The sequence below is a fragment of the Leiobunum rupestre genome, chromosome 10, assembly GCF_980474605.1.
Source record: "Leiobunum rupestre chromosome 10, qqLeiRupe1.1.hap1, whole genome shotgun sequence".
Classification (NCBI taxonomy): Eukaryota; Metazoa; Arthropoda; class Arachnida; order Opiliones; family Sclerosomatidae; genus Leiobunum; species Leiobunum rupestre.
The window spans coordinates 36,274,074-36,346,162 of NC_143393.1; the positions used below are offsets into that span (position 1 = coordinate 36,274,074).

Below are 72,089 nucleotides of genomic sequence, written 5' to 3' on the forward strand. Positions count from 1 at the left end.
CTACTACTCGTTGCAAAACTGTTTGCCAATCGTCAACTCCATACCTTTTCGCCTAGTTACATAAGTTAACATCGAATTTCTATGATTCGTACTATTCTCATGGAGATCTATAGCCTTAAAATTTTTCCAATCGTTAAATCCACTAGAAGCAATTTGGATTGCTGAAGGTGATTTATCACTAAAGATTTTACAGACGAAACAGTATACGGATCCTGTAGTTTTCGAATATAGAAGCCAGTCTCGAATGTATTTTTCACCATTTGCTTTTGTACCAATGAAATAACTTCCTTTACAATACCTAGGTTTACTACCAGATGTGTATTCGTTACTTGGGTATAATCGAAGTGAAGCGTCAAGACTCGAAGATGTACTTGCGCGTACTTATCCGAACCACGTCGTCAACTTCGAACGCGTACGAGTCTGGTGCGCGCGAAATCCACGTCGCCGTTCAGGTTTTCCCAAACACGTTTCGAAGTTGATGGCGTGACTTCTACGGGTTTTCACTTGATCGATCGGTGATCACTATTATTATACGCCTCGACCATTTCTTTTAAAACATCGATATAATTGAATGTAAGCATTGTCGCGCCTTTCTTGTCTTTAGTAGCGACCACGAACGCGTACTTGCTAAAAACGTCAATGCAACATAGCAAGTAACGAAACCCTTTATTATAATCAGCTAGGATAATACCCAAGGCACCACCTTAGGCCTAAGTCATCAAGTGACTTTTGAAGCCATTAATTCAGGTGACCGGGTTACAATGCGTAGGAGGGTGGTGACAAGCCCTGCATGACACGCGATCGAGCCAACAGCTCCCTACACTTACTATTACCGTTATGATGAGTAAGACTTTTGAAATCGGCCAAGTCTATGTCTTATTTCTTTTAAAGCACTTCCGAGCTTTCTCGCGAAGAGTATACGTATCTTCAGATTGTAAGAAATCCCTTATCTCTTTCAGGGTGACCGTTCGATATAACCCGTCAACGCTACCGTACGAGCCCGGGTCCGGCACTTTATTATATATTTCTTTCAGTTTATCCATTTTACGAACATTTTATCGAACTTTGGTAATAGTAATACCAAAAAACGAAATCACTGACTTCTATAAGAATAATTATGAACGCGATTAAAACTGTGGTTAAGATCTTTGGAGATTTTAAGAATGACACAAATAATACCGCTAAGAGTCCCGTAGAGGCAACTTCCACGTCTTAAAGAACTATTAATAAATGATACGAAAGTAAGATTGTTTTTCTTAATAAAAATACAAAATTGTTACACAAAAACCGCGAGCGCTCATTGTCGCTGGAACTAGACTCGTCTTCCTCCTCCTTCGCTTTTTTCGGGCGGGATAATATCGCGTTTACGAATTTTAATTAGTGTGCTGGGTACATTAGCGTTGTACTAAATTTCATCAAATTGCTTTCCACCAGTAAGGGAAGTTTTTTATTTAGTCTTTGACACCGTATATGATAAAAGATCACAATATTCGAATCGTCCACTTAAATTTCCCGGAAAGTTCCATCCATTTGTACAAGTTCAAAAACTCATTTGCCATAGAGGTAATTGGTACGGCAGAGGCAATTTTGGCGCTCCAGTTACGTGGATTAGCCGGCTTATCCACCTTTTTCTTGGCTTTTTATAAATTGCTCTCGAAAGCACGTTATTATACATTATAGATAAATTTTTTCGGTATTATTCAAATTGGGATCTTCGAGTATGCTTTTATGTTTATCCTCTTTATCCAATTCTAGGCTAGTGTCCACTATTTGAATTTAGTCTTTTGTACGTATCCTCGGAAACTAATAACATTTTTTTAGCAAAATATTTGTAAAACACTCAACCAACGCCTTTATCACGTCCTTGTTCGCGAATTTAATGGTAGCATTCCGTTGGCAACCGTTACAAGATCTCAAATATTTAAAAAAGTCTAAGTGCTCGTGCACTCTCTTCGGCGGAGCCATGTAGCTAACCGGAAAGCTTTCACTAGGGTACAGTTATTCTTGTCTCGATGAGAAATACAACCTCTTGGGGTTTCGCACGCGATAGTTACTAGTCGGGGACAGCCCGAGTCTTCGGCGTTAACAACCTCGGTTTCCAAAAACTTTAATAAAATTATAGATTTTTCCAAAACTTTGATGGTCACAAAATTGCTAGCTGTTTGTTTAATGGCGAAATCAACTTCCCGCGCCAATTCAAATTCGTCCCTGCGAAAGTCACAACTGTTCCTCGTTAACCATCGACACTGCCTTTTATCCTCGTACGTTAAGTCCGAGGATGAGCACGGCGCTTTCAAGATCCAGACATTATAGTCACCAGTCTCCTCCACGAGAAAACAATTTCCTTTAAAATCCATTCCCCTCGAACTCTGAAGAAATTTGCTTCGACAATCGCTGTCGTTTTGGAATAAACACGGCGTAGTCTTCTATCTTCCGGGATGGAGGTCTTGAGATCCACGAATAAGTTTCCGAAACTGGTAGCTGTAGCCTGTAGCTTGCCTGAAAGCGTCTACAACATATTTGCTGTTGACTGATGATATCTGTTTCGCCAAATGAAGAATCGCGGACTGGTCTCTCGACGTTTTAAAGATTACCAGATAGTGAGCGTTGAAGTTCAAGGTTCAAATTTCGTTTCCTGGGTAATAGAGGTTTTGCATTAAAATCAACACCGATGTATTTCTGTGGTGAGATCCTCTAATAAACAGGTTCGTAACGTCCTTATTATTGGCGATTTCGCGCAACAAATCATCTAATATTATAAAGTTTATAGTATTGACATTTAAATTGCCGACTTCCAATAATCCCTCGTGAAGTACAAAACATGTGGTGTATGACTCAATATGGACTTAAATAGTTTATCATGGTATTCCATTTAACACCAAATTATACGCTCGGGAGGGGGATTAACACATATTTTCTTTGTGTTCAATTAATTGGCCACAAAAACGCTTTTGCCACATCCTGCTACTCCCGCCACTAAATCAATAAAAGGGTGTTGTAAACTGAAATCCATATTGAGAAATGAGACAAGTGAAAAACCACCACAGTATTTTATAAGAATAAAGAAAATATACTTATCTGAGATTCCTTGGCTTTTATACCATGGATATATCGACCTTTGATACTTTCAGATGCATTTTGAACTTATGACGTATTAGATTTTCCCCCACTAAAGGCTGGTTTCCACTAGAGAAAAAACGCCACAACGTTGGGAGTCGACGCAAAAATATTGCATTAGGCCTAACGGGAATATTTCGCGTCGACGTTCACCGTTTTGGCACTAATGAAAACCAGCCTTTAACGCGAACGTTTCACAATGTTTACTTGGAAATATCAGTCACGCGCGCAGAAATGGTTTACAAACTCTGGTTTTCCCCAATTCTTTCCAGTGTTAGTTTCAGTATTGGTTTCAGTATGAGTTCCTACACGCATTTTATTCGCAGTGTAAACAAACAAGACTGACGATATGTATAATTTACTCTATCCTTAAATGGGATGATGTAAACTGTCGATCTACCAAACCGCACTTGTTTACTTTTAGTTTCAGTATCCGCCATTGCTTAAGTTCTCTCCTCCGCGTACCGATACACCTATTATTATATCAACCACGTCTTCTTAACTCTCTTAAGTTCAATTCTCTGTCATCTACATGTAAGTACCGATAAGCCTTATCTTATATCAGCTTCCCTTAAGTCAGCTAGAAAAATATTCGGCACCACACGGCACCACTTTTGGTAGAAATGGTAAAATCTATCTACTGGTAGGGCCCCCCATATCTGTCGCTCCTTCACAATTGTTAAAGTAATCAGTAAACGTAACACTTAACATAGCCGATCGAATGAAAGATTTTCGTGCAAACGCGATCTTTCAACATCTATAACCCTTTCACGCGGTATTAAAAAAAATGTAATATCATTTCAATTTATATTACTTCGCAAGTTGTGGATGGCTTTGGCAATAGTAAAGAAAAAATGGGCAGCCTCGGACTCATTCTGGATATACATAAAATTATTTCCAGTTACTTACGTTTTTTCTGCGCGTGTTGTGGTTGATGGTGAATAACTATAGTAATTTTCCAACGGTATTTCCTAGGGAAAAAATCTAAATAATATCGTAAAACCTCTGGATCATACCTAGTGTTTTCCCTGATTAACCCATAATTTTCTACAGCAATGTTAGCTGGCTCTGTGGTAGGCGTAGTCATCCCGGTGGTAGACATACCGGTGGCAGGAGTAGTCATGTCTATTTCAATTACATAATCCCTGTCCCTTATGCTAGGTAACGAATCTTCATCTAAAATTTTGAATTATACATTTGAAATAGTTCCAATATTTTAATTAATTACCATTTGGATAACTGTAGCCGGTATTTCTTCATCAGAAAAACAGAATGCATAAAAATATTATACAGATTTGCTTACTCTCGAGGGCCAGGTAGTTTATCTCGGAACAGTTTAGCTATTTCATTTCTAACAACCTCCTCCGGCCATTCCTTTCGAAAGGTTCCTGACGAAACGATAAATCCATTCTCAGCCAAATTTTTAGTTTCTTTACTTCTGGGAGCCTTTTTAGCCTCTTCCTCTAGTATAGAGGAAAGAGGCTGTTATTTTCGCTCCTGAGGTATGCGGTGGCGGTGGCGGCGGCGGTGGTAGTGATGATGGTGATGGTAATGTCAAGAGTCAGCCTCGAGAGCCCTCTCAGGCTAGCTTCTACCATAGGTTTTCTGAAAACTCTTACCCCTATACCAGCGAGCCAATCATAATGTTCAAATTCAAATCGGTTTTTTTTAATAGTACCCGCTACACTAGCGACTCTAGTAGAAATTCGGGCGAACTCACGAATAACGGTTAGATATAAATTAAAATAAACAGTCGTCACATTTGCCCAAAATTACTATTTTAAAACAAAATAGAACCATTAAGTGATAGAAAGTTAACTTAAATTGAGGTCAAACCATAATAAATAATTTTATTAGGTATCGGAATCTTAAGCAGTCACACCCTAACCATTGTCCATTGCCCATATGTATAAGATTTGTAGCCCGGTGTAACGCAAACAGAGTGCACACCACCGAAGGTCCTCATCATAATGCCCTACAGCCCGGACAGGTGACAGAACAGCCAAGGCAGCGCTGACGGTCGTACCTTCGACGCAAGCCGCTCAACCTAGCAGAAGGTGCAAAAAAGGGACGACCAACCCCTCACTTCGCACACAGCCGTGGGAATATGAACGGATGCTCTGGCAACGCCAGCCGACACCATACCTACGTACGTAAGGAGCCAAAGCCCGTTAGAAATGGCGCCTAAAGAGGAACGACGGGCACATTACGGCCAAGCGTAACCCGGCACAGGTGGCACCGGAGATCCCACAAGGCCGGGAAACAGGGCCACAGCGCCTCGTACGGAGACCCGCCGCCCCACAGCAGGCAACCAAATCCTCCGAGGCGACAGGATGCCGGGCCCCTCTCCGTTAGCCTGAGCCGACACCCAGTTTCCAGCCCCTACCTGACCGAAGTCGGAGGTGGAGATAGGACTATTTGATCACAGCTAACATCCCCCAGTGCGCCACCACCCTTATATGGGTTACAAGAGCCGGAACCCGACTCCCCGGTAAAGTCACCAGTTATTGCACACTGCGACCCTTGAAGAGCCACTACCCATTTCCCACTGCCCACTTCCAATTGCCGAGACCCGTTTCCCGCGACCCATTGTTGTATCATTAATATTATCATTTTGTCGATTTTAGTGTAATATTGTATTATATTATCTTACTTTCTAAAGCACCGGTAGAGTCCTTACGACTCCTCCCTGGTAAAAAAAGGTCCATTATAATTATGAACGGTAATAAAGTATGGTATGGGAATTATTATTTTCTGGTGGTTATTAATAATATTCAACCCAATAACTAACATGATTTCTCACATATAGATGGAATCGGAAACTTATGATAAGTTGTAGCCGAAGTTCTTGAATTGTAAAACATCAAAAGCTAGTTAAAAACTTAAAACGAAGCTAGACAACAACCTTGGTTAGAAGTGTCTATTTCTATTAGAAATTTAACTAGGTTATTGCGAGTACTGTAATTGAGTTTTGATAAAATGAATTCGGGTCAAAGTTTTTCAGACATAAAATATGATGAGGAACAACGTTCTAATTGGAACGAAGTTTCTAAATCTAACGATTCTCGAGATGATTTTTCAATGACCTTGAAGAAAAGGTTCAAGGTCATCGATATTATCATTTTTAATTGTTCCCCAACACGTGTTAAGTGCCACAAAAATTTGAAATTAGTACATGAAACGGTTTTGATGTTATCGCCATAGATCGTTTTTATATTAAATAGGACACCCTTTTTAATTTCATATATCTATTGAAAATCTGTACAAAAGATAGAAAATAGGCAAATATCTGCAAAATTTTTAATCGATATTGTGATAAACAATGAACATTCATGAACTTAAATAATTTTTTTAATTTAATATACCTAAATTCATAACTAAAAGTCAAATTAATTCTAAAAGGAATATATTAGTTAAAGACCTTTAACGTCGTTTTCCAGAATTCACATATTTGAACTATGTGGCTTTGTATTATAGTTTCATAACTCTAAAATATCGATATCTACTTGGTATTGATATTTCCAAGACTAAAGACTGCAAAAAAATATCTATACCTTTTAAATCAAGCCTGAATGTATACCAAAAACTATGAAAAAACCCCCACTTAAAATTTCAAAAAAAAATCTACTACTTCTAAGGAGCCTGGTCGAGAAAAAAATTTGCAGTCAAAAATAGAACACTGGTAAATTGCGCGATTATTTTTTTGACTTTTGGCCAGTTTTGGGCACAGTTTTCCCCACTGTGCGCCGGTCATTCTTTTAGACTTTGAAAACAGAATGGTTGATTTTCAATTTCAAGTATAAAATAACGTGCTGCTTCGAAATACCATTACTTTGCGTCAAAATGATACCAGCTATGACGAATTTCACCAACTCTGAGTATGGGGATATGCATTTGATGTACGGACGGGCCCATGGTAATACTTTAGAAGTGATTCGGTTATACTAGAAGCAATTCACCGATAGTCGATTACAAGATAGACGTTTACCAGAGCAAGTAATAGTGAAAGGACGAAAGATGTTCCAGGAGACGTCGAAGAACAAATAATTACACCGAGTCTTTCAAACTAGCATTTTTCTTATAATCATTTCTTCGTCGCTATTAATCTACCGATAATAGTATTTACTTCCATTTATTGATAAATAAATAAAAAGTCAATAATTAAAAATACGAATATTTAGGTGCTGACCGTTTTGGACAATGATCCCGAAAGAAGTCCTCGGCAAGTCGGAAGGCAATTGGGGGTGAATCACGTCATAGTGTGGTGAATACTTCATGGTCACCAGTACCACCTTTACCATCTGCAAAAGGTACAGTCTCTGAACGAAGCAGACTATCCTAGGCGAGATGAGTTTTGCCAGTGGTTTGTGGACAGAGTCGCTGAAGATCCACAGTTTCCGGCTATAATCCTAACGGCTGATGAAGCCAATTTTTTTCGTGACGGCATTATTAATCTGCACAATAACCATCAGTAGAGTCAAAGAAACCCTCACGCGACAACTGTTAGATCACACCAACAGCAATTTAGCCAATGTCTGGTGTGGCATTGTTGGTAACACTTTGTGTTATCACGCTAGTGATAAGTACTAAAAAACATACTAATCTATTGTTGAACTTAATTGTTATTATTATTGAGCGAAGCTCTCACTGCAGCGACTTCAATGGAAAGGATGCCTGTCTGTCTGTCCGTCGTATCGCTGTAGAGTTTTAGGGGGTGAGTAAATGGAGTGGAGCTACAGCGACTTCAATGGAAAAGATGCTGTCGTGCTGTTGCTCGGCTGTTCATCGCGCCTCGTTAGGGGAGCGCGTAAATGGAGGGGAGCTACAGCGACTTCAATGGAAAAGATGCTGTCGTGCTGTCGTTCGGCTGCTCATCGCGCAGCGTTCGGGGAGCGCGTAAATGGAGGGGAGCTACAGCGACTTCAATGGATATTAATTAAACTTTCGCTTGCGATAATTTGATAATTTATTTTCCAAAATAAAGTTTATAATACGACATTTTAAAAACAATAATACGACTTTTTAAAATAGATACACATGTAACTTAAATCAGTGCATTTAGTGATATCGCGCTAGCCAAGAATTTATGTCATGTGGACAGTGGCGTCGCTAGGCTGTTTTAGGTAGCGCTTGAGCCACCTGAAAAGTTTCTGAAGCGCCTCCTAAAATTCCCGAACTTGATTTCATTGTTTTAATGAAACTCATAAAAGGGTTTCTATTACAATTTTGGAAATAAAAGGGTTTCTATTACAATTTCGGAAATAAAATGGTTTATTTTCTTAAAACGTTTCGTTATATACCTTTAATTTAGGTGGTTGGTTTCGGGAGAGTGAAGGGAGAAGAGGACAGAGAAGCTTCAACTTTTCCAACGTTATCTGAATTTGACCGAAGTTTTCTTGATAAAAATTATTTTTAAAAAAGTCATCGGTTTTCTGAGCCCTTGAGCAGGCGCTTAAGCACCCCCAAAACGGAAATTCTGGTGACGCCACTGCATGTGGAGTATATTACAAGAAAACAAATATTTAAACGGATTTAAAACTTAAAAAGGTAAGAATTTTAAATGACATAAAAATTAGACTTTTTCGTGGTTTTTAATTAGTTGACATTTAATTCTATAGCGAGAAATGGAACATATTAATTGGTTTCATAAAAAATGTCTAGCCAAGGGTTAAGTATTGAAGCATTGTGGAAGAATTATGAAGATAATTTTTTCGAACTGGATGTAACCTATAAAGCTATTTGCGAGTCGTTGTTGATGGATGGAAGTCTTTAGCAAATACTAGATAAACTATGCTTAAAATACAACAGAGGATGGAAACATAACACCTAAAATTTCGGTTTGGGTTTGTTTACTGACTGAAGCCTTTGCTCTCATTTCAAATTCATCCCTCAAATAAAAATTACACTGTGTAGATAGAAGTTTCGGGGCGATTAAAACTGCAATCGGCGGCAAAGTTTGCTTACGTGGCATTTTTATTAACTGTATTAAACTAATCACTTAATTAAAATCTTTAAACGAGGTCCAAACAAAACCGAGCGGAAAGTAAAATAGTAGGCTAGCGTTTCTCTAACAGAAGCGGACGATTCGAGACGTCGAAAGCGAGGACCACAATGTATCCCAAAATTCCCCGGAATGTACTCCTTTTCCAGTTTCGTGGGAAAATATGTCGAATAAAGTGCTTTTCTATAGAGTGCTAGCAGTTGATGCGTTTTTAAAATTTAGTGACGTCACAGCCGTAGTTTCCGTTAATTGGTTCCATGGTGGTTGTCATGAAAACTCGCGTTTTTTCTCAATAGACGTTTAACATTGGTGACGTTGCAGGGTTTCAAGCTGCTGGCACTCTATTGGTGAAAAAAAAACACGTGATCGATAGCTCTTTAAAAAGGATGTCAAGCATGGTGGAAGGTAAAATCTGAAGGCACTATTAGACTTTATCTCAATATTTACTTTTGATAATACTGAATATCGTAACCTCGTAGCGAAGGTAGGACACGTTTCGTCAGTTGTGACTAGTGCTCTTGACTTGGCCCTTACTACATGTAAAAATTAAAAATTTGTAAATAAAAACAATTTGAATTTGAATTTGAATGTAAAATATGTACTGAAGTTATTAAGATATGACTCTAAAGCTAAGGCGGTCGTTTTGCAATGGTCAATTGTCCGGCGAAGCCTTATTGTTCATGTAACCTGAATGCATAAAATAAACAAAACAAAACAAAAGAAAGAACAACGGAATACAATATTAACAGCTAACGAATAGGGACAAACCGAAAATGTACACAAACCGTGAAATGTAATGATATACTGAAACATGAAAATTAAATAAACAATGAAATAAAAAATGCAATTTATACCGAGACATTAAAATGAAATTAATAAACAATGTAATCAAATATGAATTTAATAAACAAACCGAAAATGAAATAAGCAATGTAATCAAATATGTAATTATAAACAACGGAATACAATATTAGCAGCTAACGAATAATAAACAAACCGCAAATGAAATAAAGAATTATGAAATTAATAAACAAATCGAAAATGAAATAAAGAATATAATCAAATATGAAATTAGTAAACAAACCGATAATTAAATAAAGAATGTAATCAAATATGAAATTAGTAAACAAACCGATAATGCAATTTAAGTTGGAAAGATCAAAAAGTTATATAATGCCGCCGCCCTCGCCATCTGGTGGTGCCAGTTCTAACTTGAAGTTTATGAACGGTTAAATGTGTTTTAAAAATAATTACAAAGTCCTTTGAATCATCCGTTTAGTTAGCCGTTATTTTGAAAGATTCAAAAAATTTATTTAATTTGTCTAAAACATAGATGACAGCAGAATATTTTTCACCTTCGCTACGACGGCGGCGGCGGCGGCAGACTTGTAAATAGTGTATATTTTTAAGAGAGTCCACTGGACCCGGACCCCTCCGCCGAACTATTTTTTCGACGAGTCCCGGACGCTTCCCTCTTTCTTCGCCCCCCCCCCCCTCGTTTAAATTTATATGTTCTTTAATCTCTCTTTATTCCTCCATATTATATTCGAAAATAAATGGCACATAACCAGGCAAAGCCTATAAAATGTTCATGGTAATTATAAAAGAGATAGTCAGTAATCAAACTACAGCATCAAAGTTTACATATTTTCATATATAATCGTGATCGGGTAAATTAAAATGTTCGTAAAAATTATCACAATTAATTTAACCATTAAAGTCTTCATTCCAAACCCATAGAGCTTAAATTTTTGTTTTCTACCTTTATTCATTTTAATAAAGCAAAATTTTGGTCTTCAATGGCACTGTTACAATTACTGTGCAAAATTCAACAGCATGGTCCAGGCAGAGAAGGAGGGGTGGAAGAAATACTTACCCAGCTTCGCGCCTTGACAAAGTACTGCGAGTTTTAGTCCTGTATGATGAGCTTGTACGAGGTAGGTTTATCATTGGGCTCCGTGACAAGATGCTGTCGCAGAGCTTGCTGTTGGACTCGGACCTGACGTTGGAGAAAGCTATCAACAAGGCCCAACAAGTGGAGGCAATCAGCGACAGCAGAACGAGATGCGGACTGAGACGTCCAGGAGTGTGCCTTCTCCAAGCATGATTGAGAAGCTACATACCAGATCCCGGTCAAATGGACAGCGGAAGAGGCAGCAGCGTTCCCCAGGAAGAGACCACACGGACCAGGGCCGGTCAGCAGGTAAATGCACAAGGTCGACAAGGGGCAAAAGTTAATGCCGTTCCAGAATCAGTAGCAAAGTGGTTCAAGGCCCAGATACAACCGTCAGGCAGACGACTTTTCGGTCCTGGACCAACTCAGTTGTATTGCGTGGGGTTTGTGAACGTAAAATTGGCGTATGGAGAAAGAGAGGTTCAGGACACACTCTACGTTGTGAAACATCTGAGAGATCCACTCTTAGGTTACGAGCCAGCACGGGTCTACGAGTTATTCAAGCTTATCCCAGTAGCGAAGTCAATCAAATCACGATGGTTGAACCATTGAATTGGGAATAGTACCGCTAGAATGACATAGGCGCGTTCGGGAGTCGTGGCTTAGCGAAACACATTCTGAAATTTCGGGTCGGCGGACTCAGCCATCAATTAACTCAATTAATTCAATTGCATAGTATATAGTTTTCACAGCTAACAGCAGATGGCGCCACCAGCAAATGATAGAGTTCTCAAATTTGAAAACAAAATTGTTTCGCGGAAGGCAGATTGAAATTGCGGTACTATTCCCAATTCAATGGGTTGATCCGAGGCAAGTGTTTCCAAAACTGTTCGATGGTCTTGGCAAAGTTCCGCAGGAGTATCGGATTCAGCTGAGCCCTACAGCAGTTCCGTACGAGCTGTTGGCACCCAGACGAGTTGCTATACCACTTATGGGCAAGTTAAAGGAGCAGTTGGATGACATATGGTGAAGCAGGGGTAGTTCGACCAGTTGATGAAGCGACAGATTTGTGTGCACCGATGGTGGTCGTGCGGAAGCCATCGGGAGATCTAAGAATTTGCGTTGATTTCATGATCCTTGCAGTGGACTACCTTTTGGGGCTGCTGGCAGATGCTTAAGTCTTCAGCAAGCTCGATTGTAATTCGGGTTATTAGCAGGTGCCTCTTCATGAAACCTCCATGAAGTTGACCACGTTCATAACGCCGTTTGGAAGGTACTACTTTTCCCAATTGCCTTTTGGATTAAGCACGTCAGCTTAATCGAGAAAGCTGCGAATCTCCAAGATGATATCATTGTTTGGGGTGCAACCACGGAGGAATATGACCGACACCTCAGGGAGACTCTGGCTGCTCTGGACAAGAATGGCATAACGCTCAACGGCGACAAATGCCAGTTCGGTATTTATAAATGGTATTTATTAATATCGGATTACTACTCACGTTTTTTAACTTATTAAGCTGTGGGACCAAAGGGCGAAAACGATTATCGAAGAAACGAAGTCCGTTTTCGCAAGGTACGGCATTCCGGATGTTGTTCGGACTGACAATGGTTCCCAGCTGGCAGCAACCCGTTCCGAGGAGTTCCGGAAATATTTGAAATACTATGGTCTCCATTCAATTACGTGCAGCCCGATGTTCTCCCAGAGCAATGGCTTTATCGAATCGGCAGTCAAAAGAATAAAAGGGTGATAAAATACGCGAAAAGTAGATTAGTCCATAATTAAAAGGGATAATATAGCTAAATCCTAAACAAATTTGAAGAAATTAAAAAACTAATAACTCGTACCAATAGATCTTCGACCAAACCAAAGGACGCGAAACTCCGACAAAATTTCTTCTTCAAATTTGCTTAGGATTTAGCTATATTACCCCTTTTAATTGTGGACTAATCTACTTTTTCGCGTATTTTATCATCCTTCGCACAGTCCATAGGTGGTTTATTCTAACAAAACAATAAAAAGCCGATTGAAGAAGTCAGATGATATCTACCTAGGACTTCTGGCGTACCGATCAACACCGATATCAAATGGTTACAGCCCGGCAGAACTATTGATGACCCGGCGAATTCGAGCGACGCGACGGTTCCTACAAACCCATTCCTTCTGCTACCAGAAGTTCCGCCTCAACAAATTTTGGTTCAGAGCTATAACAACGATCGAAAGCGACGCAGAAGTCTAAATACGATCGTCGTCATGGCCCGAGGGAGATGCTTGATCTCAAAAAAGGCATCTGAGTATAGATCATTGACAAAAGGGTGGAAGGTCACATCATCCAGCTAGCAGATCGTCCTACGTCTTTCATCGTAGCTACGTCTAATGGGGAGATTCAACGGAACCGTTATCATCTCGTTCCGTTGCCAGAGCTGGATTCGGATTCCTATGATCCAACACCGTTATCACCCGAAGGCATCAGCGCAGAGCAACCACAGGTCAATTCCGGTGCACTCCAGAGTTCGTTGCCCAGGCCTCGAGTCACCAGCCTAGAACACCAGCGCCATCTCCAATAACTACAAGATATGGTCTCGTAGTAATACCACCGAAGCGGTTGCAGTTTTGAAATAATGTGAAATATTAACTTTCAAAAGCTTTGGGGAAAGACGTGTTATCACTCTAGTGATAAGAACTAAAAAACATACTAATCTATTATGGCAACACTGCTGACCTAGTTATTATGAAATATACAGCTGGAGAGAAACCGTTTAGGTCAGTCTCGTTCTCATCATCTCTCCAGTCCGTTTTTATAATTGTTCTGTTTTAAATGTTACGTTAACAAATAGTGTTTTTAACTAAACCACGTTGTTTATCCTTACGCCATCATGGTAGCATTCCACTTTACTTACGACGTTAGACCTGTCTTTCTTCCACCCAGGCTAAATAGTGAGGAGTATTCACGGTTTCTACGAGATACTTTGTCAGAATTACAGGAAGACTTACCATTAGCAACGTTGAGGCGCATGTGGTTTTTACACGATGGAGCTCCACCACAATTTAGCCGAGAAGTAAGAGCTCACCTTGATGAGGCGTTTCCTTTAAGGTGTATTGGTCGAGGGGGACCGTTGCGTTGCCCACTCGATCTCCCGATTTAACCCCTCCCGACTTTTATCTCTGGGGACACATTAAAGACTTGATTTACAAGACTGAAGTTCGCGACATTGATGACATACGAAAACAAATAATTGACGACTGTGAAACTATCCGTAACACGCCTAGAATCTTCCAACGGGTTCAAGAATCATTTGTGCCACGGGGCCATGCGTGTATCGAATCCCAAGGCGGTCATTTGGTACAAGTTTTGTAATTAAATTTGTACGTGTTTCATGGGCTAAGTTGTTTTCCCCCTCAGACTTTGATGGGAGTTCAGTTTTGTACGTTCCAATTCTAAAACCATCGGCGCGACTCGTATGAATAAGCTGGAATACATGTTTCCCGAAAATCCAATAAAAACCAAAGACTACAGAGTCCTTTCCTAGAGTATACCACCTGCTAGGCAGTTCTTGATGGGGATTTTATGAAAACACTTAATTTAATAGGTGTTTAGAAACCTTAATTTAAACAACGGTGACACTTTGAAACACCTTCGTTTTACGTAAAATGTGATTTACATTTACACACTTTTGATACTAGAGATCGTTTTCTTATCTTTAAAAAAAATCTGTTGCGACGGTGAGCGTTAACGAAAAAAACAAGTTGGCAAGCCAAAATTTACCTCTCCTCGGAAGAATTGTCCCTAGTGGTATGTAGCAACCAATTCTTTAAATATAATTTTGTTAGTTGTTCCCCAGATATTTTTCACACCATTTAAAAGTTTTCAAAATTTTACTTTCCCACGTCATTTCGAATTCAACCCTGCGTTCTTCTTATTGATAGATGGGGTTTTTCTGGGTCGTCTCGGCTCACGATGCTGGTCATCGTTGCCGGGGGGGTTCGTGAGAAGCTCTCTGCCTTCTTCAAAGTGGACCGCTCTCGCCTGTCAAAGGTGACGCGCGGGTCACGGGAAGGGGGTGTCCTGGGAATCCTTGTGGCCAAAGGTATCCTTAGTTCCCCTCTCCGTTGTTTTCTCTCTTTACAGTTCTCTCGCTTTTGGGATTAGCGAGTCCCCGACTTCTTGATTTAACCCCTTCGCGAACCCTGTCTCTCTTTTTCCCCAGCTCCACTATTTTATTGTCGGTCCGAATTGAGGGTTGCCAATTACCGAGTTCGGAGAATTTATCTATTGTACAGTATTTCTTAAAGTGTCATATTTATAGTGTAATGTATGGCTGGCGTCTTGTTGGCGCCAGATTTGACAATATTCTAACCAAAGATTTATGAGGAACGCAACGGCGGACACTTTGTGTTTCACCGACGGTGGGAACAAAGTTATCACAATGAGCGCCAGGACGCTATGGTCGTGATTGGAGGAATCCATCCAGTGAATCTGGAAACTAGGTCACCGATTGGGTGAAAGGTGACCAACATCACGAATCACGTGATCTGGTTCGGAACAAAACCAGGGAGTTGTTGGATTTTCAAGAGAGTTCCCGGCTGGGTCTCACCTTGTCTCGAAAGGTGAGGATAACTGAGCCCCCAAAGCCGGAAGTTCAGAAAATAAAAGAGAGTGATGAACAACCCCGACCGCGAAGTGCGGAAAACGTAAACGGTCTCGCGTGGCTAGATAAGTTCATGGTCGGAATGGCCAAATCGTAGTGAATGTGCGCGTATCCCATATGGAATCAAGAGGTGCGGATAAGGACGCCAATAAGTATGGACCTCCAACACGGACCAATCATATAAGTATTTAATTATTCCTCAGAGTGGCTACGGCGCTCAGACAATCTTAGTTTAATGATGTTGCGATTTGCTTTGGTTATTGTCAAAGTATTATACTGTTTTTTTTATTTGTTTAACCTATTCTAATGACTGTAATTGCTTGTTTTATTTTATTCTCCCTAATTAAACGTTAACTTCTAATATTTGTAAATCAACCACATGGCAATCCTCAATTTAATTATAAGCATACCCCTAGACACCCTAGGCAACCTCGCTAACCCCACCAGTAAAGTTACGCAAGAGGGAGGACCACGTAGTTGAAGTGAATGTAGGTTTGGTCGCCGGGTTTCCTTTAGGTTAGGAATAGCGACTTGGGTTTAAAAGTAAATCCCCTACATGTATTAATTTCTGGGGGATGACCCTTAAAGATATATCTCCGCAATTCAGAGTTATTTACTAAAAACGTAGTCCTGGTTCTATCCCTCCCGGTATAAAATTTTAATTATAATTAAAATAATTGAGACGAAACAACAGATATTAATTTATTCAGAATATTATAAATAAAGTAGTTACAACAGCGAGTTAGACGTACTCAAGGGCGTATCCAGGATTTTATTTCAGGGGGAGTTTTGAGGGAAAATTGCAAGGGGGGGTGCTGATGGAAGTTTCACTGATTTTTATTAGGCACCCCCCCCCCCGTCATCACCATTTCGGGGGGGTTTGAACCCCCAAACCCCCCCCCCTTAAATACGCCCTTGGACGTACTAAAGCAATGCGCAATTGAATTTAACCCTATTTACAGTACAAGTTTATCAGTTGAATAAAATACGAAGCAAATTTTAATGAAAGAAATATCTACAGAGGGTATTTGTATTTTTCTCGCTTACGAAATAGTTGCCGCATCTTTAACGCTCATTTTATTTCAAAACTCGCCCTTGATGAAGATACCGTAGAATAGCTATATTCGACATCAGGTAGTGGACGACTCGTAGACTTCCTGTTGACGTTGTGACATACCGTCCAATTTCCAATATCATATAATAACTCGCCCACCCAGGAGATCAATGACTGCATTGGGAATCGTAGATATCCAAATATCCACACCAATAAAAAATGTATTAACAAGAAGCAAAAAACTTACCATTCACAAAGCACAGAAAGCCACTTGACTAAACGTCAGCTCGTATATCAATAAATGACCGTATACGGAATAGTTAGGGCTCTTTAAAAATAAAACAAACGAACCCAATTGATGAACTGCATTAAACATCTTAATCAGTCGAGAAAGCGTTTAAAATAAATTACGAAGTAATGACGACCCAGTTAAAAACCAGGTCAACGTAAGAGCACGATGTATTCAACTCGATATTTTCTTCATAAATGAACTATTACCGTTGAAAATTAATACGCTAAACACACAATAGATTAAAAAAAAGACGGAAAAAACGAAATAAATTACAAAAAACTAAAGGGTTCTACCCTTTAACCATCTTATCTGCTGACTGCGCTAAAACAATATTTGACCTTTAAATTTTCATACGTAAACAATTTAGACTTTAACAAGTTCACAAAAATTAAAAAACAAAGTTCAATAGAAAATATCCACAGATATTGTATTCATCCGTTTAGTAAAAAACCTCGCCTTATCATAATGGTTCCTTTACTTTAATATTTTCCCTAAGGAAGTCAATGGCTCGGCGGTGAACTATCCGCATGGTAACAATGCGATCCGAGTTCAATTCCTGATCACGATCAAATTTTACATTAAAATACTTAAATAAATATAAGATTAATATATTTTATAAATATTTAATTAAATATAAGATTAATATATTTTATAAATATTTAATTAAATATAAGATTAATATATTTTATAAATATTTAATTAAATATAAGATTAATATATTTTATAAATATTTAATTAAATATAAGATTAATATATTTTATAAATATTTAATTAAATATAAGATTAATATATTTTATAAATATTTAATTAAATATAAGATTAATATATTTTATAAATATTTAATTAAATATAAGATTAATATATTTTATAAATATTTAATTAAATATAAGATTAATATATTTTATAAATATTTAATTAAATATAAGATTAATATATTTTATAAATATTTAATTAAATATAAGATTAATATATTTTATAAATATTTAATTAAATATAAGATTAATATATTTTATAAATATTTAATTAAATATAAGATTAATATATTTTATAAATATTTAATTAAATATAAGATTAATATATTTTATAAATATTTAATTAAATATAAGATTAATATATTTTATAAATATTTAATTAAATATAAGATTAATATATTTTATAAATATTTAATTAAATATAAGATTAATATATTTTATAAATATTTAATTAAATATAAGATTAATATATTTTATAAATATTTAATTAAATATAAGATTAATATATTTTATAAATATTTAATTAAATATAAGATTAATATATTTTATAAATATTTAATTAAATATAAGATTAATATATTTTATAAATATTTAATTAAATATAAGATTAATATATTTTATAAATATTTAATTAAATATAAGATTAATATATTTTATAAATATTTAATTAAATATAAGATTAATATATTTTATAAATATTTAATTAAATATAAGATTAATATATTTTATAAATATTTAATTAAATATAAGATTAATATATTTTATAAATATTTAATTAAATATAAGATTAATATATTTTATAAATATTTAATTAAATATAAGATTAATATATTTTATAAATATTTAATTAAATATAAGATTAATATAATTTATAAATATTTAATTAAATATAAGATTAATATAATTTATAAATATTTAATTAAATATAAGATTAATATAATTTATAAATATTTAATTAAATATAAGATTAATATAATTTATAAATATTTAATTAAATATAAGATTAATATAATTTATAAATATTTAATTAAATATAAGATTAATATAATTTATAAATATTTAATTAAATATAAGATTAATATAATTTATAAATATTTAATTAAATATAAGATTAATATAATTTATAAATATTTAATTAAATATAAGATTAATATAATTTATAAATATTTAATTAAATATAAGATTAATATAATTTATAAATATTTAAAATGATGTAGAATAAATTATAGTACCTAACGTTATAACTTTAACCGTAGTTTAGCAAGCGTCGGTGGCTCAGTGGTTAGAGTAAATCTCTTGCACGCAGCAGATCGACCGGCGCCAATAAATCGCAAATTGATACTAAGACGAATACCGTGAACAATTGGTGGAAACCCTGCCATTGGTCGTTGAGAGGTTGCCATAACACTCAGCACTCGGTCCGTCCCAAAAGTGAAGAAGTTGAAGAGAGAACGCCCGTTCAAACACAACACAACAAACACAAATACAACAGACACAAACTCCACAGACTCAACACTCACAACCGTCATAACACAAACACAACAAACTTCACACCCACAACCGTCACATTCACACCCTACAAATAAACATTACAATAACGAAATATCCAATTAAGCCGAGTTAAAACTGTTGCGACGGTGAGCGTTAACGAAAAAAACAAGTTGGCAAGCCAAAATATACCTCTCCTCGGAAGAATTGTCCCTAGTGGTATTAATCTCTCGAGATGACCCTTAAAGATATATCCGCAATTCAGAGTTATTTACTAAAAACGTAATCCCGGTTCAATGCCGCCCGGTATAAAATTTTAATTTTAATTTAAATAATTGAGACGAAACAACCGAGTTTAATTTATTGAGAATAATATAAATTAAGTAGTTACAACAGCGAGTTAGACGTACTAAAACAATGCACAATTGAATTTAACCCTATTTACAGAACAAGTTTATCAGTTAAATATAATACGAAGCAAATTTTAATGAAAGAAATATCTACAGAGGGTATTTCTATTTTTCTCACCCAGGAAATCAATGACAGTATTAGGAATCGTAGATATCCAAATTTCCACACCAAATGTATTAACAAGAAGCAAAAACCTTACCATCAACAATGCACAGAGAGCCACTTGACGAAACGACCGCTCTTACATCAATACACGTTAAATAAACGCTTTTGCATTATTACAACTTTTTTAAAGACGATAAGAAAACTCGTAAATAAATAACAAAAAACCCACAGGTTCTACCCTTTAACCCTCTTATCTCTGCTGACTGCGCTAAAACAAGATTTGACCTTTAAAATTTCCTACGTAAAAATTGTAGACTTTAACAAGTTGGCAAGCCAAAATATACCTCTCCTCGGAAGAATGGTCCCTAGTGGTATTAATTTCTCGACACGACCCCAAAGATATTTCCGCAATTCAGAGTTATTTACGAAAAACGTATTCTCGGTTCAAACCCTGCCCGGTATAAAATTTTAATTTTAATTTAAATAATTGAGACGAAACAATCGAGTTTAATTTATTCAGAATATTATAAATTAAGTAGTTACAACAGCGAGTTAGACTTACTAAAACAATGCACAATTGAATTTAAACCCTTTTTACAGTACATGTTGATCAGTTGAATATAATACTAAGCAAATTTTAATGAAAGAAATATCTACAGATGGTATTTGTATTTTTCTCGCTTACGAAATACTTGCCGCATCTTTAACGCTCATTTGATTTCAACGCTCGTAGACTTCCAGTTGACGTTGTGACACATACCGCATGAAAAAGACCAATGCCGTCCAATTTCCAATATCATATAATGACTCGCACACCCAGTAAATCATTGACTGCGTTAGAAATCGTAGATATCCAAATATCCACACCAAATATATTTACAAGAAGCAAAAACCTTACCATCAACAAAGCACAGAGAGCCACTTGACTAACCGCCAGCTCTTAAAGCAATTAACGTTAAATTATCTCCTTTGAATTAACACAACTATATATAGGTCGTTAAAAATACCCGTAAATAAATAACAAAAAACTAACAAAGTGGACCACCCACAGGGTCTACCCTTTAACCCTCTTATCTAAACAAGATTTAACCTTTAAAAAAACCAGATTAGGCCTTCATAAATTCATTAATAAAAAAAGACTTTATTACCTATTATGCTTACGATGCGTGTCTTAATTTCAGTGAACCTAAGGAGCTATCGGTGGTTCTGTGGTAGAGCGCTCGACTGCCAAGCCGAATGGTCTGGGTTCGAAACCTGGATGGCGCATTTGTTTTTAATCAATAGAGAAACGCTAAATTAGAATTTCTTCGATGCAATAATTTCAATTTCAATTCTATTTCAATTAAACCAAAATTTCGTACTCTATTAAATACGCTTCCGATAAAGCTGAAGGTCTAATTTTCAATAAGGCGTAACAAGTGTCGGTGGTTCTGTGGTAGAACGTCCGCCTGTCAAACAGGAGGTCTCGGGTTCAAATCCCGCCCGATGCGATCGCAAATTGATACTAAGACGAATACCGTGTACAACTGGTGGAACCCTGCCATTGGAAGTTGAGAGGTTGCCATAACACTCAGCACTCGGTTTGTCCCAAAAGAGGAGTTGGAGAATACGCACCTATAACAAACGTAGCGACGGTGGGCGTTAACGAAAAAAAAATCAACGCAATCGCAAATTTATCCGTTAACGCTTACCGTCACACGGTGGTTTTGCCAGCCTTTAAACTGCTGAAACGGTTGTTCGACTGCAGTGATTACCCTTTGCCCTGAAAATGCGAACGCGTTCGCAGGCCACACACACACACACACACCCACAGACGGACACGCTGGTTGTATAACCCCTCCTAGGGGACTTTGTCCCATCGGAGAGGTAAAAACCATCCAAACCAAACCCAACCGCAAATTAATCCGTTAACGCTCACCGTCGCACGGTGGTTTTGCCAACCCTTCGACTTCGTTCCCTAATTCCTAGAGGTGTCAACGAACCGAGCCAGATCATGAGGGCTCACAACTCCACCCGGCTCAATGTAAATCGAAGCGAGTCGAGCTAGCAGTAAACAAGTCGAGTGTCGAATCGAGCTAAAAATTATCGAACCGAGTTTTAGAGCTCGCTCGTTAACCAGCGGAAAACGAGCTGAGTCGTGAGCTGAGCCAAAGTCATATAGAGCGAGCAACGAGTCGATCTAGTTTCTTGACGAGCAAATCGAACCACAAGCTAAGAAATTGAGCGCTAAAACGAGCCGAGTCTGCTCGCTTGAAAATTGTTATGAGTCGAGTTTTTTCGTGAGTGGTTCATGAGTTAGCTCGCTATTTAATAGCTCCAAATTTTTTGTAAGGTTAAAGGAACGTATATTGGAACAACTTTATAAAAATGGAACTTAGATTGATATCATTTGGTATTATATCTTCGGAATCAGGGGCGTTGTTTTGGGGGTGTACCAAAGGGCTGCTCAGCGATAATCATGAATGGTGATGAATGTGTGACACATTTTTACAGCTAGCCTTAATTTTGAACCCAAGACAATAAACAGTTTTAAAAAATGTGGCTTCCTGGAGGACTAAATTAAATTTATACATTTCATTAGTTTAGCTAAGGCTGGACTGGTTACGTAAAGGTGCGGTGTAAGGTTGCCTTAGTCGGACGTAGGGTTCCTAGTTCTGAACTAGGTCGGCAAACTGTTTCTTGAGAAAAGGCGCGAGGAGCCATCGCCCTCTTGCCCTAAACGTCAGTCTGGCCCTGAGTTAAGCGGCCTTATTTGCCGAATCTGAAGAGAATAAAGAACTCCAACCACCGTTTATCCTAAATCGATTTATATAGCAATTCTTGGTTGCCTGAAGCTTGTTAAAATATTTTAAAATATTATTAAAATGTTCTTATTGAACTAGTTTCGATTTTGAACCAAAAAAAAAACACTAGTTCATTGTAAAAATTATATTTAGGCATCGACAATTCTTCCTGATTTTACTTTAAAAATGGCAACTTAATGTCTAACTTCTTTCTATTTTTAATTTTCGGTGGATTTTTACCTTGCCTTATTTCATTTAACTGTCTTTTTACTCGGACTGCATTTGCACTGATTTGAGGTTCAAAATAATAGTACTTTATTTGTAAGTAACTACATGCTGAAATAGCGTAAGCGCTTTAATCAGGGCCATCACCATTCTGAAACATTCGGTTGGCTCTGATAAACAGCGCGAACAAGAAAAACCACGCAATAACCGAAGAAACAACTACGTTAGGTAATAATACGCGGTGTACCGGTCGATAGGACTTCAAGGTTACGAGATTGCCGATACATATATACCGCGTATTATTCCATAATCAAAACTTTTAGTTTTCCCCCAGTTAGTGACTGTCTTTTTTACTTATTCGCGTTTTTATAAACGAAGAGACAGTAACGTCTCACTACTCTGTACTCAGTTTTATTTTAAAGTATTTTTGAATTCGGCTGACAATAATTAGCAGTATAATAATTAGTTTACCTTACATTTAGGTGTTTAAGTGTTTATTTATTTTCACGAACTCACTCGGTTCAATGAGCGATGCCCGAATCGAACCGAGCAATTTTACTCGGAAACCGTTTCGAGCGAGTTATGTTTTGAGCGAGCCTTAGACGAGACGAGTCTTAAACGAATCAAGCTATACATGAGTCGAGCGCAACTCAAATAAGGCTCGGCGAGCTAAAACGTCACCCGAGCCGAGTCAGTTTTAATCGAGCCTATGTCGAAGCGAGCCATAAATGAGCTGAGCGCATATCGAGTCGGGACATAACCGAGCCGAGCCATTTTCGAACCAAGCTAGAAAACTCCGACTCAGCTCGCTCATTGACACCTCTACTAATTCCTAGCAACTGCGAAAGCGGAGATTTCGAGAAACTGCGTACGCAATGATTAACCTTTGCACGGAAAATGCGAACGCGATCGCAGGACAGACATGGTGATTGTATAACCCCTCCTAGGGGAATTTGTCCCCTAGGAGGTAAATATGCTTAGTAAAAGGAAACAATTGGGTCCAAGGAATAATAGAAACTGCACATTGCCCGTTTTTCGTCGTTTTGGAGGGCCAATAGGCGCTTAAATAAATCATCCTCCAAGGAAATCGCCAGGGAGTAATATTTCCGAGAGCCAGGACCTGCAAGTTATTTATTATATAGTGCTTGTTGAAATAATTGAAACATTTCACCTGTAAACCGACCGTCGTGTTTTTGTCAAGCCTTATTATGTCAAAAAGGCTACTTGGTTAAAAGGGAACGCCATGGGTAACGCTTGTAGCTGCCATGAAGTTGAAAAATTTAAATTATTTTAACAAGCACTATATATACATTGATTTGCAGGTCCTGGCTCTCGGAAATATTACTTCTTGGCGATTTCTTTGGAGGATGATTTATTGAAGCGTCTATTACTCGGAAGCAATACATTTTGGGAGCCATTTTCGACTCAATATGAATTTATTCATTCTACCCAGAATGAATAAATTCATGGTGCCCTATTGCATAATTGCAGAGGTAAACTATGGTGTACAGTTAAGTAAATAAATATGAGATAAATGAATCTTTAATTTACCAAAAGAGTGTTTTTCACAAAAGCATACAAATAAAACTGGACAAAATATGACTAAAACTCTTAAGTTTCTTTTAAAATAAAATCATAAGTTCAAAATATAAAAAATCTAAATGACTTAAGTTATTAATTATTATCAACGACTGCATTTTACTGTGGCACTTGAGTTAGTTTAAATTTTTTCACAAAATCCAAATTAAGGTAGTTTGACATGTTTTAGTCAAATCAAAACTGAAAATTTCAACTAAGTTTCACAACTAGCGTTGTATTTTCACTGTGATACATTCTAACGTGGTTTTTTAAATCTTGCTTTCTATTAGGCACGTCCCGATTCTGAACAAGCGAATGGCCGGTCAGTGCTGTGAATTTGTTGATGTCTTGTTAAATTGCTTTTCTTTCTAGTCGCGTATTTGCAATCAGGGCATTGATGGTATTTTTGACCAGAGTGGCAAGATTCGTGCTCTTTTAATTCAGCATGTCGTTTGAATGACAAACCACACTCCTGGCATGGGTATGGTCTCTTTTCAGAATGAGTTTCTTGGTGCTTTTTAAATTGAGGCTTGGTTGTGAAGGAACTTTGACACTGGTCACATTGAAATTCACGCTTACCGGTGTACAAAGCTATATCTTCGGCTGATAATCTGATTAGTTTGACGTAACACGATTCAGTGGAACTTTTCAGTTTTGATTTTACATTAAGTTTCACAACTAGCTTTGGTTGTTTCTTTGTGCGAGTAACTCGTGTTGGATTTTCGCTGTGGTACATTTTAACGTGGTTTTTTAAATCTTGTTTTCTAGTGGCTGCATAGCCGCATCCCGATTCTGCACAAGCGAATGGCCGATCAATGCTGTGAATTAGTTGATGTCTTGTTAAATCGCTTTTCTTTCTGGTCGCGTATTTGCAATCAGGACATTGATAGGATTTCTGACCGGAATGGCAAGATTCGTGCTCTTTCAATTGATCATGTCGTTTGAATGACAAACCACATTCCTCGCACGGGTATGGTCTCTTATCAGTATGAGTTTCTTGGTGCCTTTTTAATTGAAGCTTAGATACGAAGGAACTTTCACACTGGTCACATTTAAACTCATCCTTTACATTGTGCAATTCTTTGTGGCGGTGAAAATTGCTTTTTTGGATTGTCACAAAATTGCAAAACCTGCACTTGAAATGCGTTGTGGCATTGCCAAGGTGCGTTTTCTTATGGTTATCCATGTGACTTTTCCTAATGCAGGTGTAGTCGCAATGTGGGCAGGAAAAGTTTTTCCCACCACCAGTATGAATTAGCTCGTGAGTCTTCAAGTGGCTTTCGTTATTAAACCTAGCATCACACTCTTCACACTTAAACGGACGTTCTTTGGTGTGTATTCTCTCATGCCGAATTAAGTTGAAAGACGATGCCGTGGCAAAATCACATAAATCACAAAAGTACTTTTTATCCTTGGGAGCAGTTTTCTTTGAAATGGCTTTCTTTTTGGACGCTTTCTTCTTTGTAGGTGTCATGTTACGTCACTTCTTACTTCTGACTGTGTGTAGAGTTACAGCCAGGAAAATCTCAATTAATTCTGCAAGTAGCAATAAAAAAATTTGGTACTGAATTATTCATGTATGAGTGGGGGAATATAAGGCAGAACACCATAACAAAACGTTATAGATACCAAGTAACTTGCTACATTTGATTAAAGGTATAGTTAGCATAAATTTTAGGAATATAGCCTCTAGTCTTTACAGTAGACCCCAACAATATTAGGGATTGCCTCCGCAACAAAGACGATAAAGATGCACCAAAAAATTAGTACTTGTCTACCACAGTTAATTATTATAATAATCAGCTAGGCTAACCCTTACCAAATAATAAGTGGTCTAAGAACTATTTAAGTTGGTTTTAAGTTTGTATTTGAGACAAATACCAACTAAAAACCTACTTAAAAACAACTTAACACCAACTTAAAACCAACTAAAAACTTACTTAAAATGTTACTTAATAAAGAACACTTAAAGCCAACTTAAAATGTTACTTAATAAAGACCACTTAAAGCCAACTTAAAAAATAATATGTAATTTTCTGACTACTAAAAACCAACTAAATACCAACTTAAAGAAAGAGGCATTTTCCCACCAACTTAAAACCAACTTATTACCAACTTAACTAGTTTACTGAAATATGCTGACCACTTAAAACCAACTTAATATCAACTTAAATGTGAATACCAACTAAAAACCAACTTATTTTTTGGTAACGGAATACCCAACCCACCTTGCGCCCAAGTCATCTAGCGACTTTTAATGCCTATAAACAGGTGGCCGGGTTACAATGTGTAGGAGGGTGATAGCAAGCCCTACATGCCACGCGAGCCAACAGCTCTCTACACTAACTATTACCGTTAACTTCTACAAGTTTTTATGGAAGGGGAAACAGAAGAACTCGGGGGAAAACACCTTAAACCAGTGGGGATAGAACTTTCAAAGTCAACGCAGAAGGAGTTGTTCCGAATTTCGCCCAGTGCCACAAGTTGGGATCGAACCCGGCTCCTCATGCTGCGAGGCGAAAGCGCTAACCACTCCGCCACCCCACTCTTAGTAACCACAGTGCAACTCTTTTGGTTTTTGATTGAATGACCCCTTACCAAATAATAAGTGGTCTAAGAACTATTTAAGTTGGTTTTAAGTTTGTATTTGAGACAAATACCAACTAAAAACCTACTTAAAAACAACTTAACACCAACTTAAAACCAACTAAAAACTTACTTAAAATGTTACTTAATAAAGACCACTTAAAGCCAACTTAAAACTTACTTAAAATGTTACTTAATAAAGACCACTTAAAGCCAACTTAAAAAATAATATGTAATTTTCTGACTACTAAAAACCAACTAAATACCAACTTAAAGAAAGAGGCATTTTCCCACCAACTTATTACCAACTTAACTAGTTTACTGAAATATGCTGACCACTTAAAACCAACTTAATATCAACTTAAATGTGAATACCAACTAAAAACCAACTTATTTTTTGGTAAGGGGAGCTATAACGTAGCTCGAAAATTTATCCCTAGGGATTTAGATTTGCCATAGCAACAAAAAGAAATAAAATTTTCTCTACCTGACTTAACATGAGAGAATCACAGACTTCAAAACAAATTACAAAATTGAAAAAACTAAAATTATGAAAAAAATAGGTAAATTTGTGTATTTTCTAATTAACGTAAAATTGAACATACGGAAAAAAGTTTTTAATTTTGTAGTTATTTAATATCAGTAAAATTAAATTAATTTGAGTAAATAAAATTTAGCTGTATGAATTAACTGAGAACTTTCTGTACCCAGTGACTGACTCCCTTTCATGTACTCAACCTAACTGTTCCAAAATCCAATTAATTATACGATTACAACATGCATTTTTAAAAAATAATTTTGTTTGTGAATATTTTAATAGGTGTTTCTATAAAATACAAGAGTGCACGTGTAAATATTTTTCCTACATCACTAGCTATAGCTATTGAAGCTAGAAAGCATGCACTCAGAGTTGATAAATATTTTTAATTTTAAGTTCACGTGCCAATAAAGTACTAAAAAGCTTAAGCTTGTGACACGGAGAAAAACATTTTATACTTTTTTTATGGTTTCATTTTATAGAAACATCTATTAACATGTTATTATGAATTTATCTTACTAATTCTAAATTTAACTTTAGACCTTTTTTATGTAGAAATCGCAGTTTTTTTTAAAAAAATAATACAAATTTTCTCTAGATAAAATATCTCTAGAGTTATTAAAAATTACTTCCTATTTTCGAATTATATTATATTTTACCAAAATATTTTGCATTTACTCAACCTTACTTATCTTACTGTATTTTACTCACATTTATCGTAATTTATTCGTATATCCAAATTTGTTTAATTTTACCCAATTTAATGAACATGGGAATTTTTAATTTATTATGTAAAACTAATTATGTAAATTTTCAAGTTACATTAATCCTTAAGTTTAAACCAAATCAGTGAGAATACCCAAGGGGGTCTCCATTATCAGTAAATGGTTTTAAACAGTTCTATAGCAAACAGTCATTTTTGGTTCCAACCGTTAAATGGAATTTAAACTCTAATATTTCTGTTGCCCCCTTTCAAACTGTTTCAATGTTGTTCACTCCCTCCTTTTTAATGTTTTCGGCACTGCTCATTAGTTGGATGCAACTAAAACCCATAATTGTTGAGGTTTCTGTAATATTTTCCTCTAATGAGCCAAGAGGGGTGGGGATGCTTTGGACTAGAAGTATTCTGCTTTTATATCATATGCGTTATACATATGTTGCTTTTCACAGCACTGACAATATCTTTTTCCTGATAAATTACTCAACCTTGCTTATATTTACTATTGGCTATTAGGATTAATTCTATTGTGATTAACAGCCAATATCAAAGATATTTAGTAATTTTCAATAATGGTTAATTAAACTGGTGGCTTTCATCAAGTGCTTTCTCACTTTCAATCTACATTTACTATATTATGTATAATTAATGTATATAATTTTAAATAACTTTTGTGCATTAAATTTTTCCTTTTTGTTTCTAAGTTTGCATTCAATCTTTAGAATTAATTCAAGTTGGTTAAAGAACTGGATTAACTTATTTTTCCAGAACTAAAGGTTTATTTATATTGTCACTTGACAGGACGTAAAATAGTTTTAAAACTGTGTTTTAAATAAGCTTTTGAAAACAATTTAACCATACTTTGGGTATAAAGAAACATAAACCCAGAGGAAACACACATGTGGGATGAAATGTGTGTTGTACATGCGACATTCTAAAGGGAACAGATCATTCAAGTGATCTTCAACTTCTAGTTAACTATACGCGATACTACTTACCTAAATACACAGATTTTAAGGGGTACAAGGCTTGCAAGCCAGTGAACCCAAATCAATTATCAGTGAAGACCTGATCAATAAAAGTATAAATTACTGAGTTCAAAGCTTCTAGCGTTTTCCATTTAATCCATGGACGATAACTCATGTTCCATTGTGTTGATAGGGGTTAGATATTTAAATTAGAGATGGATTTGGAGGGAATATTGAGAACTTAAATGGGAAACACCATTGCACTGTGGTAATTTGGCCAACATAAAGGAGAGACTCGTCCATTCCATGGCTTGAAAGCTCGAGATGGCTCAAACCTTTTACGTAAAAAGGAATATTGCAGATCAGGTAATAGAATACTTCAGAGACATGGAAAATACAATCCTGTCTAATCCTATCAACCAAAGCTTAGAACATGACACTGAAACAACTGAAATTATTAGTCCCAAAGAATGCAAGGAGTCAGACTATTTCACAGCACAATAACTGTACAGGGGTATTAGTAGATTAAAAACTGGGAAAGCAGCCGGTAGTGATCACATTTATGCAGAATGCCTTCGCGCTCTGGGCCCAAAAGCTAGAGAACGCCTCAGGTTAATATTGAATAATGTTATTGACTCTGGAGAAGTGCCGGAAGCCTGGACGGAGGCTAGAGTCACTATGGTTTTCAAAGGGAACTACAAGGATGTAGATGACGTCGAAGCTTATCGTCCTATCGCAGTCACTTCTGTAATATATAAGCTGTACACAATAATGCTGAAAGAACGACTCTCAAAGTTCCTGGAAGACAATATGATACTCAGTGATGTACTGAATGGTTTCTGTCCAAACCGTAGAATGGCTGACCATCTGTTTGTGATAACCCAGCTCATTGAACTGTCTTTGGCCCAACATAGCGAACTGCAAATTGCATTCTTCGACATCAAAATACATACGATAGCATAAACAGGAAGCTACTATGGGATTGCATGAGACGCAAAGGAATCCCACTGGAACTTATAAGGACCATATCAGCTCTATATAAAACTTGTCAGTACAAATTGTCCATCGACTAAGTCACCACCCCTGCAGTTGCCAGCTTAGTCAGACTTAGACGAGGATGTCCTCTTTCCCCTGTGTTATTTGTCATTCTCTTAGCTGACATGGCTAAAAACCTTCTGACCACAAACACAGGATCTCTTACTGGCAATGTAGACCATAGCATATTGGTCACATGCCTGCTATATGAAGATGATATTGCTATTTTCGCTAACAATAACAAGGACGTGAAAAACTACTGGACATTTGTACAAAATTTGCTGGAGAAACGGGGCTATCCTTCAGTACACCTAAATCCATTCTAATGGTCATGAAGAATGGAAAACCAAACGCACCCTTGAAACTACAAGGCTCAACCCTAGAATATGTTAATAGTTTCAAGTATTTGGGTGTCACTTTTTCGTCAGGCGAGCACTATATGTCATTAATGGAGGATATACTAGTCAAACGGTGCAATAAGCTATGATGGACAGCCAGGAACCTTGTGGAAAGGTCGTACAACAAATACTCAGTTGGTCGGTTGTTATGGAAAATCGTCACAGTACCTGCTGTAACGTACAGGAATGAGGTGTTATGCCTCTCCCCAAGAGTTATGGATGTATTGGAAAGAACACAATTCGAGGTGGAAAAAACAGCTCTAAATGCGGGACCATTCGCGGCAAAAGCCTCGGTCCAAGGTGAAATGGGATGGTCCACAATGACGAACTGCGAAGCTCGAAGCAAACTATGTTATCTGGGCCATCTAAAGTTCTTACCAGACTCCAACCTGACAAAACAGATCATTAACTATATACGCCAGCATGAAGTCAGCACGAGTTGGACCAGACGAATAGCTCGACTAGACCGTGAAATCGGTATCGGTACATCTAGGGGCCAGGCCATGACTTATAAGGAATGGAAACAAGTTGTGACAACTGAAGCGAATGATAAGGCTATCTCTAATTGGCATGCTAACTAAACCCCACACAGAAGAGTTCTATAAAGGGACTTGGTAAAGTTGGTACAGTGGTTTGCTATTCCAGGTTAGAACGGGGGCACTGCTTACCAGTTATAGACAGTCCCAACTGTTTGCTTTTTCCCAACACTGCCGCCTGTGTGGGGCAACACAGGAAGACATCCGCCACATATTATTAGAATGCCCCGCAACTTCAACTGAAGATAGCTCCGAGTAGAAGGTAGCGCACACAGACAATGATATAAAACATATATTGGGACTTGACCTGGAACCAGCGGATGGTAGCCTCTATCCTCAGCCGTTGGAAAGTAAAAAAGCGGAATGTAAACACTTAAACCCTGAGGGATACAACCCGCAATTACCTCCTGTACATCGTAGGTTTTTATTTTGTTTGTTTGTTTTAATGTACCTTAAACGAAAATCCAAAATTGTTAAGAAAATGTTAGAAAACTTTATATAATTTTAAAATAACTTCTGCAGTGTTAAAGTATGCTATGTTAGCTGAGCTCACTTATGTAGAGCCGCCCTGTTTCAAAAGGGTGTCTTAATGACAGCAAGGATCCTAAATCCTTGATGACAGCTTCAATAAAAACCTTTAAACCTTTAATTTGGCACAATACCCAGCAATTTTAGTGACACATCCAATTTTCTCGAAATGTAGGCAGGCAAATCTGAAGTTCATTTCAATAGACTCCCAGCATGGACTAATTAATGTTTAATTAGTCCATGCTCCCAGGATAAATTTGATCTGGAACCTTAAATTATAAATACATTTTAAACAAACAAAATAAAGTATATGCATATTATTGAACGCATTTGATTATAAAATTTAGTTCATTACATACAAAAAATAGTTCTTTCTTCAAATTTCTTTGACTTTTTAATGCTTAATGAATGTTATTTGTTAACCACTTTAAGACAACCGGGACTACTGGTCGGAGTATATCCAGTTTCCCGCTAATTTTGCATTTTGGCGGGAAAACGAGAGTTGGCCATTTTCGTTATAACCAGGGTTGGACATAAGGCACTAGTCACGGCATTTGAATACTAAATTAAATGCTCTGACTACTAAAATAAATCGAAAAATTTACCTAAATTTTCATAAATAATGGAGAATATGGCGTATCATAAATTCATCATTCATCAATCCTATTTTATTTAAAAAAAATCACAACAAGCTTGTAGAGTTTGTAGAAAATCAAGAGTCCAGAGAGTCCACTGAACCTCATACAAGTTCAGGGGCGTGATTCTACTCTTATCGTTAGGAGTTAACGAAAGAAAATTTTCGTTGGCTCCATTGAAATTATATTAGCTAACGAAAAATTATTTTCGTTAAGTAGCTAACGATAAGAGTAGAATCACGCCCCTGATTCAGAATCTCTATCTCAAAGCGTCATTTGATGATATTATCAATTAAAATATTTTAAATTAGTCAAAGACTCTAAATTCTCTAATAGCGTATTCCATTGGGATGCTCGGAGCGCTCGACGAGTGCTCGGGATTTATTTTCGTTTTCCATTGGCAACGCCACTCGCTCGCAGATCAGAAAAAATCGCTCGGTCTTTCAACACCAAGCGATTTTTTCCGAGCGCTCGGATCACCAATGGAATGCGAACTTCATACACTTTAGCTTGACTTTCGGAAAATAGCAGACGATACGCCACTCTCTTAAAAATTCGTATTTCATTGAGAGCAGCGCTGGCGAGGAGTTTTGTCACATCGGAACTCGAGTAGTGACGTCACCGTATAATCCAGATCACTCGAAAAGCGGTCCCAATGGAATACGCCATTATTCATTAAAAAATTGTGAATGGCCAAAGTCATGTAACTCAAGTGATAATTAACTCCTGTTTTAATTCTGACGGGTAAAGAAAAATGATGGTTGCCGTTCTTGTTTTTATACCCCCACTGGCACTAGTCAGTGACTACTAAAATAAATTAAGATAGGAGGCTCACAATCAGGCTGACAACTAAAAAAATATCCTTATGTCTGGCCCTGGTTATAACTATGTCTGCGTTCAGTAACTCTCAAGAGACTCACTCATAGAAATATAAATTAAGACTAGAAGCACTGCCCTTTCCGCCAATCCCAAGGGAAACAGGCGAGCTAGAAGGCTGACATTAGGGTGGAATCGCGATGTACGCGCCATCTGACAAACGCATTAAACATTGTCGCCATGGCTACGACGCGAATTTCGAAGAGGGATAAAAAAAGGCGATCCACTGCGCATCACGTCGTGCGCAGCGGCGGTCTTTTCGTGTTTAAACTTTTGCGTCTTAAAGCATATCCGCAAAAATGGTTACAAACTGCCCTTTTTCACATTGTAAAGAGAGCTCTGGGAAAGAAATAAAATATCATTTCATAAGTATTTAATATTATAGTAAATATTTTATAATAATCTCGGAATAAGAGATTTTTGGAAATGGGTTTTAACGGTAAATCGCGAAAATTGGACTCCATCTTCAATTAGGCTTACTTCATATGACTTTGTGCACATAGTAAACATTTTCTGCCGGATGAAATTTACTTTCAAAATGGAAGGCACCATTTGAAAGCAAGTAAGTAAAAATTACCCTTTACATTCTGAAATAAAAAACTTACTAAAATATGAATAATTCTTTATTAAAACAAGAATTTGAAAGAGCTCCCAAAAATATCTATTCCAGAACAAAGCATATTTACATCTTCTAGAGTATGCCAATTTATTGATTTTGGTAATTGTAATTTAGTTTCCCTATTTATCCGAGGTTATTCAGAAAACTTACGGAAAAAGTGAACTACCGGAAACCACTCAATTTGACTTGACTAATACCATATGTAACATAATAACTCATAAGTATGCCATAAAAGCATTTTCGTTAATGAAACCTTGTTCACGGGATATGACGTAAATTACGTCACTTACAACTCCGTGACGAAATTCGCGTCATCAACTTTTCTGATGGGAAACGGAAGTTAGCGAAAATTCCTAGCGCGTTTCTGGCTTTGCCCATGACAGGTTTAGTTCGTGCCTCGCGATCACATGATTTCATTTCCATGGTAACCTTTTCAATAGCGCAAGGATTTTAAGCATTTTTGCATTTTGGGTCCGCTTAATGTATGTTCCGCGTGAAACAAGGTCTCATTGAATTTTTTTCAATGGAAATGTTATACAGAGGCATACTTATGAGTAATTATGTTACATATGCTAATACTGATGATAGTTTAAAAGACACTGAAAGCTAGGAGCAACAAACACAAGAAGAACGCAGCTATCCTTTAAACACGCTAACGAAGGGTTGTGTACGAATTTCATTTACGAGCGGGGGGGGGGGAGACAATTTCTGAATTTTCCACTTCCGACGGCAGCAGGCGCTAATGCATCTAGCCAATGAAAAACGTACACAAGAAAATCCACGACTTTTGACGGGTTGCGTTCTCCTTGTGTGGGGTGTTGTGTCTGTTGCTCCTAGGTGAAACCAAGATTTTGGAATCTCATGTAGGCATATTTTAAACCACACTAAAATAATTAAAATTTAGTTATTAACTGTGATGATTTTCAGACTTACAATGATTGTGCAAAGTTAACGTGGGACTTTAAGGGTGACACGGTAGATATAGTAGATTCTTGAGATTTTTATGATTTTCCTAAAGTTGTTTGAATAACTTAATATAATGTCAGATAAATAAAAAAGTTTTTAATACGTTGCTTACGATCTGTTTTATGTTATTCCACGTGACCATATTTACTTATTTAGTTTAAATTGTTTCTATGAGATGGCGCGACTATCGCGATTCCACTCTGATGGCAGTCTTCTAGCTGGTACGTCCCCGCCCAATCCAATCGTGCTTCTAGTCTAATTTCTATTTCTATGGACTCACCATAATTGAGTGAACGTTGAGTCCGGATAAGTATAATAATTGTACGCTTTTTCATCAGTGATTTTTATTTTATTTAAGATAACATTTACAAACCATTCATTCTTTCCTGTCATCCCCATAGAAATCTCATAGGTAACTAGAATGCTGCCGCCGATGGCCGAGCTTGTCGCCAGTTCATTTTGAACCTTCAGCCAATGAGAGGCCGTAGAGTGGTTCCGCCAAGGAGGATAATAATCCTCCTTGAGGATAATAATCCTCCTTGAGGATAATAATCCTTCTTGGTTCCGCTACTATCGCGGGAGTTAGGTGACGTCATTCTCTCTGCTGACATTAAATTCTTGGCAGAACCACTCTTTGAGCTCTGATTGGCTGAGATCTGGCTGTCGTCTGCCACGGCGTTTGGTCCATTTGAAAGTTACACGGCAGCATTCTAGTTATCTATGAGATTTCTATGGTCATCCCATTCGCAAACACATTCATACAGAGCGAGGGGGGGGACAATTTTGATCAGTTGGCATAACTAGGGCCACGCCAACGCGCCAACGGAGGGATACAAAGGGACAGGACAAGATACAACGTCACGTTTCACCAAGGATCCTATATGTTAGAAGGATATGAGGCGAGGGTCGAAAAATGGCAGCGCCGTCGGTGGGTCATGCGCGATAGAGAATCCGTCTTTAGATTCCGTCAAGGACAAAACACGGAGGAAGCACCACCAAAAATTGTCCGTGAGGGAATAGGAACAAGACGTCCCACGTTTAGAGGCTCTCTTAATATCGGCGGCGCTGCCGGCGTTTTGAAAACACGGACTGGCCGGGGGGCTACCTATCCTTCAGTCCACAGCCCGGACTGGTGACGAAACAGCCATGGACAGCGTAACAATCCTACTGCTGACAATCATACCCGACCCTCCAAATGACGCAGCAATAGATTGGGAAATAAAGGTTGGATGCTCTAGCATCCCCAGCAGACACCCAACCTATTTAGGGAGGGAGCCAATATGCCCATTAGAAAAGGTACCAAATGGCGGGACGATGGGCACACCGCGACCCTGTACCCCCGCACAGCTAGTACCGAATATCCCGGTGTGCTTCTAGGATCACGTCATGACGTACGACCTTGGATTAATAATAGTAGTTCCTACCTGGATATATCACTTGAAAAACGAACCTGACCAGCAAATGGCTTTTGCGACAGCAGCGCCGCTTCAGCGAAGTTAGCGGATAAAGCGAAGCTTATATTATTACTCCAAGATTCATGCGAGGCTTTCCGTTTAGATTTGAAACTGGAAATTACATATTGAGCCATATATTTATATGCCGAATAAACTCCTTCGTTTCTTTTCCCAGTAAGAGAGTGTTTTACGCTAGCCACTATCCCCTCCATTAATTGCCGAAGTTTTAATGGGTTTTTAAAGATCCATTAAAAACCACTCTTACATTTCGCAAATTTCCCGCAAGTCATGCATCTTCATTTTCAAAATATTCTTGTAATATGAGGACTATTTCTGGCTTTTACAAATTCTAAACCCTTTTTTTTTCAAGAAATATGTTTGTTGTGTCGCTTGAGATTATGATTTGGCGTATGTGGTACATTTTTCTGAACCAGTAAAGACCTGTACTTCGTATGAATTGTGTTCATATCTATATTTCTTAGCTTAGTTTCGTTTTGAAGAGGCAAGAGCGAATGTCTGACGATATTGACTATTCTTAGGTCACAATTTTTGTTTCCTGACGTTTAACCGATGTTTAAACGTTTCTCGTTTCATCACGAAGCCATGTTCTAACCTTGCTCACACTGTTTCACTTTGACTATAAATCTTGATTAGAGAGTAAGTTGCAAATTATTCGTTACCGCCTCAATTTTGTTATTAAACGAAGCGAGTACGTTGAAAGTACCCAAATACAAAGTTTCGTTGCTTTCCGCTTCGTAGTAATTAGAAATAATTAGTAAATGCCAAACATTTTGAATTTTATGGTGGTGATTGACGTCATTGACTACACGTTATTTCTCAGTGGACGCTATCCACAACATAAAATGTAGGTGCTACTGATTCCGTGGCCGAATCCGAAAAATCTTCTATAGAATTATGGGATTCTACTACTGAATTTTGTAAGTGGGTGCTTACATGGTTTTAAAAACACGCGCTTTTGCAAATATTTTTAATAAAATTAAGCGCATTGTGATAAGCCGTGTTTTAATACTCAGCGAACGTGATCCTAGTCAAGAAGCCTTTCGAAAAGACCTTGGCATCAAAAAGAACTTGCCCTAAGTAATTTTTTATCATTAAACTGTATGTTAACCATTTATCATTATTTTGAAACCTTTGATTTGTATTATTGATTTATATCGATGATAATTAAAATACGAGAAAAAGTAGATTAGTCCATAATTAAAAGGGATAATATAGCTAAATCCTAAACAAATTTGAAGAAATTAAAAAAACTTACTAATAACTCGTACCAATAGGTCTTCGAGCAAAAAACGCGAAACTCGGATCAAATTTTTAATGTTTAGGCTTAGTTTCTCCTTTAGATTTGACAGTCGCCTGCCAGATTTCCCGCACGGTTCTGATGAGTTCCAAATAGAACGAAACCGGTCTACCGTTGGAATTTCTGGCTATTTTATTTATTTTAAATTTAGTTTATTACTCGAAGATCTATTTGATCCGAGTTTCGCGTTTTTTGCTCGAAGACCTATTGGTACGAGTTATTAGTAAGTTTTTTTAATTTCTTCAAATTTGTTTAGGATTTAGCTATATTATCCCTTTTAATTATGGACTAATCTACTTTTTCTCGTATTTTATCTTCCTTCTCACAGTCCATAGGTGGTTTCTACTAACTTAACTCGTTGATAATTAAAGCCTTTTTAAAAACTAAAACTATAATTTAGAGAGCGCGCTAAATTGGCATAGCCATATTATCTAACAAGGACATTACAAGAACCATCTTGGTAGGATAGTGGGGACTATATAATCTACCAGATGCAGTGGGAAAAAATTCAGACAGAATCATAGTCCATGACTAATCGTTCAGAATAAAAGCCGCAGCGGGGCGCTGCAGGTAAATTTCATTTTAATCTAATATATAAAGATGATTGTTTGTCCGCTATAGGGATCTACGGTACGGGGGTATATAAATCTTTTCAATTTTCAACTTAGGTCGGCCACATTTGGTATACTATCTCATGGTACCCTGACTGTGGTTTTCGACTGTTACGGTCGGCAAAACAACTTTAATTAATTGAATTAATTTAATAATTAGGTATATCCGCTATACACTCTTTTATATCCTTATTTGTGAGAGCTGCCATTTTATTACATTTCTGATTTCAAATAGTGCATGCAAGGCCGCTTCACGCGGTCAAGTGCACGCGACGTCTCGAGCTGATGAGCACGTGCAGGCGCCCTTGCCTGTACTATTTTAAATAAGGCCTGTAATGAAATGGCCGACTTCGTAAAAGAGTGTATTGACGCTAGCATAAACTCTATTTATGTCTTATTCAACTTATTAAAAAGGTCCACGCGCTACTTGATATTTTAGCGTAAACGGGCTCGAGCGATTTCGCGCGTGCTCTCCGAAATAAAAACAAATGCACGAGCCTTTTACACTAAAATATTAAAGAGCGCGTGGAACATATTAACAAGTTTGTACGCTATAGGAATCTATAGTTTTCAACTTAGGTCAACCACACTTGGTATACTGACTGTGGTTTTCGACGGTTACGGTCGGCAAAACAACATTAATTAATTGAATTAATTTAATAATTAGGTATATCCGCTATATACAAGCTACTACACTTGGATCTTATCCAAAAAACCGAGTTTCTTAATTGAAAGTTTCGTCACTGGCGCTTTTTCCTTGGTTAGACAAATATGCATATTTCCCGGGAAATACCGGGTACCCTAGCTAGTATTTAATAAACTTAACGACAATATTTCATCAAGTGAGTTACATTTTCGGAAAACCCATCATCACATGAACGATAAATATATAAAGTAGTTAAGTTTCTATTCCGAAAGTCTATTTGATATCTGGGCTATCTTCATAGGCGCGCGCAGGCTTTTCGTCAGGTCGGGCCAAGGTTATTTTTGCGCCCCCTTTGTATGTACGCCCTGTGTCAAAATTCTGTATATATTATCAAGAACTCATAGATGTACTAAGAACTATGAATTAATGGAATGCATGCCGGCGCAGGGGAAGATGCTATCGTTCATAGTTCTTTGTGCATCTATGTCAAGGGCGTATTTAAGGGGGGTTTTGGGGTTCAAAGCCCCCCGAAATGTTGATGACCGGGGTGGGGGGGGGCTTAAAAATAAAATTCACAGAACCTCCGTCAGCACCCCCCGAAATGAAATCCTGGATACGCCTTTGATCTATGCGTTCTTGATAATATATAAATAAGATTTTAAGAGACATATACCAAACACATTTTTTATTGTTAACTGAGATGCTACAGCTCTAATCTGCGCGAATGAGAAACACTACTCTTAAAATTTTCTATCACTTTATCAAAGTCAACGTTTAAAGCTCTATCTTGTTCTATATATGGCAGCATATATAGTGGTGGGTCTGTCCTGCGACATTGTGGTTCTAACCTTCGTAACACCCCATCGCTGTCGAAGAATCTGGACGCGACCTTAATAATTTAATTTCGGCTTCTAGCTGACATTTTGAAACAAAAAAATTACGTTGCAATAGATTAATATCACTCGTGGTTGGTTTTAGTTCCAATAAATTTGAAACTGCATTAATTATTTCGCAACTTTCTTGTTCAAACCTCTCTGTTATACCTAAAATCAAACTGTCCAGCATCGGGTGGAACAAATTGCACCTTAATTCTTCTTCTTTCGTTTGCGCATGATATTGGTTTTTGTGGTGTTCATCTAACCGTCGTGAAACTTTTCGTTTCTTTGGTTGGGGAATTTCTATTCCGTTCGCTTCACATTTTTCAGTGACTTCCTTAAAACCTTTACGGAAAACTTCGGGATCACTTCGTATTCCTTGCAGAGTTGATTTTAGATAATTTACCTCATTAAACGCAATTAGAATGTAAATTTTTGGGTCTTGTAAAATTCTGCTCACTTTCACTATTAATTGAAGAATAGGATGAACAACCTCTAAGCAACAAACAAAATCAAAACTCTGCATTTGAGACAAAACTCCTTTCCCTTTGGCTCTAATTTCCGGGTCTTTAGTTGAAGACATAATCTCCGTAATAGATTTTACGATTGCTGGGTATTGTTCTCTAACCGACGCGGCAGCTTCGGCTCTGTACGCCCATCTTGTTGTTGATAAAGATTTAAGACTTTTTAACGCAATTCACATTTCATTTCTAATCGCTTCAAAAACGGCATGGCGAACAGAACTAGCTTCAATAAAATTGTGAAATTTTTTCGTTAGGAATAACGCATATTTAAAGTACTGGCTAGACTCGGGACGAGTGACAATGACATTTCCGCACGTGTATCAAACGAAGTTTTTTAATACATTTGCAAGAAAATGATAATATTAATATATTTAATATATTAATATATTTAACTGTGCTGCGTTGCGGATATTTCAATTGATTTTTACGTCTTACTGTTTATTTCTTAATGTTGCGCTCCTTTCGTAAGAAGGGAATCGAGTCCTAAGGGGGGTTTGAACCCCCTACCCCCCCTTATATACGTCCTTGATAATGTTTATGTTTTTATTTATTTCTTTGCAACGGGCTTGCACACCGCTTAATTCTCTCGCCATTGTTGAAGCCCCGTCAAAGTAATCCAAATTTATGAACTAGTTCATCTATTGCATTGAAAATAGTTTGAGCATTAGTAGATAAAAGCCTTTCCATTGATAAAAATATTTCAACGGGTCGCTTGTTTCGTCGCACATTATTGATATTTTCTTCCTACAAGAGCCTCTTTTATATCTTATATCATTACATTATGAACCGACGAAATCAAACCATTTTGAATGTGATTACTGGTGTACGTTGCGTTTTTTGGACCGTTTTGTAAGTGCGATTTCATTAGGGGGTCGTACCTACCGAGTAATTAAGCTATTTCAACAAAAAGACCGCGATCTGGACTTAATTTTGATTCCAAGTGTCCTCTAAAGGGTTTACAACATTTAGCAAGTAAAATGGTTAAATCAATAAAGCGACGCAGGATATCAGGGTTTCGGAGTATCTTAGTCTCCCTAATAGTTAATGCCTTCGCAATTTGATTATCTAGTTGTTCTTCAATAGGTTTTCCCTTTTTATAGATCTGATATGAATCTTTGCTTTGTAAATGATGTTCACTTTGTTGATGCGAATTAAAGGAACGCGTTGCATTCTTCCAGTTTGTAAACCCTGTTTGTGCGAAAGTCAAATGATTTGGATCTGAAATTGTTGATGGGAAGCAACGACACATGAAACAGAACGGGGCATCTTTGACGGAGCTGTACTCGAGCCAAGTGAAACGGTTATACCAAGAACTTTTTAAGTTCCTTAAACGAGAACCGAATGGTCTCGGAGGAGATTGTTCAAAAGCAGGTTTTCTGCTTTTAATCTATTTTAGCGCTCCTTTCTACATTCGGCACCCGACTTACGCTTTGGCTTAAACATTATTTATACTAAACTATGTTCATAACCCTTACAGTGTCTCACAGACTGAATCACTATTCACTAACACTCACAGTCATACCGTTATTGAACTACAGCCTAGTACACTGCCTAGTGCCTACTTCGTGATAAATGGATAATCGTGCGACTCGTAACCGCAGCGACGCGTCCGACTCAAGGTTCGTAGGGAAAAATACACCATTGGGTCCGACTGGTTTCTTTCTCGGTTTTATGTATATTTTATATTTTCAAAGTGAAAAAGAACACACGACGATTGTTAAAAAAGTGTTTGGACAATATTGCAGCCCCTCTATTTCTATTAATTTTGCGACTTTTGCTTTCCACACTTTTTCAATTTAAAGTCCTTATTTTCTCAATGTTTGCGCCCCTATTTTCCGGATGTTTGCGCCCCTTAGGAAAGTTTCAGATGAGGCCATGGCCCGACCTGGCCACTCCCTGCGCACGCCTATGGCTATCTTCGCTTGGATCTTGACAAAAGACACGGAGATTTTCCTTGAACGTAACTCTGACGCGTTTACGTTGAGTTTCTGACAGTACAGAATTTGGTTGTTCGCTACTATTTGGTACATCTATTTTCTTCCTTCTAGCTATATTTATAGACGTTTGATATTGTTTATGGTAAAAGCTAATGTTTCCCTTGTTGCAAAACAATTTGAAGCACTTTCTATGGTAGAAAACTGCGTTTTCTTCGGAGATATCTATGGCTTGTTTAAAGCAAGTGTCGCCTCTATCATTGGCACCTGTATTATGATAAGGCCCTTGTTATTAGAGATGACAATGTATCTATCTGATTCTTCGAAAAAATGACTTTACTGGAGAGCGTGGTGCCCTCTATTATTGGCCAAGGAAGCTAAAATTCAAAATAGCGAAACAATAACGTCGTCAGAGCAGTGGCGGAGCTCGGATTAGTAGCGCCCCCACGCCGCGTAAGATCTTACGCCCCTTTCTATATATATATATATATTTACGTGACGGTACTTAGACAAAACTACATCGAATATCCAGTGGCGGCGCCAGGGGTAGGCTACGCAGGCTACAGCCGAAGGGGAGCGCATTCGCGTTTTTGCCCGGCGTTCCTTTTGGGAAAACTCGCTAGCTCTCGTTCTACCGGGCGAGTGACGTAGCTGGTTGACGGTTTTCCTGTAGACACGGAGAGTAGGGGGTCTTATAAGTACCGTGTAGTTTGTCTGTCATGGTTAAAAAAAATCTGTGCAAAAATGTGGTGAAATTGCATAATCTTGGGAGAATGTGAAAGAATATAAATACGTTGGAATTATTTGTGGGTTTTTCAATTATTGTGGTCGGACGGGGTCAGAAGAAAGAACTATATTTTTTAATAAAACTTTTATTAAAATAAAAAATAGGAACATTTTAATATTGAAAAGGCACATTTTGAAATTCATTAAAAAGGATTATATTGTTCCGTTTAAATCTGTCAACTGAACAAAAAGGCAGCTTATTTTTTAAACTTAACTACTTAATTTTTTAGTTTCTTGGGCCTCAGTAATACTTTTTGAATTTAAATATTTAATTCTAGTTCTCATTTTTAAATAACAAAAAACAATCTCTCTTGGATATTTTGAAAATAATGGCATACGTTCATTAGTTAGGTTATTGATAAAAATTTAAATCTTAATTTCCTTTCCAACTTTACCTTAAAACTATCACTTTTACAATTTCACTATTAATTTATAATAATATTAGGCCTAGGCCCTATGTTATAAGCTTAAAAAAGTTCTGGGTTTAATGTCAGCTAATACTGGAAGTTTTAATAATTTAGAGAATATAATACTTACAGAAATTTATATAAAGTGCCAAAAACAAGTGTAAAATTTAAGGGAAAACGACCGCACGTATTTATTTTCTATACCGCATTTTTTCTGGTTTCTTTTATTAGGAATTCGACTGATTTCTCTAGTCTCTCCTCTCTTCGCACTCTACTACCCTCCCCGCGGCTTGTTTCTGGTTTCCTGTCAACCAGCGACGGCACTGAAGGTGGGCCAGTAGTTGCCTAGCCTCCCAACGTACCCGCTGAAGCGCTTCTCTACAGACCCCGTCGAAAGAGCTAACCTTATTATACGCAATATTTTACCAACCTTGGCTACAGCCTACTTTTATTTCGCTTGTAGGGGCCCCAAATCTAGATCAAGGGGCCCCGAACAGCCCCCTAAAATGATTTGCGAAACTAGAAATATCAAAATCCGAATTAAAAGCCTGCTGTTTTTAAGTTGCGAACACTGAACAGTGATTTCTAATATTTTTTCGAACGCAGCTTTGATTCGTTGTAGTTGCTAAACTAGCTACTTCAAAAAGTGTTGCATCGTTAGACAGATGATAAATTGCGCGGTTTTCCGACTCTCCGAGACTCCGAGTCCCAATTTCCAAAATAAAGATAAAATAAAGCGTAGCAACTGGCAAGTGTTTTTGCAACAATTGTAAGTGAAAATGGAGAATGCTGTTGGAGGATGTTGCCCATATGTGCATTGTTATGCTCATCGACTAAAAAAAATAACTTCCGAGTACATTTAAACAGTCATGTACATTTCTTTTGTAAATTATTAAAAATAAACCGGTTTTGTCACAGTTGTTTCGTTAGTGTATGTAAAGGGGGGCCTCCAAAATGGCCAAATTAAAGAATTAAGTAGCCTACCCATAGTAATATCCTGGCGCCGCCACTGCGAATATCACATTATATCTATGAATATAATACTGCGTACCTGGAACAGAAATTTGAATTCCCCCATCACGGACTCGCTGTTTTAGCTTCCGCAACGCGAGAGCTATACAATGGCTGCGTTCAACAACTATCAACGGAGAAAAACCGCAGAGTTATCGTTGAGTTCTTTTAATCAACGCTACGTCACAAAAATCTAAAAGTTGTTGTACGATTTCTGGTTCGCTGACTTAACGAACAAAATATCGTCTGCTACCCCTCCTTTAATTTTGTCGAATCACGTCACGACACCGATGAGCAACGGAAAAACCTGCTCCTCCGACCGCTGACTTCGTTGAGCAACATGACGTAGAAACCGGAAGTTAAAAAAAGCGTACAGTAAGCTCAACGCTCAGCGCTGAGTCCGCTGAGTCCCGCTGAACGTAGCCAATTTCGGACATACGAGCGTAACGCCATCGTAAAAATAGGCGGAATTTTTGTCTCTATGAATTTTGCCTACTTTTCATTCTATTCACAAGGATTTTTTGTACAAGTTGAAACACGAATATTCTACCTGGATTCTACGCAACTAATTTCGGAGATGTTTATTTAATTTGAAGAAAAAATAAATAAATCTTTAACACGATTTTAAAACCGGCACGCATTTCTAACCAAGTCCCAACGAACACGCGGACGAAATTTTGACTACGGTGTCCGCTAGGTGTCTCTAGTATCTTATGTCCGAATTCCCCACATTGCCAGGCCTATGAATCCCATATTTCACCTCCAGTATTTCCATCCTCCTAGATTAAATGTTACTTTTAAATTTAAACGACCAGTCTCCTTATTAAGCTCTCCAACATAGAAATGTAACATAAGGTGGTTTTTTTTTCGCTTGTTCGAGGACAAAAAGTGTATACTTTTTACCCTAAATCGTTTTATTCGCCTGTTCTCGGGGTAAGATTTACCCTGTCCCGAATTTTGTTCGCTTGTTCCAGAGCTCTAAGGTTACACTTTTTACTCCTCCTCGAAAGGAGGTGTAGAGGGAGTAATCTAGCTTTGTCGTCTGCTTAAACGAAAACATGACGGTTTAGACCTCTTCACATGAGGCAAGCTTTTTGTAAATAACCTTTAACCTTTAACTACTCCCTTCTTACTCCAACTCGTTTTTTTCGTCAAGACAGAATTGGAGTAAAATGACGTCATATGGCTACACTTTTTAACCTGCTCAAAAAACCCAGAACAGGCGAAAATAAACCACTTATAGAGTAAAAACATGTCCATCGTGTATCCTGCTTTATGAGCTAATTCTAAGCAGTAAAACTTAAAGTAAAGTAGAGTAAATCTCGTAAAGCGACTATATAATCTAAAAAGTCTACGGCGTGTACCCTGCGTTATGAACTAATTCTTCGAAGAGTAAGTTAAAATTAAGTAGCGTAAAACTCGTAACGCATTTAAATAAACTACTCGTGTTTAAAGACTGAACTACATCAAATTTAAACCAGTCTTTACCTACTTTTGTCGCCAACTATAAAACTTACTCACTTTAAAGTCCTCGAAAAAATGCGCCCCCACGCAGTACCCTATATCGCCGCCCCTGCGTCAGAGAAACATTGTATTGTAATTAGATAACTTATACTCTACTTAGTGGAATTTAATCTAAATTATATATACCATATAAAATATATTGTTAAAATTACTATAATTTAAGTTATTTGGAAATTTTCAATCAACGCGAAGGGTACTTTTATGTTCCGAATTTTGGGTCATAATGTAGCTTTACCATCTTGTTTTGATTTGGACACTAGCGACATCTGTTGAAAAAAGAGCTACTTCACGGGCAGCCGACACTTGCTTTAAGATTGAACGACTCCATATACTTTTCCACAGTGTACCACCGAGTTGAGAGGTTTCTAATAGTTTCCATAGACTCTGTCGTCGCTTTGAAAAAATGATCGTTACGACCCAATTTAGATTTTTCAACTTGGGCTTACGCCATATAGCGATCGATATTGGAATTTTAGCGAAGTAAAAAATATTTAACAAGTTTTATTATTATAAACTCCGCCACGTTACAAATATAAGTGTGACTACTGACTACATTATGTAGAGCTCAACTGGATCTTATATAACTTTCCAATTCGCCACACCTTTAACCTTAGGTGTCTGTGTAAAGATTTTTTCCGAGGGATTTCCCGGAAAAAAAATAATAAAATAACCGTACTTAAAGTTTAATAACGAGATAAGAAATGTTGCTAGTAATATAAGAGAGCGTCGCTTTGAAATTATTGCGACGGAAACACAAAATAGTAAAATTCTCGTCGAATAGTCGACTACCCGAAAATGATGAGAAGAATAATAACCCAACGAATTCAGCAAGGTGGCTTATTCGAGTATTCGGGTACCCGAGTATGTAAATTTTCGATACTTGATAATCGACGAGTATTGCATTTTTCTTAAACGAGTTACGAATTCGGGTACCCGACCTAAAAAAATGTCGGTACACAGTCTTAGTATTTGAGCAACATTTATTTTTTATTTTTACGAAAGTGTAAACTGCGAAAAATATTAAAAAACACTACATTTTTAAGACAAGGCTGAATATTTAGTTAAGAATGTGTTTAAGCTATTTCAGTTGAAAAATCAAACTTGGCAAATTTTCCAAAGTAGAGTAAGGAATTTTACACCCGCAACCTGACTATAATAGAGGGCAAGTGGATTGTATTTATTTAGATTACTCAATGGCTTTCGATCGGATGGACCATAAACTTTCACTTCGTAAGTTAGAATGTTATGGCTTGGGCGGGTCAATACTGACTGGCTTTCCAGCTATTTATCAAACAGAGATAATATAATTAAAATAAATAGTAAAATCACTGTTACAAAGAACGTTACAAACATTGGTGTTCCGCAGGGATCATCCTCTGCTTTTCACTATATTTGTCAATGATCTAAGATTTGCTTTAAAAGCAATTATTTCTAAAAACGTATGCTGATGATAACAAATTGTACTTGCGTCGTGTAAATATCTGGAGCAGTGAGAACGCTTTACCACTAAATGCACTTAAAACAAAACTAAAATAGTCACTTATACTAAAAATAAATTAAAAATTAATTTTTAATTATAAAATTAATAACGTTGACATAACGCGTCGTAATCATGTCGTTGACCTGGGAATCATTTTAGAAAAAAAAACCTTTTATATAACAACTTACACGTATCTAAGGTAAAGTGTGAATTTTTTTTCTAAAGGCTTACACCCAAGGCACCACCTTTGCAAAGCAATGTAAATTAACGCAATGATTCTTTATAGGACGTAGAAGTACCTTCTTCAGCTGCGGTAATTCTAGATCAGAGTATAAATATATCAGCGATTTCTTGCGGAAGAACTGAAAATATTGACGATATTTCTGACTTGTCTCTTGTCTCCAACAGCTACTCCCTACTCCGACAGTATCGATAGTCACTAGTTTCGAAAGCTATTTTAAGAGTGAAGATTGGTTTACAAACTTTACGCCAAGAAGCAACATTTTGTTCTAAATACATCGAGTTAATAGATAAACTAATCAAATAGAAATGGCTCTGACTATAAATTCAGAATTTGAAGTCAACGTTTACGTTTTGGGCCAAATACTACCTTTGGAATGAATATGAGAACTCCCTTTGTCAGTTGGTTTTGGTCCCCACTCGGTCCGGCGGCGCAATGTGTCGTGATAATATTCTTGATCTAATTCTCTCCTCTGACACCGCGTTAGTGTCGAACGTGACCGTTCTCCCCCCATTAGGCACGAGTGACCACTCTGTGATTTTTTTTGATTATTCCCGCTCTAGTGATCCCCCCACTTTTCACCCCAAGCGTATTTGTTTTAAGGGGAACAATGAACTCTTCAATAATTTTCTCTCTTTGATTGACTGGTCCCTGATAATATCTCATATTTCTCTGACCGTTTCATGGATTTCGTTCCGTACTATCTTGCAAGCTGGTATCGCCTCATTCATCCCTGCTAATAACCCAAAACCTAGTCGCGCTTTCTCCCGCCGTACTCTTCTAAGCCGGGATTACAAGTCCCGCGCTTGGCATCGACTTACTGTGTCCAAAAAGCGTCGTGCTACCCTGCCCATTATTACTCGTCACCTAACCTCATACCGTAGAGCCCGTAATGGGCATACTAATCACCTACGAACCCTAAGGCGTAAATCTGAGGTTGCCCTTACTAAACTCATTACTGAAAACTCCAAATCCTTTTATTCTCACATCAACTGTCTGAAATTCAACGCCCTGACGGTACTTTTACGACCTCTCCTAAAGAGGCTGCTACCGTTTTCAATGAGTACTTTGCTAATGCAGTCTGCCCCCCGCCTTATACGCCTATAGTCAACTGTCTAACCTCCCCTTTGCCACTCTTGATCAATTTCATTGTACCCCACTTGATGTAACCCGTCTACTGCATAAAGTTAAAACGAATAAACCACCCGGTTCAGATGGCATCCATCCTCTTCTTCTACGGAATTTCGCCGAATCTCTAGCCCTGCCTCCGTACCTCCTACTATCGCTTTCGTTCACTACCTGCGAATTACCTCCTTCTTGGAACTTTGGAAGGAGGCTAATGTAGCACTCATTCACAAAAAAATGTTCTCATAGTCTTGCCAATAATTTTCGCCCCATCAGCGTCCCAAACCAGGTCGCTAAATTGGCGGAATGTCTAGTCCAAGAACAACTAAGTAGCTTCCTCTACTAATGGCTACTAATGGCTGGTCTAGCTGGCTTTATCAAGGCCATAGTGTTGATGTCATATTTTTTGACTTCGCGAAGGCATTTGATTCTCTACCTCACGCCGCCATCATCTCGGCCTTACATGTAAGTTGCCGGTGTTACTGGTGACGCGCTCGCCTCTGATTTGTCTGACGTCAAGTCTATGGTCCCACAAGGATCCGTTTTAGGTCCCTTACTGTTTAATGTACTAATTAACTCCCTGCCAAATGTTGTTCGTGCCTCCTTGGTTGCCCTCTTTGCGGACGACACCAAACTCTACGACTGTATTAAATCCTCATCTGACTGTATGTCACTTCAGTCTGACCTCACCGCTGTTGGTGATTGGTCCTGCTCCAAGGGGTTATCTCTCAACACTGAGAAATGCGCCGTTCTCCACCTTGGCCGGCACAACCACAAATCACAATCATGTTTACCTCATTAATGGCACCCCGATTAATTCCATCCTTTCTGAGCTTGATCTTGTTGTGCTTGTTTGGCCTAACTTAAAGTTCTCTAATCATACTAATAAAATCTAAAAAATATCAAATCCACCACCTAAACCTTCTCTTCCGTTCTCCTAAACTCATCCGGACCCCTTATACTTCGCTTGTTCAACCCCATATTGATTACTGCTCTCCCATTTGGAAACCCTATCTTCAATCAGACGTTCTTGCTTTACAGAAGGCACAAAACTCGTTCACCAAACTAGCCCAGAAGCTATCTCACCTCCCTGCTCCTACTCGTGCCCACCTCCTACACATCGACCCTGTTGATCTCCGCCACCGCCTGAACAACTTATGAATACTCCGTGACTTTTTTTTTACAATACTCTCCCTTTAAACTTCTCGGATTTTTTTACCTATAATAACATATGTAACATAATTACTCATAAGTATGCCTCTGTATAACATTTCCGTATAAAAAATTTCAATGAGACTTTGTATTATTAAATTCCTATAATCCGAAGGTGCCCACTTTGTTCTATAATTGTCCATGGGGATATGTTTTCTTTTGGTGCACCCCATTTCCATGACTCTCATAATTAGGGTATTAATGCTAAAAAAAATTGTTCATGGCGTGTTATTTCGTGTAATAGATAGAAATAGTATTCTAAATTAGTATCTCTTACGAGTCATTTTTAAAAGAATAAACTTACTTCGGTATGTTTTAAGGAGTTCAATATGTTTTGGGTCCTATCTTTATTTTTAATGAGTGCATTCATCTTCAGAGCAATGTCATTTCCCAAAGTGTCCGTCAAAGTTGGCCGAATTGAGTGTTTTAGTTCGTTCAAATCTCTGGCATTTAACATTTGTTATTCAATTTTCACTTCTTTTCGCACTCTCAGTAAATTGTAATTTGGAATTTGCTATACAGTTTTGTACCTCCGTCATAATTCCGCCAAATGATGTATCATAATCATTTGCTTAAGGTTTATCTTGAATTTATGTCAAATATTGATTTACAAAAATTGTTAGGATTTATTTAGGCTTTTTTGGTAATGGTTTCACGGTTTTATATTGCTGCAAATTAAATTTGACGTTAATATTTAAAGTGGTTTCGCTTTCGTTAAATTTCGAAAAGTCTTCTATTTCATCCTCGCTAAGAAGAGCATCGTCACTTATATTTGTGTTATCATCAACACATTCGTCTCGGATAAAAGCATAAAATTATAGCGTCTGAAGATTCACTGTAATAAGATCTTATTCCTGCCCTGTCCTCCTGTGGTTTCGCCTCTTTTGGTTTTGATAAACGAACGATTTCACTCTCACTCTCATCTAAATATAAATAAAGTAAAATAAATTTAATAAACCTAAAAATATTATTTTGACTTTTTACTATATGATTCTGAATTCGTAGAATCGGAGGAAGAATCTGTTATTTCATCTTTTTGTGGGCTTAGAATACCCAAAATATCGTTATTTGTTCCAACAACTCATTATACTTAAAGGCCGAGAACAGAGATTCCATTTTATCATCCGCGAATTTGGACCCCCACATATCTGAACTTGTTGATTTCTTGAGGAGTGACAGCTTGGACAGCTTGACCGACGGCTCAGACTGTTTTTGAACTGTACAATATCCTGAATTGTCCAAGCGGTCAGAGCTGTCAATCAATTTGTCATAGATGTAAGTTAAACAGTCACTCGTCAAAACATCGAGTACAGGACTGGGGTCACTCTGCGAACTTTTAGAAACGGGAAAAATTAATACAAGCCGCCACCTCACTTCTACAACCATGCTAACATTTTGACCCGTGACATAAACTGCGAATACCGTGTCACACAGAAACACATACATAGTCACAGCGTAGTTAATGCTTATCCGTGAACAAAGTTCATTCGCCAATTTCTAAGTACTTGTAACGATCGTCACTTGTAACGAACGTCACTGGTAAGGAACGTCACTTGTAACGAACGTCACTGGTAAGGAACGTCACTTGTAACGAACGTCACTGGTAAGGAACGTCACTTGTAACGAACGTCACTGGTAAGGAACGTCACTTGTAACGAACGTCACTGGTAAGGAACGTCACTTGTAACGAACGTCACTGGTAAGGAACGTCACTTGTAACGAACGTCACTGGTAAGGAACGTCACTTGTAACGAACGTCACTGGTAAGGAACGTCACTTGTAACGAACGTCACTTGTAAGGAACGTCACTTGTAAGGAACGTCACTTGTAACGAACGTCACTTGTAAGGAACGTCACTTGTAACGAACGTCACTGGTAAGGAACGTCACTTGTAACGAACGTCACTTGTAACGAACGTCACTGGTAAGGAACGTCACTTGTAACGAACGTCACTGGTAAGGAACGTCACTTGTAACGAACGTCACTGGTAAGGAACGTCACTTGTAAGGAACGTCACTTGTAACGAACGTCACTGGTAAGGAACGTCACTTGTAACGAACGTCACTGGTAAGGAACGTCACTTGTAACGAACGTCACTGGTAAGGAACGTCACTTGTAACGAACGTCACTGGTAAGGAACGTCACTTGTAACGAACGTCACTGGTAAGGAACGTCACTTGTAACGAACGTCACTGGTAAGGAACGTCACTTGTAACGAACGTCACTGGTAAGGAACGTCACTTGTAACGAACGTCACTTGTAAGGAACGTCACTTGTAAGGAACGTCACTTGTAAGGAACGTCACTTGTAAGGAACGTCACTTGTAACGAACGTCACTGGTAAGGAACGTCACTTGTAACGAACGTCACTGGTAAGGAACGTCACTTGTAACGAACGTCAATTGTAAGGAACGTCACTTGTAAGGAACGTCACTTGTAACGAACGTCACTGGTAAGGAACGTCACTTGTAACGAACGTCACTTGTAAGGAACGTCACTTGTAAGGAACGTCACTTGTAACGAACGTCACTGGTAAGGAACGTCACTTGTAACGAACGTCACTGGTAAGGAACGTCACTTGTAACGAACGTCACTGGTAAGGAACGTCACTTGTAACGAACGTCACTGGTAAGGAACGTCACTTGTAACGAACGTCACTGGTAAGGAACGTCACTTGTAACGAACGTCACTGGTAAGGAACGTCACTTGTAACGAACGTCACTGGTAAGGAACGTCACTTGTAACGAACGTCACTGGTAAGGAACGTCACTTGTAACGAACGTCACTGGTAAGGAACGTCACTTGTAACGAACGTCACTTGTAAGGAACGTCACTTGTAAGGAACGTCACTTGTAAGGAACGTCACTTGTAAGGAACGTCACTTGTAACGAACGTCACTGGTAAGGAACGTCACTTGTAACGAACGTCACTTGTAAGGAACGTCACTTGTAAGGAACGTCACTTGTAACGAACGTCACTGGTAAGGAACGTCACTTGTAACGAACGTCACTGGTAAGGAACGTCACTTGTAAGGAACGTCACTTGTAACGAACGTCACTGGTAAGGAACGTCACTTGTAACGAACGTCACTGGTAAGGAACGTCACTTGTAACGAACGTCACTGGTAAGGAACGTCACTTGTAACGAACGTCACTGGTAAGGAACGTCACTTGTAACGAACGTCACTTGTAAGGAACGTCACTTGTAAGGAACGTCACTTGTAACGATCGTCACTTGTAACGAACGTCACTGGTAAGGAACGTCACTTGTAACGAACGTCAATTGTAAGGAACGTCACTTGTAAGGAACGTCACTTGTAACGAACGTCACTGGTAAGGAACGTCACTTGTAACGAACGTCACTTGTAAGGAACGTCACTTGTAAGGAACGTCACTTGTAACGAACGTCACTGGTAAGGAACGTCACTTGTAACGAACGTCACTTGTAAAAAACGTCACTTGTAAGGAACGTCACTTGTAACGAACGTCACTGGTAAGGAACGTCACTGGTAAGGAACGTCACTGGTAAGGAACGTCACTTGTAACGAACGTCACTGGTAAGGAACGTCACTGGTAAGGAACGTCACTTGTAACGAACGTCACTTGTAAGGAACGTCACTTGTAAGGAACGTCACTTGTAAGGAACGTCACTTGTAACGAACGTCACTGGTAAGGAACGTCACTTGTAACGAACGTCACTGGTAAGGAACGTCACTTGTAACGAACGTCACTGGTAAGGAACGTCACTTGTAACGAACGTCACTTGTAAGGAACGTCACTTGTAAGGAACGTCACTTGTAACGATCGTCACTTGTAACGATCGTCACTTGTAACGATCGTCACTTGTAACGATCGTCACTTGTAACGAACGTCACTGGTAAGGAACGTCACTTGTAACGAACGTCACTTGTAAGGAACGTCACTTGTAAGGAACGTCACTTGTAACGAACGTCACTGGTAAGGAACGTCACTTGTAACGAACGTCACTGGTAAGGAACGTCACTTGTAACGAACGTCACTGGTAAGGAACGTCACTTGTAACGAACGTCACTGGTAAGGAACGTCACTTGTAACGAACGTCACTGGTAAGGAACGTCACTTGTAACGAACGTCACTTGTAACGAACGTCACTTGTAACGAACGTCACTGGTAAGGAACGTCACTTGTAACGAACGTCAATTGTAAGGAACGTCACTTGTAAGGAACGTCACTTGTAACGAACGTCACTGGTAAGGAACGTCACTTGTAACGAACGTCACTTGTAAGGAACGTCACTTGTAAGGAACGTCACTTGTAACGAACGTCACTGGTAAGGAACGTCACTTGTAACGAACGTCACTTGTAAAAAACGTCACTTGTAAGGAACGTCACTTGTAACGAACGTCACTGGTAAGGAACGTCACTGGTAAGGAACGTCACTGGTAAGGAACGTCACTTGTAACGAACGTCACTGGTAAGGAACGTCACTGGTAAGGAACGTCACTTGTAACGAACGTCACTTGTAAGGAACGTCACTTGTAAGGAACGTCACTTGTAAGGAACGTCACTTGTAACGAACGTCACTGGTAAGGAACGTCACTTGTAACGAACGTCACTGGTAAGGAACGTCACTTGTAACGAACGTCACTGGTAAGGAACGTCACTTGTAACGAACGTCACTTGTAAGGAACGTCACTTGTAAGGAACGTCACTTGTAACGATCGTCACTTGTAACGAACGTCAGTCACTTGTAACGAACGTCACTTGTAACGAACGTCACTTGTAACGAACGTCACTTGTAACGATCGTCACTTGTAACGATCGTCACTTGTAACGATCGTCACTTGTAACGATCGTCACTTGTAACGATCGTCACTTGTAACGATCGTCACTTGTATAGAACGTCACTTGTAAAGAACGTCCCTTGTAACGATCGTCACTTGAAACGATCGTCACTTGTAAGAAACGTCACGTGTAAGGAACTTCCCTTGTAAGGAACGTCCCTTGTAAGGAACGTCCCTTGTAAGGAACGTCCCTTGTAAGAAACGTCCCTTGTAAGGAACGTCCCTTGTAAAGAACGTTCCTTGTAAAGAACGTCCCTAGTAACGAACGTCGCTTGTAAGGAACGTCACTTGTAAGGAACGTTCCTTGTAAGGAACGTTCCTTGTAACCAACGTCACTGGTAAGGAACGTCACTTGTAAGGAACGTCACTTGTAAGGAACGTCACTTGTAAGGAACGTCACTTGTAACGATCGTCACTTGTAAGGAACGTCACTTGTAAGGAACGTCACTTGTAACGATCGTCACTTGTAAGGAACGTCACTGGTAAGGAACGTCACTTGTAAGGAACGTCACTTGTAACGATCGTCACTTGTAACGATCGTCACTTTTAAGGAACGTCCCTTGTAAGGAACGTCACTTGTAACGATCGTCACTTGTAAGGAACGTCCCTTGTAAGGAACGTCACTTGTAACGATCGTCACTTGTAAGGAACGTCACTGGTAAGGAACGTCACTTGTAACGAACGTCACTGGTAAGGAACGTCACTTGTAACGAACGTCACTTGTAACGAACGTCACTTGTAACGAACGTCACTGGTAAGGAACGTCACTTGTAACGAACGTCAATTGTAAGGAACGTCACTTGTAAGGAACGTCACTTGTAACGAACGTCACTGGTAAGGAACGTCACTTGTAACGAACGTCACTTGTAAGGAACGTCACTTGTAAGGAACGTCACTTGTAACGAACGTCACTGGTAAGGAACGTCACTTGTAACGAACGTCACTTGTAAGGAACGTCACTTGTAAGGAACGTCACTTGTAACGAACGTCACTGGTAAGGAACGTCACTTGTAACGAACGTCACTGGTAAGGAACGTCACTTGTAACGAACGTCACTGGTAAGGAACGTCACTTGTAACGAACGTCACTGGTAAGGAACGTCACTTGTAACGAACGTCACTGGTAAGGAACGTCACTTGTAACGAACGTCACTTGTAACGAACGTCACTTGTAACGAACGTCACTGGTAAGGAACGTCACTTGTAACGAACGTCAATTGTAAGGAACGTCACTTGTAAGGAACGTCACTTGTAACGAACGTCACTGGTAAGGAACGTCACTTGTAACGAACGTCACTTGTAAGGAACGTCACTTGTAAGGAACGTCACTTGTAACGAACGTCACTGGTAAGGAACGTCACTTGTAACGAACGTCACTTGTAAAAAACGTCACTTGTAAGGAACATCACTTGTAACGAACGTCACTGGTAAGGAACGTCACTGGTAAGGAACGTCACTGGTAAGGAACGTCACTTGTAACGAACGTCACTGGTAAGGAACGTCACTGGTAAGGAACGTCACTTGTAACGAACGTCACTTGTAAGGAACGTCACTTGTAAGGAACGTCACTTGTAAGGAACGTCACTTGTAACGAACGTCACTGGTAAGGAACGTCACTTGTAACGAACGTCACTGGTAAGGAACGTCACTTGTAACGAACGTCACTGGTAAGGAACGTCACTTGTAACGAACGTCACTTGTAAGGAACGTCACTTGTAAGGAACGTCACTTGTAACGATCGTCACTTGTAACGAACGTCAGTCACTTGTAACGAACGTCACTTGTAACGAACGTCACTTGTAACGAACGTCACTTGTAACGATCGTCACTTGTAACGATCGTCACTTGTAACGATCGTCACTTGTAACGATCGTCACTTGTAACGATCGTCACTTGTAACGATCGTCACTTGTAACGATCGTCACTTGTATAGAACGTCACTTGTAAAGAACGTCCCTTGTAACGATCGTCACTTGAAACGATCGTCACTTGTAAGAAACGTCACGTGTAAGGAACTTCCCTTGTAAGGAACGTCCCTTGTAAGGAACGTCCCTTGTAAGGAACGTCCCTTGTAAGAAACGTCCCTTGTAAGGAACGTCCCTTGTAAAGAACGTTCCTTGTAAAGAACGTCCCTAGTAACGAACGTCGCTTGTAAGGAACGTCACTTGTAAGGAACGTTCCTTGTAAGGAACGTTCCTTGTAACCAACGTCACTGGTAAGGAACGTCACTTGTAAGGAACGTCACTTGTAAGGAACGTCACTTGTAAGGAACGTCACTTGTAACGATCGTCACTTGTAAGGAACGTCACTGGTAAGGAACGTCACTTGTAAGGAACGTCACTTGTAACGATCGTCACTTGTAACGATCGTCACTTTTAAGGAACGTCCCTTGTAAGGAACGTCACTTGTAACGATCGTCACTTGTAAGGAACGTCACTTGTAACGAACGTCACTGGTAAGGAACGTCACTTGTAACGAACGTCACTGGTAAGGAACGTCACTTGTAACGAACGTCACTTGTAAGGAACGTCACTTGTAACGATCGTCACTTGTAACGATCGTCACTTTTAAGGAACGTCCCTTGTAAGGAACGTCACTTGTAACGATCGTCACTTGTAAGGAACGTCACTTGTAACGAACGTCACTTGTAAGGAACGTCACTTGTAACGATCGTCACTTGTAAGGAACGTCACTGGTAAGGAACGTCACTTGTAAGGAACGTCACTTGTAAGGAACGTCACTTGTAAGGAACGTCACTTGTAAGGAACGTCACTTGTAACGATCGTCACTTGTAAGGAACGTCACTGGTAAGGAACGTCACTTGTAAGGAACGTCACTTGTAACGATCGTCACTTGTAACGATCGTCACTTTTAAGGAACGTCCCTTGTAAGGAACGTCACTTGTAACGATCGTCACTTGTAAGGAACGTCACTTGTAAGGAACGTCACTGGTAAGGAACGTCACTTGTAAGGAACGTCACTTGTAACGATCGTCACTTGTAAGGAACGTCACTTGTAACGAACGTCACTGGTAAGGAACGTCACTTGTAAGGAACGTCACTGGTAAGGAACGTCACTGGTAAGGAACGTCACTTGTAAGGAACGTCACTTGTAAGGAACGTCACTGGTAAGGAACGTCACTGGTAAGGAACGTCACTTGTAAGGAACGTCACTTGTAAGGAACGTCACTTGTAAGGAACGTCACTGGTAAGGAACGTCACTGGTAAGGAACGTCACTTGTAAGGAACGTCACTTGTAAGGAACGTCACTGGTAAGGAACGTCACTGGTAAGGAACGTCACTTGTAAGGAACGTCACTTGTAAGGAACGTCACTTGTAAGGAACGTCACTGGTAAGGAACGTCACTGGTAAGGAACGTCACTTGTAAGGAACGTCACTTGTAAGGAACGTCACTGGTAAGGAACGTCACTGGTAAGGAACGTCACTTGTAAGGAACGTCACTTGTAAGGAACGTCACTTGTAAGGAACGTCACTGGTAAGGAACGTCACTGGTAAGGAACGTCACTGGTAAGGAACGTCACTTGTAAGGAACGTCACTTGTAAGGAACGTCACTGGTAAGGAACGTCACTGGTAAGGAACGTCACTTGTAAGGAACGTCACTTGTAAGGAACGTCACTTGTAAGGAACGTCACTTGTAACGATCGTCACTTGTAAGGAACGTCACTGGTAAGGAACGTCACTTGTAAGGAACGTCACTTGTAACGATCGTCACTTGTAACGATCGTCACTTTTAAGGAACGTCCCTTGTAAGGAACGTCACTTGTAACGATCGTCACTTGTAAGGAACGTCACTTGTAACGAACGTCACTGGTAAGGAACGTCACTTGTAAGGAACGTCACTTGTAACGATCGTCACTTGTAACGATCGTCACTTTTAAGGAACGTCCCTTGTAAGGAACGTCACTTGTAACGATCGTCACTTGTAAGGAACGTCCCTTGTAAGGAACGTCACTTGTAACGATCGTCACTTGTAAGGAACGTCACTTGTAACGATCGTCACTTGTAAGGAACGTCACTTGTAAGGAACGTCACTGGTAAGGAACGTCACTGGTAAGGAACGTCACTTGTAAGGAACGTCACTTGTAACGATCGTCACTTGTAAGGAACGTCCCTTGTAAGGAACGTCACTTGTAACGATCGTCACTTGTAAGGAACGTCCCTTGTAAGGAACGTCACTTGTAACGATCGTCACTTGTAAGGAACGTCCCTTGTAAGGAACGTCACTTGTAACGATCGTCACTTGTAAGGAACGTCACTTGTAACGATCGTCACTTGTAAGGAACGTCACTTGTAAGGAACGTCACTGGTAAGGAACGTCACTGGTAAGGAACGTCACTTGTAAGGAACGTCACTTGTAAGGAACGTCACTGGTAAGGAACGTCACTGGTAAGGAACGTCACTTGTAAGGAACGTCACTTGTAACGATCGTCACTTGTAAGGAACGTCCCTTGTAAGGAACGTCACTTGTAACGATCGTCACTTGTAAGGAACGTCCCTTGTAAGGAACGTCACTTGTAACGATCGTCACTTGTAAGGAACGTCCCTTGTAAGGAACGTCACTTGTAACGATCGTCACTTGTAAGGAACGTCACTTGTAACGATCGTCACTTGTAAGGAACGTCACTTGTAAGGAACGTCACTGGTAAGGAACGTCACTGGTAAGGAACGTCACTTGTAAGGAACGTCACTTGTAAGGAACGTCACTGGTAAGGAACGTCACTGGTAAGGAACGTCACTTGTAAGGAACGTCACTTGTAAGGAACGTCACTTGTAAGGAACGTCACTGGTAAGGAACGTCACTGGTAAGGAACGTCACTTGTAAGGAACGTCACTTGTAAGGAACGTCACTGGTAAGGAACGTCACTGGTAAGGAACGTCACTTGTAAGGAACGTCACTTGTAAGGAACGTCACTGGTAAGGAACGTCACTGGTAAGGAACGTCACTGGTAAGGAACGTCACTTGTAAGGAACGTCACTTGTAAGGAACGTCACTGGTAAGGAACGTCACTGGTAAGGAACGTCACTTGTAAGGAACGTCACTTGTAAGGAACGTCACTTGTAAGGAACGTCACTTGTAACGATCGTCACTTGTAAGGAACGTCACTGGTAAGGAACGTCACTTGTAAGGAACGTCACTTGTAACGATCGTCACTTGTAACGATCGTCACTTTTAAGGAACGTCCCTTGTAAGGAACGTCACTTGTAACGATCGTCACTTGTAAGGAACGTCACTTGTAACGAACGTCACTGGTAAGGAACGTCACTTGTAAGGAACGTCACTTGTAACGATCGTCACTTGTAACGATCGTCACTTTTAAGGAACGTCACTGGTAAGGAACGTCACTTGTAAGGAACGTCACTTGTAAGGAACGTCACTTGTAAGGAACGTCACTGGTAAGGAACGTCACTGGTAAGGAACGTCACTTGTAAGGAACGTCACTTGTAAGGAACGTCACTGGTAAGGAACGTCACTTGTAACGATCGTCACTTGTAAGGAACGTCACTTGTAACGATCGTCACTTGTAAGGAACGTCACTTGTAACGATCGTCACTTGTAACGATCGTCACTTGTAACGATCGTCACTTGTAACGATCGTCACTTGTAAGGAACGTCACTTGTAACGATCGTCACTTGTAACGATCGTCACTTGTAACGATCGTCACTTGTAACGATCGTCACTTGTAACGATCGTCACTTGTAACGATCGTCACTTGTAACGATCGTCACTTGTAACGATCGTCACTTGTATAGAACGTCACTTGTAAAGAACGTCCCTTGTAACGATCGTCACTTGAAACGATCGTCACTTGTAAGAAACGTCACGTGTAAGGAACTTCCCTTGTAAGGAACGTCCCTTGTAAGGAACGTCCCTTGTAAGGAACGTCCCTTGTAAGAAACGTCCCTTGTAAGGAACGTCCCTTGTAAAGAACGTTCCTTGTAAAGAACGTCCCTAGTAACGAACGTCACTGGTAAGGAACGTCACTGGTAAGGAACGTCACTTGTAAGGAACGTCACTTGTAACGATCGTCACTTGTAAGGAACGTCACTTGTAACGATCGTCACTTGTAAGGAACGTCACTTGTAACGATCGTCACTTGTAACGATCGTCACTTGTAACGATCGTCACTTGTAACGATCGTCACTTGTAACGATCGTCACTTGTAACGATCGTCACTTGTATAGAACGTCACTTGTAAAGAACGTCCCTTGTAACGATCGTCACTTGAAACGATCGTCACTTGTAAGAAACGTCACGTGTAAGGAACTTCCCTTGTAAGGAACGTCCCTTGTAAGGAACGTCCCTTGTAAGGAACGTCCCTTGTAAGAAACGTCCCTTGTAAGGAACGTCCCTTGTAAAGAACGTTCCTTGTAAAGAACGTCCCTAGTAACGAACGTCGCTTGTAAGGAACGTCACTTGTAAGGAACGTTCCTTGTAAGGAACGTTCCTTGTAACCAACGTCACTGGTAAGGAACGTCACTTGTAAGGAACGTCACTTGTAAGGAACGTCACTTGTAACGATCGTCACTTGTAAGGAACGTCACTGGTAACGATCGTCACTTGTAACGATCGTCACTTTTAAGGAACGTCCCTTGTAAGGAACGTCACTTGTAACGATCGTCACTTGTAAGGAACGTCACTTGTAACGAACGTCACTGGTAAGGAACGTCACTTGTAACGAACGTCACTGGTAAGGAACGTCACTTGTAACGAACGTCACTTGTAAGGAACGTCACTTGTAACGATCGTCACTTGTAACGATCGTCACTTTTAAGGAACGTCACTTGTAACGATCGTCACTTGTAAGGAACGTCACTTGTAACGAACGTCACTTGTAAGGAACGTCACTTGTAACGAACGTCACTTGTAAGGAACGTCACTTGTAACGATCGTCACTTGTAAGGAACGTCACTGGTAAGGAACGTCACTTGTAAGGAACGTCACTTGTAAGGAACGTCACTTGTAAGGAACGTCACTTGTAAGGAACGTCACTTGTAACGATCGTCACTTGTAAGGAACGTCACTGGTAAGGAACGTCACTTGTAAGGAACGTCACTTGTAACGATCGTCACTTGTAACGATCGTCACTTTTAAGGAACGTCCCTTGTAAGGAACGTCACTTGTAACGATCGTCACTTGTAAGGAACGTCACTTGTAAGGAACGTCACTGGTAAGGAACGTCACTTGTAAGGAACGTCACTTGTAACGATCGTCACTTGTAAGGAACGTCACTTGTAACGAACGTCACTGGTAAGGAACGTCACTTGTAAGGAACGTCACTGGTAAGGAACGTCACTGGTAAGGAACGTCACTTGTAAGGAACGTCACTTGTAAGGAACGTCACTGGTAAGGAACGTCACTGGTAAGGAACGTCACTTGTAAGGAACGTCACTTGTAAGGAACGTCACTTGTAACGAACGTCACTGGTAAGGAACGTCACTGGTAAGGAACGTCACTTGTAACGAACGTCACTGGTAAGGAACGTCACTTGTAACGAACGTCACTGGTAAGGAACGTCACTTGTAAGGAACGTCACTTGTAAGGAACGTCACTTGTAAGGAACGTCACTTGTAAGGAACGTCACTTGTAACGATCGTCACTTGTAAGGAACGTCACTTGTAACGAACGTCACTTGTAACGAACGTCACTTGTAACGAACGTCACTTGTAAGGAACGTCACTTGTAAGGAACGTCACTTGTAACGATCGTCACTTGTAAGGAACGTCACTTGTAACGAACGTCACTTGTAAGGAACGTCACTTGTAACGATCGTCACTTGTAAGGAACGTCACTTGTAACGAACGTCACTTGTAACGAACGTCACTTGTAACGATCGTCACTTGTAACGATCGTCACTTTTAAGGAACGTCACTTGTAACGATCGTCACTTGTAAGGAACGTCACTTGTAACGAACGTCACTTGTAAGGAACGTCACTTGTAACGATCGTCACTTGTAAGGAACGTCACTGGTAAGGAACGTCACTTGTAAGGAACGTCACTTGTAAGGAACGTCACTTGTAAGGAACGTCACTTGTAAGGAACGTCACTTGTAACGATCGTCACTTGTAAGGAACGTCACTTGTAAGGAACGTCACTTGTAAGGAACGTCACTTGTAACGATCGTCACTTGTAAGGAACGTCACTTGTAACGAACGTCACTTGTAACGAACGTCACTTGTAACGATCGTCACTTGTAACGATCGTCACTTTTAAGGAACGTCACTTGTAACGATCGTCACTTGTAAGGAACGTCACTTGTAACGAACGTCACTTGTAAGGAACGTCACTTGTAACGATCGTCACTTGTAAGGAACGTCACTGGTAAGGAACGTCACTTGTAAGGAACGTCACTTGTAAGGAACGTCACTTGTAAGGAACGTCACTTGTAAGGAACGTCACTTGTAACGATCGTCACTTGTAAGGAACGTCACTGGTAAGGAACGTCACTTGTAAGGAACGTCACTTGTAACGATCGTCACTTGTAACGATCGTCACTTTTAAGGAACGTCCCTTGTAAGGAACGTCACTTGTAACGATCGTCACTTGTAAGGAACGTCACTTGTAAGGAACGTCACTGGTAAGGAACGTCACTTGTAAGGAACGTCACTTGTAACGATCGTCACTTGTAAGGAACGTCACTTGTAACGAACGTCACTGGTAAGGAACGTCACTTGTAAGGAACGTCACTGGTAAGGAACGTCACTGGTAAGGAACGTCACTTGTAAGGAACGTCACTTGTAAGGAACGTCACTGGTAAGGAACGTCACTGGTAAGGAACGTCACTTGTAAGGAACGTCACTTGTAAGGAACGTCACTTGTAAGGAACGTCACTTGTAAGGAACGTCACTGGTAAGGAACGTCACTGGTAAGGAACGTCACTTGTAAGGAACGTCACTTGTAAGGAACGTCACTGGTAAGGAACGTCACTGGTAAGGAACGTCACTTGTAAGGAACGTCACTTGTAAGGAACGTCACTTGTAAGGAACGTCACTTGTAAGGAACGTCACTGGTAAGGAACGTCACTGGTAAGGAACGTCACTTGTAAGGAACGTCACTTGTAAGGAACGTCACTTGTAAGGAACGTCACTGGTAAGGAACGTCACTGGTAAGGAACGTCACTGGTAAGGAACGTCACTTGTAAGGAACGTCACTTGTAAGGAACGTCACTGGTAAGGAACGTCACTGGTAAGGAACGTCACTTGTAAGGAACGTCACTTGTAAGGAACGTCACTTGTAAGGAACGTCACTTGTAACGATCGTCACTTGTAAGGAACGTCACTGGTAAGGAACGTCACTTGTAAGGAACGTCACTTGTAACGATCGTCACTTGTAACGATCGTCAATTTTAAGGAACGTCCCTTGTAAGGAACGTCACTTGTAACGATCGTCACTTGTAAGGAACGTCACTTGTAACGAACGTCACTGGTAAGGAACGTCACTTGTAAGGAACGTCACTTGTAACGATCGTCACTTGTAACGATCGTCACTTTTAAGGAACGTCCCTTGTAAGGAACGTCACTTGTAACGATCGTCACTTGTAAGGAACGTCCCTTGTAAGGAACGTCACTTGTAACGATCGTCACTTGTAAGGAACGTCACTTGTAACGATCGTCACTTGTAAGGAACGTCACTTGTAAGGAACGTCACTGGTAAGGAACGTCACTGGTAAGGAACGTCACTTGTAAGGAACGTCACTTGTAACGATCGTCACTTGTAAGGAACGTCCCTTGTAAGGAACGTCACTTGTAACGATCGTCACTTGTAAGGAACGTCCCTTGTAAGGAACGTCACTTGTAACGATCGTCACTTGTAAGGAACGTCCCTTGTAAGGAACGTCACTTGTAACGATCGTCACTTGTAAGGAACGTCACTTGTAACGATCGTCACTTGTAAGGAACGTCACTTGTAAGGAACGTCACTTGTAAGGAACGTCACTGGTAAGGAACGTCACTGGTAAGGAACGTCACTTGTAAGGAACGTCACTTGTAAGGAACGTCACTGGTAAGGAACGTCACTGGTAAGGAACGTCACTTGTAAGGAACGTCACTTGTAACGATCGTCACTTGTAAGGAACGTCCCTTGTAAGGAACGTCACTTGTAACGATCGTCACTTGTAAGGAACGTCCCTTGTAAGGAACGTCACTTGTAACGATCGTCACTTGTAAGGAACGTCCCTTGTAAGGAACGTCACTTGTAACGATCGTCACTTGTAAGGAACGTCACTTGTAACGATCGTCACTTGTAAGGAACGTCACTTGTAAGGAACGTCACTGGTAAGGAACGTCACTGGTAAGGAACGTCACTTGTAAGGAACGTCACTTGTAAGGAACGTCACTGGTAAGGAACGTCACTGGTAAGGAACGTCACTTGTAAGGAACGTCACTTGTAAGGAACGTCACTTGTAAGGAACGTCACTGGTAAGGAACGTCACTGGTAAGGAACGTCACTTGTAAGGAACGTCACTTGTAAGGAACGTCACTGGTAAGGAACGTCACTGGTAAGGAACGTCACTTGTAAGGAACGTCACTTGTAAGGAACGTCACTTGTAAGGAACGTCACTGGTAAGGAACGTCACTGGTAAGGAACGTCACTGGTAAGGAACGTCACTTGTAAGGAACGTCACTTGTAAGGAACGTCACTTGTAAGGAACGTCACTTGTAAGGAACGTCACTGGTAAGGAACGTCACTGGTAAGGAACGTCACTTGTAAGGAACGTCACTTGTAAGGAACGTCACTTGTAAGGAACGTCACTTGTAACGATCGTCACTTGTAAGGAACGTCACTGGTAAGGAACGTCACTTGTAACGATCGTCACTTGTAACGATCGTCACTTTTAAGGAACGTCACTGGTAAGGAACGTCACTTGTAAGGAACGTCACTTGTAACGATCGTCACTTGTAACGATCGTCACTTTTAAGGAACGTCACTGGTAAGGAACGTCACTTGTAAGGAACGTCACTTGTAACGATCGTCACTTGTAAGGAACGTCACTTGTAACGAACGTCACTGGTAAGGAACGTCACTTGTAAGGAACGTCACTTGTAACGATCGTCACTTGTAACGATCGTCACTTTTAAGGAACGTCCCTTGTAAGGAACGTCACTTGTAACGATCGTCACTTGTAAGGAACGTCCCTTGTAAGGAACGTCACTTGTAACGATCGTCACTTGTAAGGAACGTCCCTTGTAAGGAACGTCACTTGTAACGATCGTCACTTGTAAGGAACGTCCCTTGTAAGGAACGTCACTTGTAACGAACGTCACTTGTAACGATCGTCACTTGTAAGGAACGTCACTTGTAACGATCGTCACTTGTAAGGAACGTCACTTGTAAGGAACGTCACTTGTAAGGAACGTCACTTGTAAGGAACGTCACTTGTAACGATCGTCACTTGTAAGGAACGTCACTTGTAACGAACGTCACTTGTAAGGAACGTCACTTGTAACGATCGTCACTTGTAACGATCGTCACTTTTAAGGAACGTCACTTGTAACGATCGTCACTTGTAAGGAACGTCACTTGTAACGAACGTCACTTGTAAGGAACGTCACTTGTAACGATCGTCACTTGTAAGGAACGTCACTGGTAAGGAACGTCACTTGTAAGGAACGTCACTTGTAAGGAACGTCACTTGTAAGGAACGTCACTTGTAAGGAACGTCACTTGTAACGATCGTCACTTGTAAGGAACGTCACTGGTAAGGAACGTCACTTGTAAGGAACGTCACTTGTAACGATCGTCACTTGTAACGATCGTCACTTTTAAGGAACGTCCCTTGTAAGGAACGTCACTTGTAACGATCGTCACTTGTAAGGAACGTCACTTGTAAGGAACGTCACTGGTAAGGAACGTCACTTGTAAGGAACGTCACTTGTAACGATCGTCACTTGTAAGGAACGTCACTTGTAACGAACGTCACTGGTAAGGAACGTCACTTGTAAGGAACGTCACTGGTAAGGAACGTCACTGGTAAGGAACGTCACTTGTAAGGAACGTCACTTGTAAGGAACGTCACTGGTAAGGAACGTCACTTGTAAGGAACGTCACTTGTAACGATCGTCACTTGTAACGATCGTCACTTTTAAGGAACGTCCCTTGTAAGGAACGTCACTTGTAACGATCGTCACTTGTAAGGAACGTCACTTGTAACGAACGTCACTGGTAAGGAACGTCACTTGTAAGGAACGTCACTTGTAACGATCGTCACTTGTAACGATCGTCACTTTTAAGGAACGTCACTTGTAACGATCGTCACTTGTAAGGAACGTCCCTTGTAAGGAACGTCACTTGTAACGATCGTCACTTGTAAGGAACGTCACTTGTAACGATCGTCACTTGTAAGGAACGTCACTTGTAACGATCGTCACTTGTAAGGAACGTCACTTGTAACGATCGTCACTTGTAAGGAACGTCCCTTGTAAGGAACGTCACTTGTAACGATCGTCACTTGTAAGGAACGTCACTTGTAACGATCGTCACTTGTAAGGAACGTCACTTGTAAGGAACGTCACTTGTAACGATCGTCACTTGTAAGGAACGTCACTTGTAACGATCGTCACTTGTAAGGAACGTCACTTGTAAGGAACGTCACTGGTAAGGAACGTCACTGGTAAGGAACGTCATTTGTAAGGAACGTCACTTGTAACGATCGTCACTTGTAAGGAACGTCCCTTGTAAGGAACGTCACTTGTAACGATCGTCACTTGTAAGGAACGTCCCTTGTAAGGAACGTCACTTGTAACGATCGTCACTTGTAAGGAACGTCCCTTGTAAGGAACGTCACTTGTAACGATCGTCACTTGTAAGGAACGTCACTTGTAACGATCGTCACTTGTAAGGAACGTCACTTGTAAGGAACGTCACTTGTAAGGAACGTCACTGGTAAGGAACGTCACTGGTAAGGAACGTCACTTGTAAGGAACGTCACTTGTAAGGAACGTCACTGGTAAGGAACGTCACTGGTAAGGAACGTCACTTGTAAGGAACGTCACTTGTAACGATCGTCACTTGTAAGGAACGTCCCTTGTAAGGAACGTCACTTGTAACGATCGTCACTTGTAAGGAACGTCCCTTGTAAGGAACGTCACTTGTAACGATCGTCACTTGTAAGGAACGTCACTTGTAACGATCGTCACTTGTAAGGAACGTCACTTGTAAGGAACGTCACTGGTAAGGAACGTCACTGGTAAGGAACGTCACTTGTAAGGAACGTCACTTGTAAGGAACGTCACTGGTAAGGAACGTCACTGGTAAGGAACGTCACTTGTAAGGAACGTCACTTGTAAGGAACGTCACTTGTAAGGAACGTCACTGGTAAGGAACGTCACTGGTAAGGAACGTCACTTGTAAGGAACGTCACTTGTAAGGAACGTCACTGGTAAGGAACGTCACTGGTAAGGAACGTCACTTGTAAGGAACGTCACTTGTAAGGAACGTCACTTGTAAGGAACGTCACTGGTAAGGAACGTCACTGGTAAGGAACGTCACTTGTAACGATCGTCACTTGTAAGGAACGTCCCTTGTAAGGAACGTCACTTGTAACGATCGTCACTTGTAAGGAACGTCACTTGTAACGATCGTCACTTGTAAGGAACGTCACTTGTAAGGAACGTCACTGGTAAGGAACGTCACTGGTAAGGAACGTCACTTGTAAGGAACGTCACTTGTAACGATCGTCACTTGTAAGGAACGTCCCTTGTAAGGAACGTCACTTGTAACGATCGTCACTTGTAAGGAACGTCCCTTGTAAGGAACGTCACTTGTAACGATCGTCACTTGTAAGGAACGTCCCTTGTAAGGAACGTCACTTGTAACGATCGTCACTTGTAAGGAACGTCACTTGTAACGATCGTCACTTGTAAGGAACGTCACTTGTAAGGAACGTCACTTGTAAGGAACGTCACTGGTAAGGAACGTCACTGGTAAGGAACGTCACTTGTAAGGAACGTCACTTGTAAGGAACGTCACTGGTAAGGAACGTCACTGGTAAGGAACGTCACTTGTAAGGAACGTCACTTGTAACGATCGTCACTTGTAAGGAACGTCCCTTGTAAGGAACGTCACTTGTAACGATCGTCACTTGTAAGGAACGTCCCTTGTAAGGAACGTCACTTGTAACGATCGTCACTTGTAAGGAACGTCCCTTGTAAGGAACGTCACTTGTAACGATCGTCACTTGTAAGGAACGTCCCTTGTAAGGAACGTCACTTGTAACGATCGTCACTTGTAAGGAACGTCCCTTGTAAGGAACGTCACTTGTAACGATCGTCACTTGTAAGGAACGTCACTTGTAACGATCGTCACTTGTAAGGAACGTCACTTGTAAGGAACGTCACTGGTAAGGAACGTCACTGGTAAGGAACGTCACTTGTAAGGAACGTCACTTGTAAGGAACGTCACTGGTAAGGAACGTCACTGGTAAGGAACGTCACTTGTAAGGAACGTCACTTGTAAGGAACGTCACTTGTAAGGAACGTCACTGGTAAGGAACGTCACTGGTAAGGAACGTCACTTGTAAGGAACGTCACTTGTAAGGAACGTCACTGGTAAGGAACGTCACTGGTAAGGAACGTCACTTGTAAGGAACGTCACTTGTAAGGAACGTCACTTGTAAGGAACGTCACTGGTAAGGAACGTCACTGGTAAGGAACGTCACTGGTAAGGAACGTCACTTGTAAGGAACGTCACTTGTAAGGAACGTCACTTGTAAGGAACGTCACTTGTAAGGAACGTCACTGGTAAGGAACGTCACTGGTAAGGAACGTCACTTGTAAGGAACGTCACTTGTAAGGAACGTCACTTGTAAGGAACGTCACTTGTAACGATCGTCACTTGTAAGGAACGTCACTTGTAAGGAACGTCACTGGTAAGGAACGTCACTGGTAAGGAACGTCACTGGTAAGGAACGTCACTTGTAAGGAACGTCACTTGTAACGATCGTCACTTGTAACGATCGTCACTTTTAAGGAACGTCACTGGTAAGGAACGTCACTTGTAAGGAACGTCACTTGTAACGATCGTCACTTGTAAGGAACGTCACTTGTAACGAACGTCACTGGTAAGGAACGTCACTTGTAAGGAACGTCACTTGTAACGATCGTCACTTGTAACGATCGTCACTTTTAAGGAACGTCCCTTGTAAGGAACGTCACTTGTAACGATCGTCACTTGTAAGGAACGTCACTGGTAAGGAACGTCACTTGTAAGGAACGTCACTTGTAACGATCGTCACTTGTAAGGAACGTCACTTGTAACGAACGTCACTGGTAAGGAACGTCACTTGTAAGGAACGTCACTTGTAACGATCGTCACTTGTAACGATCGTCACTTTTAAGGAACGTCCCTTGTAAGGAACGTCACTTGTAACGATCGTCACTTGTAAGGAACGTCCCTTGTAAGGAACGTCACTTGTAACGATCGTCACTTGTAAGGAACGTCACTTGTAACGATCGTCACTTTTAACGATCATTACTTGACAACCACAATTTCCACCCGTAAACCGCGTTTTGATAAAAAAAAATGTTTCGAAGTTTTAACAATGTGTACGAGTCGTATGTACAAAAATGATCCCATGTAATACTGTTTTCATTATCATCCTATGTAGTATGTATAGCGGCCTTTTGAAGTAAGCGGGTGAACTATACGTATGATTAAATATTAATTTATATTAATACTGGGCTTCTGGTTACTTAAATATTACATGGAAAGTACATTCTCTATTTTACGTTAAATTTTAACTAAGTTTTGCAGGAATTACATTGTAAAATAGTCCTCTTTTGAGTGCGATATACCAGTAACTAATAATGTAATGTTTTAAAATTTTTCACCACATCGTTGTCAGTAATGGAAGATAATTGGGATATAAAGTGGCGGACTGGGTCTAATAATTTGGGCTGCCAGAAGACAAAGGGCCCCAGCTTTAACAACTATAACTCTATCATGTTTGAGGGGCCCACTTCATGAACGGTCGGTGGGGCCCACCTGCCATCGGGCAGGTTCACTCTATGGCCAGTCCGCCACTGGGGATATTCAATTCGATGATATTAGTTCAACACAGATCCCCCTATTATCTAAATATACATAAGGAGAAATACACGTATACTACCGCTATGGAGGTAATATTCTACTCAATTCTGTTGCGAATCCAGGTCAAAGCCTCGCGAGACTGTCAGTGTCGAAAAAAAGCTTCGATAAGAAAATTTGCGTTAAAACAATAAAAAGTGTCATACTTATTGTTATTACGTTACTTGTGGTAATACTATTGGCCTAATGCGGAATGGTATTAAACACGCTTTGTAAATTTTTGCAAAAGAGAAAATTAGTGCGAAAATTACTGTTATAAATGAAGCTTATAACGTCGGACATTGAGCAAAAGCGATAAACGCGCGCGTTATTAGACGGGAAAAAGCCAATAATATCGGCAAAAGAGACTGACCGTAAACGAGTTCGGAGATTTCAGTGACCTTGCTTAACCCCGTAACTATCGCCTCTTCTGATAGGCTTGACCCAAAAAACAAGCCATCACCTAATGAACCAGAATAGATAAAGGAGCCACGTTTTTTGGCATCGATCGAGACGGGAAGAAAAACATGATATCCCTAATGAGCGAGTGTATGGATAAATCCCCAAACCTCCAGTGTTATCAGAGTCATACGTTAAATGACATGTTTTCACTGATTTAGAGATAAAAGTTGCTTCATCGCGAAAACTATAGATGGGCACCTTCCGCTCACTTACGATCTGAAGTATCCGTTCATCGAATATATATTTAAATGAATGACATCAGTATATTTCATTATTGAACTTCGTATATTTAATTATTGTACTTCGTATATTTAATTATTGTACTTCGTATATTTAATTATTGTACTTCGTATATTTAATTATTGTACTTCGTATATTTAATTATTGTACTTCGTACATTTAATTATTGTACTTCGTACATTTAATTATTGTACTTCGTACATTTAATTATTGTACTTCGTATATTTAATTATTGTACTTCGTATATTTAATTATTGTACTTCGTTTATTTAATTATTGTACTTCGTTTATTTAATTATTGTACTTCGTTTATTTAATTATTGTACTTCGTTTATTTAATTATTGTACTTCGTACATTTAATATTGTACTTCGTATATTTACTTATTGTACTTCGTACATTTAATTATTGTACTTCGTATATTTAATTCTTGTACTTCGTATACTTAATTATTGTACTTCGTATTTTAATTCTTGTACTTCGTATATTTAATTATTGTACTTCGAACATTTAAATATTGTACTTCGAACATTTAAATATTGTACTTTGTATATTTAATTATATTTAATTATTGTACTGAAAAAAAC

The 72,089-nt window shown here is 39.3% G+C and overlaps 1 protein-coding gene across 1 annotated transcript; it reads right to left on the reverse strand.

The window, feature by feature from the left end:
- Positions 1–24,438: 24,438 nt before the first annotated feature.
- On the reverse strand, positions 24,439–31,868 carry LOC149925544 (uncharacterized). Its single transcript, XM_090160310.1, has 2 exons — positions 31,789–31,868; positions 24,439–25,883 (listed from the first exon to the last, which is right to left on the reverse strand). Exon 2 carries the CDS (start codon positions 25,819–25,821, stop codon positions 24,634–24,636), a length of 1,188 nt encoding a protein of 395 aa, XP_090016436.1. The 5' UTR covers positions 25,822–25,883; positions 31,789–31,868; the 3' UTR covers positions 24,439–24,633.
- Between the last annotated feature and the right edge of the window lie 40,221 nt (positions 31,869–72,089).

Coding starts and splice junctions, on each gene's coding strand:
- LOC149925544 (XM_090160310.1), bottom strand. CDS start 25,821: ATGACACCTACAAAGAAGAAAGCGTCCAAAAAGAAAGCCATTTCAAAG.